The 66616-nt window shown below is 37.5% G+C and overlaps 4 protein-coding genes and 1 pseudogene across 6 annotated transcripts; 2 read left to right on the top strand and 3 right to left on the bottom strand.

Moving 5' to 3' along the window:
- Window positions 1–27777: 27777 nt before the first annotated feature.
- LOC145118578 (Dynein light chain type 1 family protein) lies at window positions 27778–29002 on the top strand. The gene is made up of 3 exons (XM_079054274.1): window positions 27778–28068; window positions 28213–28318; window positions 28764–29002. Exons 1-3 carry the CDS (start codon window positions 27880–27882, stop codon window positions 28844–28846), a joined length of 378 nt encoding a protein of 125 aa, XP_078910400.1. The 5' UTR covers window positions 27778–27879; the 3' UTR covers window positions 28847–29002.
- A 4713-nt stretch (window positions 29003–33715) lies between these two features.
- LOC145119072 (MATE efflux family protein) lies at window positions 33716–35733 on the bottom strand. Its single transcript, XM_079054719.1, has 2 exons — window positions 35445–35733; window positions 33716–35361 (listed from the first exon to the last, which is right to left on the bottom strand). The coding sequence occupies exons 1-2, from the start codon at window positions 35562–35564 to the stop codon at window positions 33952–33954; spliced, it is 1530 nt and encodes a 509-aa protein (XP_078910845.1). The 5' UTR covers window positions 35565–35733; the 3' UTR covers window positions 33716–33951.
- Window positions 35734–42042: 6309 nt separating this feature from the next.
- Window positions 42043–44411, top strand: LOC145119599 (subtilisin-like protease 4 pseudogene; annotated as a pseudogene).
- On the bottom strand, window positions 44072–52431 carry LOC145119598 (protein GAMETE EXPRESSED 2-like). Of its 3 annotated transcripts, XM_079055274.1 has the most exons (18): window positions 52239–52431; window positions 51370–51699; window positions 50946–51290; window positions 50186–50848; window positions 49889–50095; window positions 49740–49810; window positions 49497–49638; window positions 49066–49383; window positions 48862–48986; window positions 48511–48728; window positions 47947–48174; window positions 47625–47860; window positions 46639–46883; window positions 46101–46260; window positions 45323–45498; window positions 45179–45237; window positions 44953–45071; window positions 44072–44152 (listed from the first exon to the last, which is right to left on the bottom strand). In XM_079055274.1, exons 1-17 carry the CDS (start codon window positions 52315–52317, stop codon window positions 45002–45004), a joined length of 3672 nt encoding a protein of 1223 aa, XP_078911400.1. In that variant the 5' UTR covers window positions 52318–52431; the 3' UTR covers window positions 44072–44152; window positions 44953–45001. The 3 variants fall into 3 exon arrangements, with proteins under 3 accessions (XP_078911400.1, XP_078911399.1, XP_078911401.1); XM_079055273.1 differs by lacking the exon at window positions 44072–44152 and having other exon boundaries at window positions 44870–45071; XM_079055275.1 differs by lacking the exons at window positions 44072–44152; window positions 44953–45071; window positions 45179–45237; window positions 45323–45498 and having other exon boundaries at window positions 46202–46276.
- Window positions 52432–59420: 6989 nt separating this feature from the next.
- LOC145121265 (protein GAMETE EXPRESSED 2-like) lies at window positions 59421–66280 on the bottom strand. Its single transcript, XM_079057043.1, has 16 exons — window positions 65984–66280; window positions 65145–65474; window positions 64721–65065; window positions 63957–64622; window positions 63660–63866; window positions 63437–63580; window positions 63027–63344; window positions 62808–62932; window positions 62468–62685; window positions 61959–62186; window positions 61637–61872; window positions 61161–61405; window positions 60623–60782; window positions 60097–60245; window positions 59953–60011; window positions 59421–59845 (listed from the first exon to the last, which is right to left on the bottom strand). The coding sequence occupies exons 1-16, from the start codon at window positions 66060–66062 to the stop codon at window positions 59818–59820; spliced, it is 3537 nt and encodes a 1178-aa protein (XP_078913169.1). The 5' UTR covers window positions 66063–66280; the 3' UTR covers window positions 59421–59817.
- Window positions 66281–66616: the final 336 nt, after the last annotated feature.

Raw genomic sequence — 66616 nt, 5'->3', positions numbered from 1 at the left:
ACCGCTTCCTTGATTGGTGGAGGGTCATTAGCCGAACGGGTAGGATAGGGCAAACCTTTCCTCATTAAAAGTATAATGAATTTATAAAGCAACTAAATGTTTTTTTCAAAAATTCCCAATCTTAGTTACTATAGGCAAAAGCGAATTGATGCAATTCCATGAAATTACACTTTGCACCCTTGCTAAGACGTTAGTGGAGCGTGTGTGGCTAACCGACACACTAATTGGGCTCTAAGCAAAGGTTGCAAAGGGTAACTCAATGTTTGTCATAGTTCGATGGAGCGTGTGTGGTTAACCGACACGTCGAATAGGTGACTGTAACATTGGGGGCACCATGTATATTTGCATGGTTATTCACACCCGCTTTGTGATCCTCGGCATCCCAGTCACAAACTTGAGGGGCATATCGAGATTTAAACATGCCATTGAAAAGTTCAATGAATCTCAAAAGATCTAGGAGTTTTCAATACATTTAAAACTTAGCTTTAATTTTTTTTCATGGTGGAAAATTAGTGAATCGTCATTCACTTACCCTCAAATTATTTACTTGTTAGATTACGGCATCCCTCTTCTAATTTGTAAATAATGTTGTTGGATCCTAGCCCTAATTTCTCATTTGGGTGTTTAATTGGGGATTCATTTTCTAATCAAACCTTGTTCTTTTTCCTTTTCAGATGTCGAACGTCAACAACAACGCTTCTGGATCAACTTCCTCTAGCTCGTTCTCACTCACGAACTTGTGTGGGAGAGTGATATTTGACGGGTCCAATTTCAATGATTGGATCCGCAACATTCGAATGGTCACTCGTTACGAGGACAAAGAGTGTGTCCTCGATGAGAAGCTGAAGGAAATCAACATCAACACTGCCTTTGCTGAAGAGATCGCGGCCTTTGAGGCCCATGACCGTGATGCTACAAAAGTCCATTGCATCATGCTGGCGACTATGACTGCAGAACTCCAGAAGCCCTATGAGGACATGTATCCCTATGAGATGCATCAGGATCTGCTGGACCGATACCAACAGAGCGCTAGGCAAGAAAGGTACGAGATCATCACTTCGATGATCACTACCAAAATGGGTAATGGAGAGTCCCTTACTGCTCATCTGTAAAAGATGCAGAGATATGTCGATCGCCTGCTAAACCTAAATGTTAACTTATATGAAGAGCTGGCAATTGACATCTTCCTTCATTCCTTGCCTCCCTGCTACAGCCAGTTCTGCATGACCTACCACATGAACAAGGAGGAGGTCACATTGAGCAAGCTTCAAGGAATGTTGAGGACTGCTGAGAGCAACCTCAAAGATAAATCTGTTGCATCATCTCCAACTCCTACTGCTGCCCCAGTCTTGGCAATTGGGGAAGGGAAGGGTAAGAAGAGGAAGGCTCCCTCAAAGAGCCACCATAAGGGAAAGTCCCATGATGACACCTCTTCCAGTGGAACCAAAGTTGGTTATGCTAAACCCAACTCCAACCCCAAGGAGGCAGAGTGCCACCACTGGCACGAAATAGGGTATTGGAAACGAAGTTTCCCGAAATATCTGCAAGATATCAAGGATGGAAAGATCAATCCGTCCTACGCAGGTATTTAAACTATTAAATCTAATGATTCATCACATGCTATTTCTTGGGTTCTTGATACAGGATGTGGTTTTCACATTTGTTCTGATTTGCAGGGCCTAAGAAGAAATAGGGATGTGGAGCATGGGAAGATAAATTTGATCATGGGGAACAGAAGATCCTCGCCTGTCACCAAGATCGGAGTTTACTCTTTAATGCTCAGTAGTGGATTAGGATTAGATTTAAATAATTGTTGCTATTCGCTAGATATGGCAAGAAACATCATTTCATTTCATGGTTTGTATATACAAGGTTTTAGATATTCATTTGATAATGAAAAGGGTTCTATCAATGCTTATCTTAATGGTGTTTTCTATTTTGAAGCATTACCTTGTAATGGAATATATGAAACTGTGATGGTTGTAGACAATTTAGGAAATGATGTGTTGTGTATTGATTCTTCCAATGATTTGGATAAAGCATGCTTGTGGCATTGCCGTCTTGGACATGTCAACAAGAAACACATAGCCCAACTCCAAAAGCATGGAGTGTTGGAGTCATTTGACCTTAGGGACGATGACGTGTGCGAGTCTTGTTTACTTGGAAAGATGACCAAGTCACCCTTCACTGGCACTTGTGCAAGGGGTGAGGGTTTATTGGATCTCATACATACAGATGTATGTGGACCCTTTAGATCCACCACAAGGGATGCGAGCCGCTTCTATGTGACTTTCACCGATGATTATAGCAGATATGGGTATATCTACTTAATCAAGCACAAGTCAGAAACCTTTGAAAAGTTCAAAGAGTTTAAACAAGAAGTAGAGAATCAGTTGGGCAGGAAAATCAAGATGCTTCGATCCGATCGAGGTGGAGAGTACCTAAGTCTTGAATTCCACGACTACCTCAAGGAATGCGAAATCGTTTCGCAATTAACGCCACCTAGGACACCGCAGTTGAATGGTGTGGCTGAGAGGCGTAATCGAACCTTACTAGACATGGTTCGTTCCATGATGAGTCGTGCTTCGCTACCTATCTCATTCTGGGGGTATGCCTTAGAGACTGCCGCCCATATCCTTAACTTAGTCCCTACGAAGAAGGTTGCCAAAACACCTCACGAGATGTGGACAGGGAAAGCTCCCTCGTTGGCACACATCAAGGTTTGGGGTTGCGAGGCTTTCGTAAGACGAGAGACTCACGACAAGCTCAAACCTCATAGTGAGCGATGTATTTTCATAGGCTACCCGCAAAACTCCTTTGGATATCTCTTCTATAGACTGAGTGACAATGTTGTATTTGTTGCGAGGAGAGGGGTTTTCCAAGAGCGAGAACTCATAAGCCAAAGGGACAGTGGGAGGCAAATCGATCTTGAAGAGCTTCTAGAGTCGAGCGATGAAGGAACCTCTAACACTGGCGCTCAACCCGAGGAGGAAACTCCGGTTGAACCGATTGACGAGTCCTTACCTCTTAGACGTTCCGAAAGAGTTACTGTTCCACCCCAGTTTTATGGTTTCCATATCACTACTGAAGGGGATACGTTTATTAGTGATAGTACACTAGTGAATTTGGACGAACCTAACAGCTATAAGGAAGCCATGGCAGGCACGGAGTCTGTGAAATGGAAAGAGGCTATGGACATCGAGATTCAGTCCATGTATGACAACCAAGTTTGGAATTTGGTTGACAATGTGTCAGGTCGAAAGACGGTCGGGTGCAAATAGATCTTCAAGAAGAAGATTGACATGGATGGGAAGGTACACACCTATAAGGCGTGATTGGTTGCGAAGGGTTTCACTCAAACTCCCGGAGTTGACTATGATGAGACCTTCTCACCAGTTGCGAAGATAAAGTCTATCAGGGTGATGCTATCCATTGTTGCATTTCATGACTATGAAATATGGAAAATGGATGTCAAAACCGCTTTCCTTAATGGGATTTGGGCTGAGGATGTTTACATGAATTAACCAGAGTGTTTTGTCAATGCGAAGCATCCCAATAGAGTGTGTAATCTTGAGAAGTCTATTTATGGACTAAAACAAGCATCTCGCAGATGGAATCTTTGTTTCGATGAGAAAGTCAAAGAGTTTGCTTTTCTGCGAAGCGAGGATGAATCATGTGTATATGTCAAAGCCAGTGGGAGTATAGTACGCTTCCTCGTATTTTATGTCGATGACATACTACTCATAGGAAACAACATCCCAACCCTGAAGGAAGTTAAATCCTAGCTTGGGAAGTGCTTCGCTATGAAGGACCTCAGAGAGGCTGCATATATTTTGGGTATAAGGATAGTGAGAAACAGAAGTAAGAGACTAATAGGACTTAGTCAGAATACTTACTTGGACAAGGTACTAAAATGTTTTAGTATGGAGAATTCAAATAAGGGGGAGTTACCGATCCAAAGTAATTCCAAATTGAGTAAGACTCAAAGCCCGAGTACCGAAGTCGAGATAGCAGAAATGAGCCGAGTACCATACACTTCCGCAGTTGGCTCGATTATGTATGCTATGACTTGTACTCGCCCTGATGTAGCCTTCGCTTTGAGCATGGTCAGAAGATATCAAGGGAACCCTGGAAAAGCACATTGGACCGCAGTCAAGAATATTCTTAAGTACCTTCGGAGGACCAAGGAATGGTTTCTAGTCCTCGGTGGGAGTGATGACTTAAGGGTGCGAGGGTATAGTGACGCCAGTTTTCAAACCGACAGGGACAACTACCGTTCGCAGTCGGGCTAGGTCTTTACCTTGAATGGAGGATCTAACAACACTCTTATGCTATCTACCAACCTAGTGAATGTTGCGGCTACCCCCGCAGTCTTACAACACTCTAGCACTATCTGCCAACCTAGTGAATGCTATGGCTACCCCCGCAGTCTTACAACACTCTAGCACTATCTGCCAACCTAGTGAATGCTATGGCTACCCCCGCAGTCTTACAACACTCTAGCACTATCTGCCAACCTAGTGAATGCTATGGCTACCCCCACAGTCTTACAACACTTTCACTTACCATAGTTGCAGCCCAATGCCTTACCACTAATATATCAATTCGAACACTCCTAGAGTTAAGCATACACTCGACCAAACACCCAAGCTGACTCGAGCTATGCCCGGGACCCCTACCTGGTTCCCCGAAGCCTGCTATCAATCACCAAGAGAACCCGATCTCAATGTTGGTAAGCTTCATGTACTTCCAACTTACACAATCCTCAATCTTAACAGCGACTTGGGTCGCCTTCCTTTCCGAAGGGGATGCGAAACTCATCCAAGCTTCAAAACCGCTCCTGCTCCTGAACGATTCTCCCCCACTTGGATTTGACGAACTCTCTCTCATTCCATAATTCTGATGGATTCCCAAATCATCGAACCCTATATATCGTGAACTATCTATGTCATCCGCTTACCAAAACTAGCGTTTCCTTACTAGTCAATCTCGACGATTGCCCAACTCCTGGAATCCGGACAAATACTCTTAAGACCTTAACCAGTCTAATGATCCAAATCACCTCCCATGATACCATACCAATTCCTTGAGTTCTTATGATTGCGGATAAGAACCATAACCCTTTCCATGGACTGACAAACTTCTTCTCTAATTTCTATCCTCATGGAATCATTGAACTCTAACCGAATTTAGTCCAAGCGAAGATACGATTCCCCTTGACCCATCCAATGATCAAACAACTCACACAACTGATACCCCCATCTTCATGCTACCATTCCTTTCCTAGCAACGGTAGTGCCTAGAACTCCAAAGTTCTTCCATATGCAAATGTCGATCATACCCGAACAAATTATAGAACCACTGAACTCTAAATTTATTGGAGAACTATCCCACTAACTCCTGACCAAAGATCCTCCAAGCAATACTCCTGAACGGATCCTGACAAAGACCCGGAACGATAACGGTACACGTGGAACCCACTCCGCAAGATACATCTATCTGTAGGTTTATCAAAGGAGTTCTCGGCATGCAGAATGACATATAACAATCCTTGATAACCCAGACAATAGCAGAAAACCGACCCGAGATCTAACTTGTTCAAACTTAATCAAAATTCCAAAGTGATACAATTTTTCGATACCCATATTGAAGTGGCAGAAGATGAAATACCCGCGAACATCTGAAGGAATCATGACTACCTCCTCCTGAGTTACCTCGATCAACCTGAGGACATGGTGCGACACTCCCTTCCGATCCCAATGACAAAACTAACAGTAGGATCCTCCTTCCTGAAGGATTCTTGGGATCCACAAGCTTTGCGATCCAGATGATCCCCCAACTGCTCTTCTACAATCTTCGACCGAAACACCCCATGACAACTATCGGGAGCTGCAAAATCCCTTCCTTGGCTGAACGAAAGACCGCCGAGGTCCATTCCAAGACTCTGCGAGTAATCTCCGATGAGATGAACTCCCGCGATTGCGCATCGATTGGCCCGGGTCCTGCTCCTGAGCCAGAACTAGAATCTGAATCCCATTCCTGAGTGTTCAACACCATACCGCAATGACGTTCAAGGGATCCGAATATACCCAAGAATCCTCATTCCACAGGATTCCTAGATTCTCCAGGACTCTTCCCGATTCGAGTATGGATCTTGTGCTTTCAATAGTACGGGCCCAATACTACCTTCCACACCTATCTATACTTTCCTCAAGAATCATCCTGAATCCTCCAAGTCACCCTCTCAAACTGATACTCTAAATGCTCGCTAACAGCGCAACCCAATCCACTAAAGCATTTCCTAGGCTTTCCTAGGTTTCCGTCCTCACCCTGCCATCAGCTGCTGAAGAACTCCTCATAATGTCAGTTAGCTACTTCATGAATATAGTCACATGCAATAAAGCTCAAATAATCCTTCGAGTAAAAAGACTCATCCTTGCAACGGTTAGACTCAAAATAGAGTTGCGCAATAGGGTCAAATCCCTCGGTTTGTGTTTTGGAGTCAAAGGGTAAAATGGGAAAAGTGATGTTTCAGACTTTTTTTTTCATGAAATAAGGATTTTAGTTCATATGTTTTAAGTCAAAAGTAATTATATAGGATTGTGGGGCTCTTCAATACCTTTCTGTGCATATAAAGAATCCCGAAAACGGAGTTGAAACGAAGAAGTTATGACTGTTTGAAGTTGAAGTGGAAAATGGGGGCTTTTGATTACGCATGACGTAATTTAAAGTTACGCATGGTGTAATTTATGTTACACAAGGCTTAATCTGGGCAGATCAAAACCCTAAATCTTCGGTTTTGTGCCCTATTTAAGAGCTCTAACTTATGGGAAACCCTCTCATTACCAGCCTCCATCACCTAAGATCATTCCTTAAGAAACCATAGCCTCCTCTCACTTGTTTTTGAGCATTGGCATCATTTTTTAGATTATTTTCTCCATTGGAATGTTGAATCTTGAAGAGCAAGGTGGTGACAAAGTGTATAAAAGAAGATTTCAAGTATAGTGTGACAACCGTCACTTTCTGGTCAAGTCAAAGTCAAGAAAGTCAACAAGTCAATCTGGTCAACTCAACTAGTTCTAATATGTTAGGGATTACCTTATATTTACTAATGTGTAACTCTAAATTTTAATGCAAAGTTACACTTGAAAGTTTCAAATGTCCAAAATCTTAAACCCTAATCAGTTAGAGGGAAGTAACAACTCTATAAAACACTATTACGTACCCTTCGGGGGGCGTATAACACTCAAAATGGGTTGTAACTAAGCCTACGACCTTGGTTCTGCGAAGAAAAACATTAATAAAGGCCCCCGACAAAATCTCTCCCAAATCTCTCCAAGTATGTGAAATCTCTCCCAAATCTCTCTAATTATGAGAAATCTCTCCCAAATCTCTCTAAGTATGAGAAATCTCTCCAAGCATGTGAAATCTCTCCCAAATCTCTCTAAGTATGAGAAATCTCTCCCAAATCTCTCTAAGTATGAGAAATCTCTCCTAAATCTCTCTAAGTATGAGAAATCTCTCCCAAATCTCTCTAAGTATGAGAAATATCTCCCAAATCTCTCTAAGTATGAGAAATCTCTCCAAGTATGTGAAATCTCTCCCAAATCTCTCTAAGTATGAGAAATCTCTCCAAGCATGTGAAATCTCTCCCAAATCTCTCTAAGTATGAGAAATCTCTCCAAGCATGTGAAATCTCTCCAAATCTCTCTAAGTATGAGAAATCTCTCCCAAATCTCTCTAAGTATGAGAAATCTCTCCCAAATCTCTCTAAGTATGAGAAATCTCTCCAAGTATGTGAAATCTCTCCCAAATCTCTTTAAGTATGAGAAATCTCTCCAAACATGTGAAATCTCTCCCAAATCTCTCAAAGTATGAGAAATCTCTCCAAGTATGAGAAATCTCTCCCAAATCTCTCTATGTACCATCCTCAGTCGAAAACAGCCCAAAAGGACCCTCTTGGTCTGGAACCCTCTTGGTCCGGAACCCTCTTAGTCCGGAACCCTCTTGGTCCGGAACCCTCTTTGTAACACCCCAAATTTCAATTGTTCAATGAAGGGCCAAAAGTGTAAATTTAGGAAAGGGACTCGGCGAGTAGGTCCGCTTACTCGCCGAGTCGGAGCGGGATTCTATCGCGGTTTAAGTGGCCAACTCGCCGAGTCGGCGGCTTGGACTCGACGAGTTGGTGCTGAAGAGAGAAAACCCTAATCCCGGGGGTTGTGCCCTATATAAAGCACATTATAACCCACCCTCAGCCTCTTTGCTACCCTTTTGAGATCCAGAAACCCTAGAATCGAATGAGCTTCCATTAATAGAGAGAATAGAGCTTTGGAGGAGAAAATCTTGGAAAGGGGCTTGAAGATCAAGAGGTTTGCTGCTAAGGAGTGGTGTAGATCCGGGATCTACTTCAGTTGGAGCTTATATTGGAGGTAATAATCTGTTGCTTGGGCTCTTTTGCATCTAGATCTATTATCATTTGAGATTTGGGGCATTTTTGGTATGATTGAGAGCTATTTCGAGTTAGAGGCTTAGATATGAGGTTGCTACTTCAGATCTAGGCTTGTGATGGTCCAAAATGTCATAAAGCTTCTGTCTAAGAGTTGTTGGTAAAGCCCCTTTGTCATGAACCCTAGCCCTAGAGTGTTTTGGGCCTATATCTCCTTGGTTTCACGTAAAGTTTGCAACTTTATGTAAGGGTTAGAATGTAGAAGAGTGGATCTATGGATTGGAGCCCCTACATGGCTCGAAAAGCCTCTGTATGGATTGAGAACTGGAGAGACTCGACGAGTCACATGGGTGTACTCGACGAGTTGTATGAACATGTGCATGGACTCGGCGAGTTGAAGAACAACTAGGCGAGTCTGTTGAAGATTGCCTTGGACTCGGCGAGTCTGTTCTTGGACTCGGCGAGTCAGGTCGCAGAACCCCTAACCTCTTCTGGTTAAGATGCAGATCAGTGAGTCGATAGGTGACTCAGTGAGTTGGACAGATTGGGACTCGGAGATCGTTGGACTCGACGAGTCTTGGGGTGACTCGGCGAGTTGAGTCGTGTTCTAAGAAGTTTTCAGAGTATAAGGACTCGACGAGTCAACGGGTTGACTCGGCGAGTAGGGTCAGTCAGGAAGTTTGACTTTGGCCCGGACTTTGACTTTGACCTTCAAGGGTGTTATGGTAATTGGTTATTTATGTCAATGGTCCATTGATGGCAATAGGTGTTGGAGTTTGGAGCAGTGCTTCGGGTGTGTGCTTCCGTGGTTCGGTTCTTCATTTCAGGTGAGTTATCCTCACTGTACTCAAGGGTCTAAGGCACCAAGGCCGGCCCTTTGAATTGTTGTTTAGAGCTTGTTATGCTTATGTGATGATATCCTTGCTAGTATCCTGGTAGATAGGATAATGATATGATGTTATGCTCTGTTAGCTTAGTATCCTAGAGGAATGGATAATTAAGTGATGGCTAGTTCTGTTGGATCAGCGCCCTGGTAGTTGGGTAGTGGTTATTTATAGACCTGTAGTTGGTCTTGCCTTATGTACGCTGGTAGGAGGTTACCTGCGGGTTATGCATGTTGAGCAGTAGCAGAGGGTATTCCATCCCGGTAGGATGATAGGGCCCTAGTATGTTGGTTCTGTAGAGTGTTATGTGGTTGCCTGTTATGTGTGCATGTTGCTAGTGTAGGGGGCATTCCAACCCGATGGTTGTGGGCCAGGAGTATTCCATCCAGGTGGGATGATTGGACTCATAGTAGGTGGGCATTCCAACCCGATGGTTGAGGGGCCTAGGGTATTCCATCCTGAGGGATGATTGGACCCATAGTAATAGTTATTGTATGTATAGGAAGTGGGGCATTCCAACCCGATGGTTGTGGGCCAGGAGTATTCCATCCCGGTAGGATGATTGGACTCATAGTAGGTTGACATTCCAACCCGATGGTTGAGGGGCCTGGGGTATTCCATCCTGAGGGATGATTGGACCCATAGTAATAGTTATTGTATGTATAGGAAGTGAGGCATTCCAACCCGATGGTTGTGGGCCAGGAGTATTCCATCCCGGTAGGATGATTGGACTCATAGTAGGTTGGCATTCCAACCCGATGGTTGAGGGGCCTGGGGTATTCCATCTTGCGAGATGATTGGACCCATAGTAGTTATTGTTGTACGTATAGGTGTATGGGCATTCCAACCCGATGGTTGTGGGCCGAGAGTATTCCATCCCGGTAGGATGATTGGGATCGTAGTTTGTAGACATTCCAACCCGATGGTTGAGGGCCAGGGGTATTCCAACCGGAAGGTTGATTGGACCCATAATATGATGTTCTTTGCTGTATGCGTATGTTTATGTGTGTATGGGTGCTTTGGGGGAACTCACTAAGCTTTCGGGCTTACAGTTGTGGTTTATTGTTTCAGGTGCTTCAGGAGATCGTGGTAATGCGAAGGCGTGATCGTACCGCTCCTCATGTTTTATGATTTATGTGATATGGTTCTGGGGGATACTCTGATGTTTAAACTATTTTGAAAACAAGATGTATGAACTTAATGGTTTTTGAATGAAATAAATGTTTTAAATTGGTTGAAATTTTTGGTCGTTACAAGTTGGTATCAGAGCCTTGGTTTGAGTGAATTGGAGGAGCATTCGTGTGAATCCAGTCTCAAATCAAGGAGAGATTTTCAAAAATAGTTTTCAAATGGTTTTCAAAATAAGTAAGGGAGGACGCAGAGGGTACGATCAGCCGGAGCCAGTAAGTTACCCCAAAATACCATACAAGTTATTTGTTTATGTGATATGTTAGAACAAGTTATTTGTTTATGTGATATGTTAGAACATCATGCTAGTAATAGGCTAGTGATCTTTAGGAATTGCATGATAGAATTGCCTGATTTGTGATGCCTGCTAGCCTAGGGTTTTCTTGATATGAGATATTCGGTATTCCTCTAGGGGTGAGGATTGAGTGCTTGCTATGTATGTTTGTGCTTAGGGAATTGTGGTGATACTTGAGACAAATATGGGTAGGTGTGGAAGGTAGTATGGGCCCGTACTACTGAAAGCACAGGACCCATACGCGTGTCAAGGAAGTCACAACCCCTAGGTTGTTGGTCAGAGGTTAGTTCTCGGCGGTTATGCGAGGTATCTGAGGTTCTTATGGTTCGTTTCATTATGGCGGATGCGAGCCGTTTCGAGGCAGGATCCGGTTCGGGATCGGGATCAGGAGAGGGTGGTCAGGATGGACCAGCACCACCCGAAGTTGTCGGTCAGATGAGTGCGGATGAGTTGGATGTCAGGATTCGTGAGATCCTGCATGATGAGGTTGCTGCTATGTTCCGGGCTGAGTTGCCGGAACTATTTGGGTCGATCAAGACCGCCATGGTTGAGTATTTTGATGAGCGCTATGCAGCTCTTGCAGAGACAGCGGCTGCGACAGCCGCATCGGCTGTGGCAACGGCAGGGGGAGGAGCCAGTCGGGGCTTTCAGTATCGGGATTTCGACAATACGAAGCCCCCTACTTTCGATGGAGTTCAGGATCCGATCGTTGCTATGAGATGGTTGTCAGACGTGGAGGGTTGTTTCTTCACGTGTTCATGCCCTGCGGATCAGAGGGTGAGGTGTGCTCTGAACCTTTTGAGGCTCGGGGCGAAGGATTGGTGGAGGTTGACTACGTGATCTTATTCTGATGCGCAGCGGGCTGCGGTTTCGTGGGATCAGTTCAGGGAGATGTTCAGTACTCATTATGTTCCGCAGGTTGAGAGAGAAGAGGCAGGCCCCGGTGCAGTCGCAGCCTGCACCAAAACGGACGAGGGCCGCTGATTATAGGCAGGGAGGTCCGATAAGTCGCACTTGCGGGAAGTGCGGCAAGGTGCACGAGGGTAGTTGCTGTTCTTCTTCGGGGTGCCACAAGTGTGGCAAGGAGGGCCGCATAGCCAGAGATTGTAGGCAGTCGACTCCAGCTGTAGGAGTCCGACTTTGTTATCATTGTGATCAGGTGGGCCATAAGAAGGCCCAGTGCCCTCTGCTGGCTGCCAGGTCAGTGCAGGCCCCAGCGCCAGCCACTTTGAGACTTACTGGCGGAGGTCAGGGTCGAGCAGAGCCTCCGAAGGCTCCAGGGCGTGCTTATCAGCTTGTGACCGAGGAGATCAGGTCAGCGCCAGAGGTGTCAGCCGAGGATTAGTATCCGATGTGGAATTCGTGAGAAAGGAAGGTTATGGTTCGGGAATTCGGGAACTTTCATCAGGAACTTAGGTTCCTTGAAGTTCGGTGTATTAGTGGGGTTCGATTGAGCAGCGTGTTAGCTTCGCCGCCAGTGGATGGTGGTTAGTGCCCTAAGTGGGGGAGAATTGGAAATTCTCGGATGAGCTGCTGGTTGTAGAAGGTTGTCTGACGCGGTTTGAATGTCGGTTATTGGGATGGTGCGATGAGGCGGTTCAGTTATAGTAAGGGCTTTGCAAGTGTCGTGGATCTTTGAACCAGTAGTGAGAATGGTGTTATGAGATAGCAGCTAGTGGGCTTGTCCCCGGATGGTGGAGATGTCGAGGAAATGCGGCAGACTATGTATGGGTTGCTGGTTATGCGATCAGTCTCTGAGTATGTATGGATGTTATGAGATAGCGGTGAGCACCGCTAAGGGGTGATGTATAGCGAGGATCTGTCGCTGTGGCAATGTTGGATGATGCGTAGGCATGTTTTCAGTCTCCTTGGAAGAGGAGGGGGATAGTGGCTCCAGATTGGAGGTTTGGACAGAGGAAAGTGAGATAGCAGGTTAACAGACTCGGGAGCAGTCTGGACCGGTGATGAGGACCGTATAAGGATATTACAGTCGGAGGTCAAGGACCTAGAGATAGTGATAGGGAGGTATGAGTGGGTTACACTCAGTTGTGGCGAACCGAAAGGTTCGAGGGTGACGCAAGGACAAGGTCCTTGGTCCCGAGTATGGTTGTAGGTTTGAGTTATGTATGTGGAGGTATCCCAATCTGGGGTATTCCATCATGAGGATGACCGGACCCTATGATTGATTGGACCTGGTGTGTTTGGTATTCCAACCCGAGGGTTGATTGGGCCAAACATACATGAGGATGCGTGGGTATACCATCCTGGGGATGACTGGACCCGTTATAGGCGTGCTTGGTATTCCAGCCCGAGGCTGATTGGGCCAGGTACGAGTGGTTACGCGATATGGTTGGTTGATGGGTTATGGGAGCTGAAGGATGCAGTATCCTGTCAGCGCGTAAGGAATAGAACCAGAGAGTGGAACAGGATTCGTTCCAGGTTGCACGTTATCAAGGTTATCGCCAATTTTGGGTGAAGGAAGATGGATTAGTTTCTAAGCAGAGCTCAGTGGGTGTTTGTGGAATCTAGCGTTGCAGGGCGCGGAAGTGTGTCCCTGATATGAAGGGTTAGTATTATCGGGTGATTCGTGGTTAATTCGTGGTGCTATTGAGTTGAAAGGCCGATGATCGGCTTGGAGTAGTGGCAAGGATGCCACGTGAGAATACACCATTTTAAGAGAGATGCAGAAGTAGGGTTTGTAAGAGCATGAGTTGATTGAGAAGTCGGAGTCTGCAGTGCAAGGGGTTTGTTCTGAGGCGTATGCTGCAGTAGGCTTCGAGGACGAAGCCTAATTTAAGTGGGGGAGAGTTGTAACACCCCAAATTTCAATTGTTCAATGAAGGGCCAAAAGTGTAAATTTAGGAAAGGGACTCGACGAGTAGGTCCGCTTACTCGCCGAGTCGGAGCGGGATTCTACCGCGGTTTAAGTGGCCAACTCGCCGAGTCGGCGGCTTGGACTTGACGAGTTGGTGCTGAAGAGAGAAAACCCTAATCCCGGGGGTTGTGCCCTATATAAAGCACATTATAACCCACCCTCAGCCTCTTTGCTACCCTTTTGAGATCCAGAAACCCTAGAATCGAGTGAGCTTCCATTAATAGTGAGAATAGAACTTTGGAGGAGAAAATCTTGGAAAGGGGCTTGAAGATCAAGAGGTTTGCTGCTAAGGAGTGGTGTAGATCCGGGATCTACTTCAGTTGGAGCTTATATTGGAGGTAATAATCTGTTGCTTGGGCTCTTCTGCATCTAGATCTATTATCATTTGAGATTTGGGGCATTTTTGGTATGATTGAGAGCTATTTCGAGTTAGAGGCTTAGATATGAGGTTGCTACTTCAGATCTAGGCTTGTGATGGTCCAAAATGTCATAAAGCTTCTGTCTAAGAGTTGTTGGTAAAGCCCCTTTGTCATGAACCCTAGCCCTAGAGTGTTTTGGGCCTATATCTCCTTGGTTTCACGTAAAGTTTGCAACTTTATGTAAGGGTTAGAATGTAGAAGAGTGGATCTATAGATTGGAGCCCCTGCATGGCTCGAAAAGCCTCTGTATGGATTGAGAATTGGAGAGACTCGGCGAGTCACATGGGTGTACTCGACGAGTTGTATGAACATGTGCATGGACTCGGCGAGTTGAAGAACAACTCGACGAGTCTGTTGAAGATTGCCTTGGACTCGGCGAGTCTGTTCATGGACTCGGCGAGTCAGGTCGCAGAACCCCTAACCTCTTCTGGTTAAGATGCAGATCAGTGAGTCAAGGGGTGACTCAGTGAGTTGGACAGATTGGGACTCGAAGATCGTTGGACTCGACGAGTCTTGGGGTGACTCGGCGAGTTGAGTCGTGTTCTAAGAAGTTTTCAGAGTATAAGGACTCGACGAGTCAACGGGTTGACTCGGCGAGTAGGGTCAGTCAGGTAGTTTGACTTTGGCCTGGACTTTGACTTTGACCTTCAAGGGTGTTATGGTAATTGGTTATTTATGTTAATGGTCCATTGATGGCAATAGGTGTTGGAGTTTGGAGCAGTGCTTCGGGTGTGTGCTTCCGTGGTTCGGTTCTTCATTTCAGGTGAGTTATCCTCACTGTACTCAAGGGTCTAAGGCACCAAGGCCGGCCCTTTGAATTGTTGTTTAGAGCTTGTTATGCTTATGTGATGATATGCTTGCTAGTATCCTGGTAGATAGGATAATGATATGATGTTATGCTCTGTTAGCTTAGTATCCTAGAGGAATGGATAGTTAAGTGATGGCTAGTTCTGTTGGATCAGCGCCCTGGTAGTTGGGTAGTGGTTATTTATAGACCTGTAGTTGGTCTTGCCTTATGTACGCTGGTAGGAGGTTACCTGCGGGTTATGCATGTTGAGCAGTAGCAGAGGGTATTCCATCCCGGTAGGATGATAGGCCCCTAGTATGTTGGTTCTGTAGAGTGTTATGTGGTTGCCTGCTATGTGTGCATGTTGCTAGTGTAGGGGGCATTCCAACCCGATGGTTGTGGGCCAGGAGTATTCCATCCAGGTGGGATGATTGGACTCATAGTAGGTGGGCATTCCAACCCGATGGTTGAGGGGCCTGGGGTATTCCATCCTGAGGGATGATTGGACCCATAGTAATAGTTATTGTATGTATAGGAAGTGGGGCATTCCAACCCGATGGTTGTGGGCCAGGAGTATTCCATCCCGGTAGGATGATTGGACTCATAGTAGGTTGTCATTCCAACCCGATGGTTGAGGGGCCTGGGGTATTCCATCCTGAGGGATGATTGGACCCATAGTAATAGTTATTGTATGTATAGGAAGTGGGGCATTCCAACCCGATGGTTGTGGGCCAGGAGTATTCCATCCCGATAGGATGATTGGACTCATAGTAGGTTGGCATTCTAACCCGATGGTTGAGGGGCCTGGGGTATTCCATCTTGCGAGATGATTGGACCCATAGTAGTTATTGTTGTACGTATAGGTGTATGGGCATTCCAACCCGATGGTTGTGGGCCGAGAGTATTCCATCCCGGTAGGATGATTGGGCTCGTAGTATGTAGGCATTCCAACCCGATGGTTGAGGGCCAAGGGTATTCCAACCGGAAGGTTGATTGGACCCATAGTATGATGTTCTTTGCTGTATGCGTATGTTTATGTGTGTATGGGTGCTTTGGGGGAACTCACTAAGCTTTCGGGCTTACAGTTGTGGTTTATTGTTTCAGGTGCTTCAGGAGATCGTGGCAATGCGAAGGCGTGATCGTACCGCTCCTCATGTTTTATGATTTATGTGATATGGTTCTGGGGGATACTCTGATGTTTAAACTATTTTGAAAACAAGATGTATGAACTTAATGGTTTTTGAATGAAATAAATGTTTTAAATTGGTTGAAATTTTTGGTCGTTACACTCTTGGTCCGGAATCCTCTTAGTCCGGAACCCCTTGGTCCGGAACCCCCTTAATCCGGACTACTCTCCTGCTTCAGAACATCCTTCTGACTCCGGAACATGTGGGGCGGATCGGACCTCCAACTGAACCGAACACATTTCACTCCTGACCTTGGATCCGAGAAGGAAGCTTCGGACCTCGCCCAACACCTCCGGAATCCAATGTTCACCCGCTTCGGAACCTCGCAGCCTAAGCCTCACCTCCGGAAATTTGGCATTAGCTCCGGAATGCTTAAAGGAGCTCCGGAAATTCTGTGGTGACTCCGGATTTCACCCTTTCACTCCAGATTTTTACCAGTTTCGGACTTTTTAGTGTTTTTAAGTGATTTTTGCTCCGGAAATTTCCTCAGACTTTTATTTTTATAATTTTAAACACTCCAAACTTATATTTTTATATATAAGACCCTATATTATCATATTTTAAACCATATTTTGGGAAATGATCGTAAACCAATGATAATATCTATTGGGTGAGATATTGTGTTAGACTGTTGATTTCCCTTAGAGTGTGACACAAGCTATCCCCCATACCCACTTAGGACAACCCCCAGTCACTATTCACCCCTACCTAGTCAACTATTTGTCCTCTCACATCTCTCCTCCAGCTGGTAACTTGATCAAAAGTTGGAAACCCCCATCTCTCCTTCCACTTTACTCACACTCTCACCAAGAAACAAACACTTCTCTCTCATTTCCCTCTCTAAGAAGTCGAGACTCCAAGGCTACCTTTGAACTTCTCACCCTCATTCAGTAAGTATTCTCATCCTACATTGAACATTCTTTACTCCTTCACTCAACTTATGAATCTCTCGTAAGTAATGTCACCATAATTGTTCTTAGGTCTTCAACTCTCCAAGCTTCTATCAAGTGTTCTTGACTTAGAAACCCTTTCTCTTCAGCATACATCTAAGGAAATCACTCAAGGTGAGTTAATACCCCTACATTTTCATGTTTTCTTCAAGTTTTAGGGGCGGGGGGGGGGGGGGGGGAATACAAGTTAAAACATAATAATATAACTTAAACTCAAACCCCAGCTTTCACCAAGAAAGTTTAGTTCCATTTACGGACTGTTTTGAACATCTTAAACATTTTAGTTTTCAAAACTGTATTAGATGCAAATAGTTCAGGTTTATACCTTTAAAATGACTACTTGCACATATCCATACGATTTTTCTACGATTTATGGTGATTTTTACAAAACTGCCTAGCATTTCAGAAACGAATTCGGACCAGTCTGTGAATATGAACATTTTAACACAAGTTAAAGACTTCTAAAAATCATAATAAAAATTATGAATAAACTAGACACATTTTTTGAACTCTCAGAATTTACGGATTCAGTTTTCAACTTCGTATGATTTTTCTATGATTTTTATAAAACAGTGTAGAAAGGTCAAAAACTAGTTAACAGCTTACAACTTTCATAACACTTTGTAGTATGTTGAGCAGAGTGCATAACAATAAGTTCTAAATATTTGAATGTCTTTTCTTGATTAGAATATCATCATAAACCGAAATTTAGTCATTCATGATAAGGTTTCTTCATTCATTTCAAACACATATAATAAACTACAATAAGCATAGTTTATGGATTTTTACTAAATGAAAAAGGTTTTACTCTCAAAACAAATGAGTTTTTCATATACTACATGATAAACTATAATAGTAATAGTTTAAGGATTTCATATCACTAATTTATTCATAAAAGGTGATTTTACTTCCTCCACGGAAGAGGTTTTAATATCAAACTATGTGTAAACTACTTAACTTAAATTGTGAGGCAATTCTCTCCCCGTACGTTCGAGTGCGGGATTCCAATTCCTGTAAGTTATAACCAGAGTCTCTTGTAAGGAGAGCGTGATAATTGTGTATAGATTTATATTGGGATTGACACCCCACACCTCGCTGCTAGCTACAGCCGGACCGACAGGTCTGCGGGTGACAAGAGTCATAGGATCTTAACGTCTGAAAAACGTTATGCAGGTTAATTCTCGTCATAGTATGGTTATAGCGACTCACATAGGGAGTTAACAATCTTTCAAGTTTACAGGGAAAATTCTACTTTGAAAAAGGGGTTTTATCTATTTAAAACTACAAATACGTTATAAGTACAAAACACACACATATTCTCGGTCCTGGGATTTAGGACTACATGACTTTTATAAGGAAAATATTGGATTTTCTGGAATCATACTCTATCGCTTTTATAAGGAAAACGACTTTTTCCTCAAACAAAACTCTTATGAACTCACCAACTTAATTGTTGACACTCTTTCAAAACTACTTGTATTCTCAGGAAACCAGTGAAACAGGAAATCAACAACATCTTGAGGATGAGACGTTAAATCGTCAAACAGTTTATTTTGTCATCATAATGTAATTGATTTTGAAACATGTAAACTTATACTATGGTGTAACCTTTTCAATTATATTTATGATGGTTGTATTTACTTTGAGCACTATTATACTCGTTGTTGTGATACTATACATGAAGTCCTCCACCCCCGGACGTTTCCGCCATCCTTGGTTTGGGGGTGTGACATATAGATCCAACAATATTACATCATTTCTCTGGACCATTTATGAGGGGCTATTGTAGCAGCAGCGAGTGTGAGATTTGGTTATCTTCAGATTGAGGTGAATCTTCTCACTATACTGTAGAACACTAGGTGTCGTATGTGCTTGTTGTCTTTGTAACTATTTTTGTATGCCTGTATGATATATGTATGTGGGGTGAAATAGACCCGTTCAGTTGAAAAATACTGATTGTAGACCCCTTCGGTTAAAAAACACCGATTGAGTTGGAAGGGACTCAGGGGTGAAATAGACCCGTTCGGTTAAAAAATACCGATTGAGTCGGAAGAGACTCAGAGGTGAAATAGACCTGGGAGTGAAAAAGACTCGTTATAGCCTTGTGCTGATATGTATGTATGGTATGCGATATTTTGGGAAACTCACTAAGCTTTGTGCTTACGATTTATGTTTAAAATGTTTTCAGGTACTTCTGGTTCCAAAAAGGAAGGGTCTGACTTGATCGCACTGCAACCCTTGGAGATTTATTCTGCACTAAATGTTTTCGAATTACTCTGATGTTTTGAGAATATTTTTATTCTAATTGTCTTTGAGATAATGAGTGAATGGTTTTGACTTATTTAGAAATGAAAATTTTACTCGGTATTTTTGGGATGTTACAATGTTTTATGAAGCAATGAAATATTGTACCATACAAGTGTCAGAACAATAGAGAGAGGGAGAGAGAGAGAGAAAGAGAAAGAGAGAGAGAGAGAGAGAGAGAGAGAGAGAGAGAGAGAAAGAGGTTGTGGTGGTTTTGGTTCTCGTAGTGGAGGTTGCCACATTCATCACACCGGGTTGTGTGGTGTTTCCCCACCTCCTCGCAAATCCTCATCACTCCACCATATGGTGCGGTGTGGGTACTCTTAACACTGGTGGGTATTGTACCACAACCCGCCATATTTTTGGCCTACCACGTCAATGCCAGATTATTTTCCCTCGCCCTACAAAACTAATAGGAAATGGTACCACACCCACCACATTTTTGATTTTTTTTAATTAAATAAAATTTAATTATATAAAAAATAATAAAAGGAAACTACTTCATTAATTGAAAATATCCATTCTAAAAAACATAAATAAGAAAAAAAATAATCGAAAGATAATAAAATAGTATGTGATGCCTAATCATCGTTGCTCATAACATCATCATAATCCTCGCCCGAATCATCTACAAACATGTTTGATTCGTCATTTGTATCGTCGAATAAGTCATCCACAAAATCTTCAACAACGAGATTCACTTGAGCATTGTAAACATGTTCCACCAAATCAGCGCGAAGGTTGTGATGTCCAACTCGGTCATATACTTCCCCTCTGTTCGCCATGTACTCCGACGTACCAATACATACTCATTCGAATGTTGGTAAATTCTCATTTTCATTGTACCAACAAATTTCCTTTCCCTCATCTTCTATAATCATATTATGCAATATGATACATGCTTAGATCAAATTACTTATTCTTTTTCGCTCGAATGATCATGCCGATATTGAGAGTTTCTGCCAATGTCTCTTTAGAACACCAAAGGCTCGATTGGTATCCTTCCTAGCTGATTCTTAGAGTCGACTTAAACTTTATTCGCTTTTAATCGTATGGACATAAGAATGATTTCACAAATGTAGCTAACCGAGATATATCCCATCGGTAAGGTAATAGTCACACTTGTATGTTGTTCCATTTTCTTGAAACGACACATCATATGATTTCCCAAGGTAGACGTCGTTGAATATCGGCGATTGGTCTACAACATTGATGTTGTTGTTGGAACCCGTTGGACCAAAAAATGCATGCAATATCCAAAGATCATAGGACGCCATTGCTTATAAAATTATTGTTGGTTTATCTAATCACCTTGTATAAATTGACCGTGCCACACCTTATGACACATTGACAACCCTCAATCCATATGATCAGTACTACCAAACATTCCACGAAACCCATGCTTGTTTTCATGTGTTGTATACAATTGGTGGACGTCGTTTATTTTTGGCTTTCGTAAATATCGATCACGATATAGGATAATCATAGATTTAGCAAACTTGTATAAACATTTTGTGTCGTTCGCTCTGACATCCTCAAAGACTCATCCCATGAGTTAGATCCCATGTCGAATGCTAGTTGACGAGTTGCAGCTGTACATTTATGAATTGTAGAAAAATCTTTCTGACCTCTTGCATCAATCTTTTGTTGAAAATATGGAAATCGATTTTTCACATCTTCAGCAATGCGTAGAAATAATTCTTTCCTCGTCTGGAACCGGAGTCCGAATTTCCAAGTGTAGACTGCATCATCGCCAAAATAGTCATTCACAAGTTGATTGTGCATGACTTCATGATTTCTTCGTAACGGATGATTTCTAATTTTTCAACACGTACTTTCAGCTTTATTTTCTTGTAAATAAGCGAGCGTTGTTCGCATAACGTTCCCGGTAAATAAGAGAGCGTTGTTCGCATAACGTTCCCGATAAATAAACGAGCGTTGTTCGCATAATTTATGATCTTACGTTTTCTATTTTCTAAAAATTTCTAATATTAATGTCTATCATGTTAACTAGAAAGGTTACCCCCGCTACGCGGGGGCCAGAAGCTTTCAATGTTGTTTCCGAATTGATAAATATGACAGACATAGAAAGTGCAAGGATGAAAAGTCCGGGCTTTGCCCCGGACAAAAAATGTAAAAGTTTTGACTGCAAGGACCAGAAGTGTGAAAATGGCTAAAGAATTAAAGGGGTAGGAATTAACAACTTTTTAGAAAAGGGATCAAAGTTGTCAAACCGTTAAAATTTTGTGGCCAAACTTTAAATATTAATAGGTTCCAAAAAAGTGTAAAAATATTGATTGCAAGGACCAAAAGTGTCAAAATGGGTAAAGAATAATGAGCAAAGTTGCCAAAAAATATCCAAATTTAGTATTCCTAACTTCCAACAATAATACAAGGACCAATTCTGTCAAAAAAATGGGAAGTTGAATGGAACACAAACAAAATGACATGAATAAATTAATTAAAGAAGTACAGGGACCGGATATGTAAATCAAGAGACCAAACCTGGACAAAATTACTCAACTTTACTATTCCTTTCTTCCACAACTTTAATATATATATAATAATTATCATAATATATAGAAACACATAAAGTGATATACCTTCTTCCGAATAATCACCGTCATCTTATCAATCACTCACAAAACGTTTTTTGCGCAATTATACATTTTCAAATATCTGATAAGATTTACCAAGTCTATTTATGATATGATTTTGACTATATGATTAATTTGTTTATATCAAACATGTTATTATCATGTCTTTAATTTAAATCCTTTTTATAGTTCTATTATTTAAAAGCTAACGTTAATAAAAATCAAGACAAGCAAGTTGCTTATTTCATTAAGCGGGAAAAAAGATAAATGTGCAATAAAACATTAAAAATACAATATCAGAATATAAATAATTATAAAACAAGTATAGTAAAACATATATAGACCCCGGTAGAAAATTAAATCTACAATGTGATTTTGGCGATCAATAAAATTATATTATCTTGCAAATCGTTTTTGTAATTTTTGTTAGTTAATTCATGGATTCATAAAATGAATAATGTTTATTATACGGAGTGATATTTTATTATAAGTCCAAAGATCAGAGTACTGAATTATTAGATTGCAAAGTGTGTATAATTTTTTTTGCCGAACAAAAATACATCATAATTTATATTTTTGAGGATTGTATAATTTATATATTATATAATATGTTAAATCATTTGTTGTTGTACATTACAAACAATTATTAATTTGTTATGTATAAATTAGTTCAGATTAGATTTGGCCATAAAAAAAATTTAGAAAAGGATAGACAGGTAATAAAAGTAATAATAAAACAAGTCAAAAGTCAAAAGTTTTAACATGTATTTTGATAGTTATATATTTTTTTATGGCTTTTAAGTTTTAACATATCTTAGTTATTTGCAAAATTTAAAATGACAATCAAGTAAATGTTAGGGTGCAAATCCGGCCCAAACCATATTAATGGCTATTTATTTTAAGGCAAACCCATTAAAACCAATTATACAGCATAGACTATAGAGCCGTCATCTTTGCCACACAAATTATTATTGGCTTTTGTCTTTTGGAGTTTTGGTCAAGTTTGGCCGATTAGTTAATTTCATATATTTAAAATATTATTTTATAAATTATATGGTGATGCTTTAATCAAGAACTAAGAGGGTGAGCCCGTGGTGAACCACGGGTCACCCTTGTAACTGTTTTTGTACGTTTATTGAACCCGATGTTACTGAAATGTGTTTTATTTTATTTACAGATGAGAAAACGATGACAAAAAGAAGTCAAAACGGAAGCACAAATTGGTAGACGGAAAATTGACAAAAGGAATGTCAAAATGGTCAAAGGGACTGAAAGTGAGAAATGTTAAAACACGTGTGGCCAAATAAGATGAAAAAAAGGATAAAAAAAAGGCCAAAATGGTCAAAGGGAATTAAAGTGACAAATATTAAAAGATACGTGACCAATTTCTAATTACAACATGCCATGGATTAAAATTGTCAAACTATAGAAAATATTGTGGCAAAATCTTGAAACATAGAAAATAGTGGGACTTATTAAAATTGTCAAACTATAGAAAATATTGTGGCAAAATCTTGAAACATAGAAAATAGTGGGACTTAAAGTGACAAACATTAAAAGATATGGGCCAATCTATATTTACTACATGTCAGGGACTAAAACTGTCAAACTATATAAAGTATTGTGGCAAAATTTTAAAACATACAAAATATAGACTAAAATTATCAAACTATACAAAGTTATGCGGCAAATCTTGAAACATACAACATATGGGAGTAAATAGCACGAACAGTAAAAAAATGGTGAGTAATATGGAATAACCAAGAATTACATAAGAACTACATTGTTGGTGACTAATATGAAATAACCAAGAACTACAATGTTGCTAACCTCCATGTTAATTAATAGAGTATATTAATATTGTCTTAAATTAATTCTATAGTAATTTTGTTTACTTATAATTTTTTATCAAAATTTTAATTTTTGTTACTAACTTGTTTTAATCGTTTTTTTTTTTAGAAATTTGCAATATATATATATATATATATATATATATATATATATATATATATATATATATATATATATATATTCACATCTTTTTAAATATTAGTTTACAAAATAAGTTTTTTATTTTTTTTATGACCATTGAGGGCGTTGAGGGAGATGCAAAGTGGGCAGCTGTATAGGGCCTAATTTTTTTTAGGGCCAAATTTTTACTGTATTATATATAAATATTTATTTATTTAAAAATAAAAAACTTATAACAATGATAAATGATCATTTTTTCTGATTCGTCTAGGGCATTTGAAGATATTTAAATCTTCGGAACCGGACCTGTTTATGACTTTTTGCTCCAATTGTTTTCTACATCAATCATTTTATATGTGTCCATCACTTGCATTATACAAACCTGACTTTACGAACTCAACACACATCACATACAATCTCACAATAAGGTAATCACTTACATATTGGTAATGTTTTTGGTGATATATTTTATTACAATTTGAAGATGATACGTGTTTAGAATAGAAAAAGGAGCATAGTATTTGTGTGAATTGTGATATTTGGAAGTTGGCAAAAAAGTTGTGTAAAAACTACAAAGTTGCAGAAGGATGCCATAAGAAGGAAACAAAAATAAGTTTAGGTCAAAAAATGGTTGTGCCAACTACTAAAATCTAAAAACCTACGGTTCAACCATTTGGATAAAATGCAAACGTCCGAATATACAAAGGAGATGTTAGATTGCTAAAATTCCATAAAGCTATTTCATCAGGTTGTGTGTGTGTGTGTTTTTTTTTGAAAAAGTTGTAAAAAACTAGTTTTGTAGAAAAAAAACATGTAAAAACAAAATTGCAAAAATAATTTGGACAAATTTGTAAAAAATTTGAACGAATTTCAACAAATTTAGCTAAATTTGTATATAAAAAAACAAAATTAAGTAATCTATAAACCTGCAATAATAGGTAACAAGAAGTTAAGAATCAATTCAAAAAAACTTCCATAGTTGCAACCATTAAGTGTAGTAAAATGCGTATATGGTATTTTGGATACATTGCAAAAAGCTAGTCGATCGAATTTGGCTTTAAGCTTGGCCTTTTGGTTTAGTTTTTTTTTCTAGCCTATTGACACCTTATCTTGAGCAATAGACATTGATTACGGTCAACGAGTTGGTAAAAAAGGGTACGACACATAGGGACAGACGCAGAAATACATACTAGGTGTTGCCGATGTTGAAGTAAGTGTTGCTGGTGCATGAAAAATAGGTAAAAAATCGAAATTTTTTCCACTGCATACATGAAAGTAGGTGTTGCCGGTGCCACACCAGGACACCGAACAAAACTGCCACTGACGCCACACCCTCCGTAAAACATACACCAAACTCGCCCCTGACCTATTATGTACCCATATACATCCCTATTATGTACCCATATACATTAACATCAACGTTTATATGTCGAATCACTATCATGGTCATTCTCAATATTGTTATTTTTTTCCTTGAACAAGATGCCATCTTTTGTGTTGTGTGTAACATTCAGCATTATGTATAATGTTTAATTCTCATATAATTACTTGATCTTACAATGTGTGTAATAATCAATATCGACAAATATTAAAAATCAAAGATCAAACTTATAGATACTTGATAATGCAATGTGTTTCTTTAATGTTCCTTAAATCATGCCTTCGTATCTCTGCTTTAAAAGCCGAGCATTCGTAATCCTTTGTAACTTTGAAAACTAATAATATAACAGTATCCACAATATGAGATTGTTGAAAGCTTTTTCCACGGAAAAGGCTTCAAGATTTCAAAAACCTGCTGAGGGAGCTTTCTTAAAGCAAATTTTTTCATGAAGCTTGTTAGTTAACAAGCTCAAGGTTAGAGGTTTTTCATAAGCTAATATTATTTTATCCAATTCTTTTTTGTTACAAATGCTTATATGATTGATATTGTGACAACGGAAAAATATGAAAAACTTTTATACAGTAGGTGTTTGTAAACCTTTTGGATTTGTGATTTAACAATGTCGTGATGCCAAATTTTTTTTGTGAAAAAGTTATTATGTGGTGGATGATCTAGATAAATGTTCATGGAAAACTGATATATTTAAAATAATAAATCTTTATGAGTTTACCATTAAAAAAATACTATAAAATTCTAATTAAAATATTACTAATATGATAAATTGATTTAGAAGTTTATAAACATTTATATATAGGGGTGTTCATGACCGGATATCCGAAATTTCGGATAGTTGATTTTTGGTATCTGATTCCGTATCCGAAATTTCGGATACCAAAACGGATATCCGAAAATTTAAAATTTTGTTCAAATTTGAAAGTTATATGAAGTTTTTAAATTAGAAAGGCATATTAAGTAATATAAGTATTTAATTAAGGGTATTATGAATATGTTTTAGTTTACTAACATTCATATTATAAGACATATGTGATTAAAATAACAAGTAATGTATAAATTAAAATCAAAATTTTCAGATATCGGATATCCGAATTATCTGAAAAATCTAAAAAACGCTATCCAATTCCGATTCTGAAAAATCGGATATCCGATTTTTTGGATAATTCGGATTCGGGATTTCGGATCGGAATTTCGGATACGGATATTTTTGAACACCCATATATATATATATATATATATATATATATATATATATATATATATATATATATATATATATATATATATATATATATATATACTTTTTGCTTTTATTATATCTAAACATTTAAATGAAAATTTTATTATCAATATATAACTATAATAAAGAAATAAAGATAAAAGAACTTTTAGCACAACCATATTATATGTCATTTCTAAAAATTATATTTTTAGGTCGACTGACATAAATGACATATAATTAGTTTAGAAGTATATTAAAATCTTAAATTGCTTTTAAAAAAATTGCGAAAATAGTCCTTATGATTTGTCAAAAATTATTACTTTGGTTTAATTTTTTTTTATCTAACACTATCAGTCCAAAATGGAAATTTTATAGTGGTTTTGGTCTAATTTCTTTTGAAAATACATCAAATGACATATTTTCCCATTTTATTTTCTTTTCCTATTTTTTTATTAATTTTATTATTTTTTATTAAAAATTAAACATAAAACAAAAAAGAAAAATGTAACCCCACCCTTAATGACCCCATCCACAAACTAACACACACAAACATCATTTCTATCTCTTCATCCGTCGAAGATATCCACCATCGGTGTCAGATCTGCAAACTCTAACAAACGCTAGCTCATCAAAAAAGGAGAGAGACAAAGCCGACGTTGTAACCCATATCTGTAGCTCGTTTGGAGTCGCCATGTTTCTACCTCCTTTCCAAACTCGTTATGTTTGCAGAGATCCTTTTGTTTGTTGAACTCCATTGATGATGATGAGTTGGTGGGGTTGGAAGGGGTAGGGGGGGGGGGGGGGGGAGGTGACTGCTCCAAGAGGTTTGTAGATCTCTAATGGTGTTTGTAGATTGTCGCCGCTAAATCATTCTAAATTTCCGATGACTGGTTTGTCAACCGTCAGACAATGAAGATGACATAGATAAGGGAAGAAGGTATAATGTGTTAAAGATAATAGTTAAGTAGGTCTAGGTATGAGTAATTTTTTTTGTTCTTTTTTAATTAGAAAAATGTTAAACTAAATAAAAATGTAAAAAAAATATCAAGGACAAATCCACAATTTTAAATATTTTCAAAAATTTCTGGATCAAATTGCAAAAAAAATAAATTCTTTTTTATTAGAACAAAATATTTTGGGCAAAATAACAACTTTCACAAAACCTTTTTTGCATTTTTCTCAAAAAATAATAATAATAATAATAATAATAAAATAAATAAAGACGATGAATAAGCAAATCCCAAACACCTTAAGCAAAAATTATTTTGTGTAATCCGAACACCCAAACACCCCCACAAAAGAAAGTTCCAAACATCTATACTCGCTCTCACCCACTCACTAGCCAGAATTTTGCAGAGATGAGCGAAGAGGGGAAGAGATCTCCGGCCACTGGTACCTTTCCGGCTAAGCCGCCGTATACGGCGGAAGATCGGAAAACCCCCGCATCTTCGTTATCGACCTCTTCTTCCAGCAGCAGGAAAGTCGTCATCAAGAGTGCCGATATGAAGGAAGAAATGCAAAACGAAGCCGTGAATATCGCCATTTCCGTAAATTATCAGCCTTCCTCTTCTTTCAATTGACTGTATTTGTTCCGTGGCTTGAACGCCCGACTTCGCGATTCCTTTCTCTTTACTTCACTCTCTATGAAATTCTCTTTCATTATAACCGGAGTTTCGGTTACGCGTGTGCAGGCGTTTGAGAATTGCAGTGTGGAGAAGGATGTGGCAGAACAGATAAAGAAGGAGTTTGATAAGAATCATGGTCCTACTTGGCACTGTATCGTCGGCAAAAACTTCGGTAATTTCTTATTTTATTAGATTAACTCATCATTATATCGGATTTTGATTACCTATTAAGAACCTTCATATAGAAATTGCTTGCTTTTGATTTATTATGAATTGGATTGTCGTTAATCATCTGTGAACTTTGATCGTAGTAGAGTTTGATTTTGGATTTGATTTTGCATCTAAGATCTACTGATCTAGGTTTAAACCAGTGCCTTGCAAAGTTTCAATTTCAATGGACTGTAGTGGGGTAAAAACAGGAATGATGTATGTGATATATACCTGCAAACATTTGTTCAAGGAAAACATATACATATCAAAGTAAGAATGGGTTTTAGTAAGATTATTCTAGTGTTTATCAAGGCTTTCATAGCAAGCTCAATGTTAGTATCACGTTTGTATTGATATATGCATATGTAAACATCTGATAACATATAGTTTTGGTTTTGATTTTGTAGGTTCTTATGTGACTCATGAGACGAATCATTTTGTTTATTTCTATTTGGAATCGAAAGCAGTGTTGCTGTTCAAATCTGGTTAGCATGCTTTAATGGTGGTGGTGGTGACTGGTGGTGCTTCTTGGACATGTATGTACTCGAAAAACCAATAGAATTTGAATATGCTTGTGGTGTTTGTATATTAGTGTGGACTTATTGTTGTGTTTGAGTGCTTTTATAATACATTTGATTGTCTCCTATGTCTTCTGTTCTGGTGTTATTTTCTCTTACTTTTAAAAGCCCATCAATAGCATGTTTTGAATGACTAAGATAGCGATTGGTTGCCCACCATGAATTCTCCACTTTTACACTTTTTGTAGTTGGGCAATTATGTATTAAGACAACTTGTACTGTGTTTGGCATGTATTGGATTTGGACTGCGACCGATGTAATAGGGAAATTTGTACATGCCCTACTAAAAGTTTGTCTAGTCCAGTCTAATCCAGTCGGGTTGAGTCATGTCCAATCCAGTCGGGTTCCATGTAACATAAAGAACTTATAAGGCTTGAGGGAGTGGTGCATGGCATGCCATGACGCCACATCAACGTTTTGGTAGCTACGTCACCGCCACATCACTTTTGCCATAAGACATGAATGACATGTCATTTTTAGGTGGTAAATTTTGCTATAAGACATAAGACATCAACGTTTTGGTAAATTTTGAACAAAAATTTGAAAAAAAAAAGAAATAGCCTAACCTTCACACACGCTCTCTCCTGGTCACTAAAATGCGATTTGATGTTATGTAACTCGGCATGCCACCGTTAGGGGACGGACGGTGTATGACACCCATGCCATGCAAATGTCGACTCCACTCCATTGAGTCTAAGAATTCAAATTCAAGAAAGACTTGTGAATCTTATTAACACTTGTTAAAGCTATAAAGTGAGTTAAATATAACATTTGTTATTTTCATGACAGAATATATAGTAATATGTATTTTCTTCATCATAAAATAGTCTAACCCTCACACATTCTCTCCTCGTCACTAAAATACCATTTGATGTTATGTAACTCGGCATGCCATCGTCATGTGATGGTGTATGCCACCTAGGCCTGCAAATGCCGACTCCACTCCCTTGAGTCTAAGAATTCAAATTCAAGAGAGAATTGTGAATCTAATCAACACTTGTTAAAGCTATCAAAGTGTTAATTAAAAATAACATTTATTATTTTCATGCCAGAATATATAGGAACATGTTATATAGGAAAATGTTTAGACAAATAATTAAAAATAACAAATGTTTTATTTAACATTTGTTATCTTCATCATAAAATAGTTTAGACAAATAGTTAAATAAAACATTTGTTATTTTCATAAGAAAGAATATATAGTAACGGGTATTTTCTTCATAAAATAGTTTAGACAAATGTTATACATTTGCACAATTATTTTTCTTTCCATATTGTTAGAAATTAGGGGTTGTAACAAGGCATACAAGTTGCTATAATTCATTTGACAAGTATAATTCATGTTAACCAAAATGACCGGTGACATCAAAATCATCAACACATATAACCTATTTTTCTATCTTTATATGACTGACGAAATCACAAAGTATTTATTTACACTATGTCATCAATGGATCGACATATAAAGCATGGGAAACATCAACATTTTTTATAAGGTATAACTAGTTATGGTAAGAATTTAATCCTTCAATCACAATGAATATTCATAACCCTAGTCATTCTCTTTAAACATTTAAACATAGGAGAGAGACCTTTTATTGGAAAACCTTTCTTTTAAACCTTAATTTCGTACATAAAGTGTTTCGAGTTATTGTATAAGCTCTACTTGTAAACACATAATCTTGCAAATGGTGGTGGATTAACCCACCATTTGCAAGATTATGCATTTCCAATATCTTGTATTTATACCACTTGTTGGACAATGGTGGATAAATGCAAAGAAAAAACTTAGGCCGGAGGGAGTGGCTCGCTAGCCTCGTCTCCACCATTCCCATTGAAGTCGCTAGGTCACTCGCCAAAGAGACCTCGCTAGCCAGGCAGCGAGAAGAAAGAGAAAGAGCAAGAGGAAAGAAAGGGAAATCATTGGCTGCTGGCTTTATTTTTTATTTTTTTTCAATGGTTTGATTGTTCAATTTTTGCTTTTGCTGCGCTTCGTTTAGAGAATTGGGGAAAGAGAATTGGGGAAGAAGATGCGTTCGAATTATTGAGGAAGAAATAAAAAAGTTACACATTTGGTCCCCAAAGTTTCAACCACTTAGTATTTTTTGTCCAAAAATAGAAACCTTTTTATTTAATGTTAAATTTTTATGTTTTATAAAAATATAATTTATTTAATATTAAATGTTTGTGTATTAAAAAATATAATTTATTTAATTTTGGTAAAAAAATTATAAAAAAAATCAAGGAATGCTAGGGGTGCTACCACTCCCTATAAAATGTTAAGAAAAAGATGTTAGCAATGTGGCATGCCAAAAAATGACATGGCAGCAAAAAAATGATGTGGCAGGGTGTTAGGAGTGCCACCACTCCCTTTAGCCTTATAGTCTCTCTTTTCATCTTACATTATAGAAATTTACAATATTTATGAAGATTTCTTACTTTTATAACCTAAACATAAGTTAGTAATAGGAAATAGGAATTTTAAGTAACTCTACTTATGAAATGAGGACAACTTATGAATCTGTATCGGTTCTTTGGAGTCCAAGAAGTCCAAATACCACTGTGATCTCTAGAATTGCACCTAAAACTAACACCTTGCAAAGCTAAGGTGGTTGAAGAAGACGAAACTATTGATTTCAAAAGAATTTTTTTTTTTGGGGGGGGGGGGGGGGGGTTAAAGCTGCTAGTCTTCGGTCGGTCTCGGAACAGTCCAGTCTTTTTTCGGACCGGTCCCGTTCGGTCTTTTTCCGATCTTGTCTTTTTTCGGACCGGTCTTTCTCGGTCCGGTATTTTTTTGGACCGGTCTTTTTCAGTCTCGTCTCTCAGTCTTTTCGTGCGCCTTTTTCGGTTTGATTTACGGGTTTTTTTTTGTTCGGTTTCGGTATTTTTCGATTCTTTTGTTTTGGTTTCGAGTTTTTTCCATTATCAAATATGAGATTATCACCAAAATGATAAATTAAGATTTATTAAAAATGATAATTTTAATTTAACAAAAGAAAAAAAATGAAATAAATTAAATAGTTTGTGATTAAAAATTGTATAATTAACACAAAAGTTAAATATTTATAAAGTTTGGTTACCGATCTTTTTTTCCAGACCGGTCTCGTTCGGTCTCGGATCGGTCCAGTCTTTTTCAGACTGGTTCGGGGATGGTCTCGGGACGGTTTTTTTAGGACCGGTCTTTTTTCGGTCCGGTCTCGTTTTAGACTGGTTTGGTTTCAACATTTTTTTGGGTCTGAGACAATCTTTTTGTGCTGGTCTATATTTAAGTCCAAAAATGCCAACTAAGCATGTAACATATCCACACAAACTCCACGTCAGCAATGTCACTAGAAAGAGATGGTTATCAGGTAATTCCTAAAATTGAATACAATTGCAATTCTTTTGAGTTTTATTGTTAAAAAAACCTTGACCTTCATCGTAAATAAGGTCAAACTATAGAGACTTTATTAAAGATTTCATTTGCCACATGAGTAATTAACCAAATTCGAATACAACTGAAGTCTTTTAGGCTTTTTTTTCTAAAAAAATAAGACTTACTCGTAAAAAGGTTAGACTGTACCGACTTTAATGAAAATGACCAATAAATTTATTTAATTTTATGTATAAAACATGTCAACATTCTGAAAGTTGTAAGACATATCACGTCTAAAAAGAACTTAACGAGGCATCAGGCAGGTGCTATGTAACTTTCTATATCTTCTTTCATCATTTTCAATTGTTTTCCATTATGATTTAAAATTTAAATGCATTATATCATAAATCACAAAACTTTTTGTGATATGTATGGAATAATATCATGTAATGAATAACAAATCAATGTTTTCTCAAAACCCACATTTCAGTATGATTTTATTGGGCCTGAAGCCCAAACTGTTAATACTTAAATAGGTAATTTTGTAGACCGGTTCAGACCGGTTCATATGTGCATGTGGTCATGATGTGGAATTGTGGGCACAGGTAACCCGTATTGCCCTCCACCTATCTCTTTCTCGATCTCTCTCGTACACACAGAAAATCATGATTTACATGTTGATCACCATTTCATTGACATGTAGTGAGTTTTGACTTTTGACTTTTGATTAGTTGGTAAGTTGGTCAGTTGTGATAAAGTTCTACAAAAGGGGTGGAATTATGTATAATTTAACCTACTGATGGTTTTAGGATACGTTTCTCTCTTCAATTTTCTCTCTAGGGTTCCATTTTTGTCGATCGAGGGACGGAAATTTGATGATCTCATTGAGGAGAAGTTGAAAGTGTGCAATGTTTGAAGGTCATTAATCTCATTCAAATTCATTGTAGCAGAGATGATTTTGCAAATTCAGCAAGGTACAAGTTGTTCATTACGATATCTTGCTGCTTCGTTTTAATTCTAGGAACAATTCTTCACATGTGGGGAAACCTCATGCATTTGATCTATACATCTTTTTACAAGAAGAAAAGGTGAGTCAGGAGCCCTTCATTCTTTTTCATTTGACCTCCAAGTTTTAACAATCTATAAACGTACACTAATCTGATAATCAAAAAGCTCCAAGACTTTTTTATTACAGCTGACTCCATTTCCACTCATCTGATAATCAAAAAGCTCCAAGACTTTTTTTCTAAAACATATTTGTGAAAAAATTGAATACTTGTAAAATTCAAACACTTGATTTTGCTAAAAAGAATTCATATTTTTATTTAACGATATGCCATATATATACTATGTAGTATATAGACATTAAATTGAACTTTATTTTCCTAAAGAATTTAAATCTTTTTTCATGGTTCTTCAACAGACCTTTCGAATAGATAGAAAACAATTTCTTCCCTTTTCTGTAACAACATCAAGATACATATTTTCCCCTTTGTCTATATACATGTAGTTAAAGACAGAAAGAAGAGATATGCTCAGAAAATGTTGATACATATTTAATGAGAGCACATACCATATATTGTATGACAGTTTATTTTCATGGTTATCCAATACCATAATCTTTAAACATAAACGTGTATTCCCTTCTCAATATCTGTCACTTTATATAAACCCAATTCCTTGCTCACATTCCATAATTTGACCTTCATATATGCATTCACTTCTTCCTCCCACCAACTTTCTTGCATTCTTTGACTCTTCTTCCCAATCTGTCCTGTACACCACAGTCAAAATTGACACCAAACATGCCACCTGTGCTGCTAAAAGCCCATAACAAAGCCCCAAAAACTCAAATTTCCACACAAAAGCTAAAATAATGGCTACTGGTGTCCCCACCAAATAAAAAGAACAAAGATTAATCCTTGCACCATTTGAAGGCCTTGCACTTCCACGAAGAACACCAGAACATGTTGTTTGTGGGCAGTTAGCTAACTCACATACTCCAATTATGGGCAAAACAGTCATTGTGAGCTTTAAAACTTCATTATCCTTTGTGAAAACTTTCCCCCATGCTTCTCTTCCTAAAGTACTCCCCAACAACCCAAAAACTGAAGTCAAAACTGCCAATCCTATCGCGACAAGTGTCGCCAAATGGGCCTTACCCGGTTGACCCGCTCCAAGTTCATTCCCTACTCTTGTTGATATCGACATGCTAAGTGCTGAAGGCAATGTGTACATAAGAGAAGTTGTCTGAATCACTATAGCAGATGTAGCAAGTGTAACATGTGGTTTATGAAGATAACCAGCTAAAATAGTCATAAACTCATACCACCACCACTCCAAACAAACCGCTAAACAACTTGAAATAGCAAGCTTAAATAGCACACCCCACCCCTCCCCAGACTCTTTTACATTTGGTTCACATAAAGTCTCCTTAGGGGTATTATGGGTAAAAGACATGTAGCCTAGAATGAGAACCGATGTACTTAAGTTTGTGAGAAAGGTGGAAATCGCAACCCCTTGAACCCCTAAGTGAAGGGTGAATGCCAAAGTGTTGGTGATAGGAAAATGTACAAGTGTTGAAATTAAAGTACACCACATTAATGACCATGTTGCCCCTTTACTTCTTAAAAAGATCCGTAAAGGGTATAAAAAGCTATTAACAATAAGATCAGGGGCAGCATATCGACAGTATAAACTAGCAACACGTGTGATTTCAGGGTCTTGATGAAGCTTAAGCATGATTGGCTCAAGGTTAAGCCATAGGAACCCAATTGGTAAAGATGCAAAGAGTAACATTAGGATTGTTCTTTGTAGGGTTAGGTTAACCATGGTTAGGTTTCTTGAACCAAAAGCTTGACTACAAAGGGGTTCCATACCCATGGCTAGCCCTGAAAGGACCGAGTAACCGGTTATGTTTGTGAACCCGATTGCTAATGCTCCACCTGCTAACTCAAGTCTTCCCATTTTGCCCATGCATGCAACTGCAATCATGTTTTTAAGGTAACCCACTAAGCCCATGGTGAAAAGAGGGAAGCTTAAGGTTGTCATCATCTTCATTTCCTCCATTACCTATAACAATTCATAACATAAAAAGCGTAAGATTCTTTATACTTTATACATTTATATTTAAAAGTTAAAACTTAAAACAATACCATGGGAACTATGAGATTGATCTGAGTGTGGTATGGCATTGATTGCTTGTATATGAAGAAAATGCAAGATTTGATGCAAGACATGGATGTTTTCATGCATGTATAGATACACATGTACATATAAAAAGTGAAGGGGAGAGAGATAGAGGAATGAAGCAGAGTTGTCAGTGTTGAAAAAGAATATGAGATGTTTTTATAGTGGTGAAAGGTGGTGGGGTTGCTTTTGATGTCAAGAAAACAAGGGACAGCTACTTTTAGAAGCTGAGAATGAGATTTATATCAAAATAATGCAAGATATAATGTTTTTTATTTAAGCTTCCTTACATGGGTTAAATGCAAGAAATAACAATGTACTTCCTATTATAATTGGGTAGTTATTTAAAAACTGAAAGTACAATGCTATGATTTAGTGGATTCTTCAAAGTACAATGCTTTAACTTTAATAAAAAAAAATATAGAAAGTATAATGCTGTATAAGAAAGAAACAGAAGTAGGGATGCTGTAGTAAGCAAATAAATGGAAGTACATAGCTATCTTAATCATCACATGGTAGCAAGCTTTTAATGATTCCATATTCTTTTAACACGCATTTAGGGAATCTAGAGGCTTCTACTTTAGATAATCTAAGATTAGGACATCATCTTTCATTAACATGTTATGTTGCTGTCTTACCAAATGCAACATGTGACACACTTCAATTTCAGAGCATGAAGAATGTGAACCTTAAGGATTATATTTCACAAAATAAGGATTTGTTTATGTTTAGTCTTTTTCAAGAACCACTTCTAAACTTACATAATGATAACATATCACATCTTCTTGTTGTTAAGTAGCATAAATGGCTCAAAGTGATGAAATGGTGAGTTGGGTTCAAGTCCATTTCACTCATTGACACTTTCAAGATCGATGGTTACAAATGAAATTTGATTTTTAGAAAGTTGACACATGAAAACATGCATAAACACTTTATTGATGTTATTTCAACAGTCTATTTATCACACTTGGAATAAAAAACCTTGCATGTGGATTTGGTTACAACTTATGAAAAACAGCTGTTAAATCAATTGTCAATGTCATCAATGAAAACCATGTAGAAAAAACGATTTCTACTTATTTAATTCATCTAAAGATCATGAATGAGATATCTAACCATCCAATTACATCCCGTCTTAACAAATCTAATCATATATAGTTTGTTAGAAACAAATTTAATGCTTTTTGGTCTCAAAGATTTCAGGCAATTTGAGAATTTGCGATAAGGGATATTAAGTCTTTTTTTAATAATCATTCTTCAGACTTATAAATTGGAAAGTTGAAAAGCTTAATGTCTACAAAGAGAAATGATATCATCCACCAACCACTAATTAAAATTTAGAAATCTTTTACTCACTTGTGATCACTGCCCTACATCACTTCTTGTTGTCATCCTTCTTCTCTCACATTATTTTAAAAAAATGATATAACTTATAATTATTCGTGTTCCCAAGGTTATTTTAGACATTTTACAGATGAACAACAATTCGATGAATAGTACGAGTATGTGCATATATTAGTTGTATTTAATTATTTATTGACCATGTATATATGATGGCTAACTAAACTATTTTTGTGGTTAATATTACATAAATTAACATACATAAATATCATATAGTGAGTTTAAGGATGACATGGTCCCATAATCCAGAATCTGGAGTGGCAACCTGTCAGTGTCTTCACATGTAAGGTCATCATCCTATATATATATATATATATATATATATATATATATATATATATATATATATATATATATATATATATATATATATATATATATATATATATTAAAAAAACTATAAAAAGTTATAGTTAGGTATGTGGATAGATTGACATTGTTACACATGCATATAGGGACCATAATGAGACATTTGATAGGGTGTGGGGGAGAGAGAAAAACGAGACATAAAATTCCACTTATACCCACCCCAACCTCCTTATGTTGTGTGTTGTACAATGATATGTTCAATGGTTTAAGAGAAATTTTAAAAATATGTGGTATGTTTTAGTAGCAGTGAAATCTAAAATTGGTTATGTAAATGCATGAATCTTGTTACATTATTGATAATTTGAAACATATGAGTATATGAAATCCAAAGTAGGTTGCTATGAATGACTGAGGTAACAGTGTAAAATGTGGTCCAATATTCCTTTTCTTACATAATTGGCAATTGGATTTTCACTACTATGAATGATGACATGTAACGTGTAAAATGTACCTTTGAGGATATATGTATGTGCTTTATGCACACACAATTGTACTTGCTCACATTCATGGCATCAACATTTTCATATCCATGCATATGAAGGTGACCCGATATTCTTTTCTTGGGGAAAAGACTTGACCCAAGGAGGCAAAGGTACACATACAAATGGTACTCTATGTAGGCTTTTAATTGGAAAAAAGATTATTAAAATCCACGTTTGCAAAAATTTAATAAAAAAGTCGTAAATGGTAATGTCATGTCAGAGTTTTGTAAACTGTTTACTCAGTTAAAATTGATCACAATGGTGTATTTGAAAATGCATTAGATGTTTGATGGAAAAATATTAGGGACTTAAAAAAACAAAATGAAAATAGTTCATGGTTGAATAATGACATTAATCGATTTAGAAGGTGGTATGGATAAAATGAAACATATACGTGATGGAACACATGTTTGGTTCGTAGATTATGATGGGAATTGGAATGTGAGATTCCATTCCATTCCATTCCCTAGTATGTTTGGTTGCCAAATTGTCCGTAAGATTCTACCAACCGTATCCGTGATAGATTACAAATCCTCCATTTTAATTCTTTTGACAAATTTTATTCAAACATTATGTGAACCAAAAGCCACCTAATTTTTGGAAGATATGTAACATCCATGGTTTAAAAAAAGGAAAATGACTTGTTTGAGATTTGGTCCCACTAAAATACGTCATGTTTAGATGTTTGCTTATTCTTATATATGACAGGTAAATTGATTCCAGAAAAGATGTTTAAATGGTAGCATCATGGCATGTGATATTGAAAAGATGGACATGTCGATTCATAGATTACTATACTTAGTGAAACCTAGAGGGGAACCATGTGGGTGATAGAGAATATGAGACTTCAATGTCCTTTTCACCTTTTTAGGCCATGTGGCTTAATACACTCACTACACACTCCTATATTCAATTCTTCCTCCATACTACTTGGAACTCCATGGATCATACTTACAACATGGGATATTGATTCTTGGTGTTTAAAAAATTGTAATGCTTTATTTTAGTCTGGTCTTTAAGTATATTTATTGCAAGTAAGAAAATAAAGGAGAAGATGAATGTTGGCATAAGCTTCTTAATTTACTCACCACCTAACCCCAGTCAACTAATTCAACTAGAGTTAAGTTAAACAAGTAACTTAACGGTATCATCCAACATGCTCCCTCAAGATCTTTGTTCGTGGTAGTGGTTTGGTGAAAAACCAGCCAGTTGAAATCGACGTATGATGGGCAGAATATTGATAGTTGGATCAACTATTTTATCATGAATGAAGTGACAATCTAACTTAATATGCTTGGTTCCTTTGTGAAATATGAGATATGTAGCAAGTTGAATTGCTTATTCATTGTCACATAAGATCACATTTGGGTTATCATTCTTAATTCCAAAATCTTGCATCAAATGACATAGCCATATGACTTCGCATGTAACAACTGCAATGGCTAGATATTCAACCTCGGTAGGTAGATGATCAAGATACAATGGTTTGTTTCTTAGATTTTGAATTAATAAGAGTCTCCAAGGAATACACAAAACCAAGTCACAAATCTTCGGGTGTCTTGACAACCTGCCTAATCCAAATCACTAAAAGCTTTAAGTTGAATAGATGATTTTGCAGAGAGAAAAACACCTTGACCGGGACATGATTTCTAATAACCTAACAAATGAATAATAGCTTGCATATGACTGAACTAAAAAAATGATGCATTGCATAAGTGGTATCTGGTCACATAATGGTAAGGTAAATCAATCTTCCAATTAAGCATCAAAGTTGTGATCGATCATCTAAAATGTCACCTTTAAAGTTTGACGACTTGTATTTGGGATCTATATGAAATTGAGCTGGTTTAGCAGCAAGTAAATCCATGTCTTCTAACAACCACAATGCAAATTGTACCTGGTCTTCTACTTGCTTGAAGTGTAGAAGCAAATGCTAAGCATCCAAATGTTCGGAATGTTGATTAATGTAGAATAATCAGGCCTTTTATTGAAGAGTTTTTGATGATGAGAAATATTACCAAGGATTTTTGAAGGAAGATGATTGATCAATAATATAACTATGTGAATACAATACAATCAAATCAGTATTCAATGGGAACATGAGATTGAAAGTATAAGGCTTGAGCAACATTCAAGATATGCTGATCTTTTTTTTTTTTTCAACTATAGAATTCTGTTTATGGCGTTCAACATATGCAAGTTGATGCGTTAATACCCATGTTCTCGTAAGAAATAAGTAAATAAGAGTTCTTTTGTGTTGTCAGATTGAATTTGTCTTGTATGAATTTATTTGTTCGTATGTACTCTTCAGTGTGTATTTTGTTGCTAATTTCATATGAAAATACCAAATGGAAAATTAATTACTAGATATAAACAGAAAATACCAATGGATGAAGTTTCACATTGTTAAATTAATGTAGGAATTTCCATCCTAAATTGGTCAAAGTTTGTCATATATTGAGACAATTTATACCTTGTTTGGGGAAAAAAACTTATAAGCTAGGTTATTGTAATTTACTTTTGATAAAACCACAAACATAACTTGTTTTATCTTATGAACTACCTTGAGATAACTTTTGATAAACTTATGCAGTTTTTTCAAAAATATTGAAAATATGCCCTTAATTGTTAATTGTATATAATATTAGTTTTTAGTTTTATATCTAAACGTCCATTTATGTTATTTTATTTTTGCAATTTAGCTTATAAGCTATTTTTTTTACCAATCATTATTAATTTATAAGTTAACTTATCAGCTTGTTTGGCTTGCCTTATAAATGTTATTTAGTATTTTAGCCGTTAGCTTAGAGAAAAGTCACCGAAGATGCATTTTTTTTTTTTTTTTGTGAGCTAACATTAATAAACTTCACTAAAGACTTATAGATGGACTTTTTGTCACAAATTTATATAGAATAGTCGCAAATACAATTAACTCTTTAGGACATTGGCTTATCATCATTTTTTTTGTGGGACATGTTGAGATTCAGCTGGTTAGGGCTTTTGATCATAAATTACCATTTGTGAGTTTGAATCTCAGCCTTAAATATTGCAGATTCAGTTATGTATAAATGATAGGCAAAATTCGATTTCTCGTTTAGTTCCGGTCTTTATGAAAGAAGTATTGAATTTGTTACACTGTTGCATTAAGGAAGGAAGAAAGGATCAACCAATCATTGAAACATGATAAACACAAGAATCCAATTATATAAACAAATTAATAAATCATATTATAAACAAAATCATAATGATATATAATATGTTGAATTGTTCCAAGATTCTTGTAGTATAAGGTTAAACAAGCCTTGGCATGCCAATATGCCATACGGTTATGCTCTTTTTGCCGCTTATTTATCTGTCTTAAACAAAACACTTATGTTTAAAACTAGATTCAATACCGTTCAATAAATTTATAAGAAGTTTGAAAGTTTTATAATAAGTTTTTTTCGGTAAGTACAGATTAGAAAGGGCATCATTAGCGGAAACATAATGGATAAAACATATCATCCTATGAAAAGTAAATATTAAGACTTTGATAGACATAGAAAACACAATCAATCGAGCTACGTCCACAAACAAACTAGAGAGATTTCATAAATAATAGTTGTCACGCACGATTTCTGTTTAGGGTTATATTCATATTAATTATTTATAGAGACAAGTTGACCTAAAAAACTGATTGTAAACTGGGTTTAAAAGTCATCACGGACTCAGACCCAATGATCGAGCACCACATAGTCTGTCATTGAGCACTTTAATTGCGGTATGTCGTACACCACAACGCCTTGTAGGCTACCTTGCAGCCACACTCCACAACCACCCTACAACCACTCCGTAATTGCCGCCCTACTCTGTAGCTTTGGGCTTTGACCATTGCTTAGTCTCTGTAGCGACAATGAGGTCAAAGGGGAGATCATGCTCCACAAATCAACAGTGCAACATCGGCTTAAATCTACAGTTCTAGAAAAAATTGTCTATTTTTTAAGCGTCTAATATAGTTTTCAATAGTTACAAGATATGGGAAATATTGTCTTGACCAAAAAAATACTATGATTTTTTGTAATGAAATATTGAAATGATAACGACCAGATGGAAAATGTTGTAGAGAAAGTTTTTCAAACAAATTAAGACCATAATATGTTCTGCCGTTCAAGATTCTTGCAGTATTAGGTTATTCATGTCTTAACATGTGGCAATACCATATACTCTTTTAGGCACTTAATACACATGGCTCAAACTCTTTTTGAATCTATATATATCTAAACCAAGTTCTGCCAAAACCATAGCAAAGTCTAAACCTCCTTTTGACTTCTCCATGATCTGTAAACACCTGTTAGAAATGACGATCAACCCACTCCTAATTTTGATCCTACTGTTTACATTATCTCTTGTGATTGCTCAAGGCATCGACTCTGAAAAGACAAGTGTCAGTGTCTTAAAAACTTACATTATCCATGTAAAGAAACCCGATGTTTCTCTATCCACGCTGAGTCATGAAGATCACAAAGCATATCATCGATCATTTCTTCCCTTTCGTCTTGCATCCACAGAGAAAGAGGAACCATTACTTTACTCATACCAAAATGTTGTCAGTGGTTTTGCAGCAAGACTCACTGATGCAGATATTGAAGCCATGAGAAAGAAAGATGGGTTTGTATCAGCTTATCAAGAAAGAACTTTAAAGCTTCAGACGACTCATACACCAACATTCTTGGGGTTGCATCAGGAGTCTGGTTTTTGGAAGGATTCAAACTTTGGGAAAGGTAGTATCATTGGCGTATTAGATGGTGGAATTCTACCAGGTCATGCTTCATTTAGTGAGTATGGAATGCCACCTCCGCCTTCTAAATGGAAAGGAAGGTGTGAGTTCAATGCCTCAACATGCAACAACAAACTCATAGGTGCAAGATCTTTTAACATCGCTTCCATGGCCTCAAACACAAGCAAGAAAGTCGAGACACCAATAGATGAAGATGGACATGGGACACATACTGCAAGCACAGCTGCTGGTGGTTTTGTGAAGAATGCAGAAGCACTTGGTGGTGCTGCAGGGACAGCTGTCGGGGTGGCACCCTATGCTCATCTAGCGGTTTATAAAGTATGTTTCGGTCCAGATTGCCCAGAGAGTGACATATTAGCCGGGCTTGATGCTGCAGTAGCTGATGGAGTTGATGTGATATCAATTTCACTTGGAGAAGAGGAAAACGTGCCTTTTTTTCAAGACAACATTGCAATAGCTTCATTTGCAGCTATCCAAAAAGGAATCTTTGTGAGCTGTGCAACAGGGAACTCAGGTCCATTCAATGGCACTGCAACAAATGTAGCTCCATGGGTTCTAACAGTTGGTGCTAGCACAACTGACAGAAAAATCAAAGCCATAGCAAAACTAGGAAACAATAAAGAATTTGATGGTGAATCTTTATTTCAACCAAAAGGCTCCCCTTCTTCTACACTTTCACCACTCGTGTACGCTGGTGCTAATGAAAAACAAGATTCAAAGTTATGTGTCAACGGATCACTTGAAGGTATGGATGTGAAGGGAAAAGTGGTGTTGTGTGAGAGAGGTGTGACATCAAGAATAGAGAAAGGACAAGTGGTGAAGGATGCAGGTGGTGGAGCTATGATATTGATGAACCAAGAGCCACAGGGATTCAGCCTAGATGCAGATGCACATGTCCTCCCTGCAACACAGGTGAGTTACACAGCTGGACTGGAGATTAAAGCTTACATCAACTCAACACTTACACCAATGGCAGCTATATTGTTCAAAGGAACAATAATTGGAGACCCTTTAGCTCCTTCTGTGGCTTCATTCTCTTCTAGAGGTCCGAATACAGTGAGCCCAGGAATTCTGAAACCAGACATTATTGGACCAGGTGTCAGCATTCTAGCAGCATGGACAACCCCACTTCCAGGAAGCACCAACACAAAATCTCCATTTAACATGATGTCTGGAACATCAATGTCATGCCCACATCTCAGCGGTGTTGCAGCACTGCTGAAAGCTACTCATCCTTATTGGACACCAGCAGCTATAAAGTCAGCTATAATGACTTCTGCAGATCTTGTTAATCTCAAAGGTACACCAATAGTAGATGAAACACTCCAACCAGCTGATCTATTTGCTACGGGTGCGGGACATGTTAACCCATCAAAGGCAAATAATCCTGGATTGATCTATGATATCCAGCCTGATGATTACATACCCTACTTGTGTGGGCTTGGGTATAGTGATGAAGAAGTTGGGATCATTGCACATCGGCCGATTAAATGTTCAATGAAATCTAGCATACCAGAAGCCCAGTTGAATTATCCTTCATTTTCTGTTAAACTTGGATCATCTCAAACGTTTACAAGGACAGTGACAAATGTTGGAGAAGCTTATACATCATATGTTGCTAAAGTTGTTGCACCAAAAGGAGTATCTGTTAGTGTTAATCCCAGCAAGATTAGTTTCAGGGAGATGAATGAGAAGGCAACATACTCGGTGATTTTCAGACGTACAAATGAGGAAGCAGGTGAATATTCTCAAGGTTATATAGCATGGGTCTCTACTAAGTACATGGTTCAAAGTGTAATCTCTGTGAACTTCGTTTAAAACCAGCCATGTACTACTTATGATGAATGTGAGACTGAATACTTAATTGTTCTTGGATCTTGTTGGGGAATATTTATAATTATACATTGTGGGTCTGGAAATCGTTTAACTCCATAACTTTACTATGTTTATCACCACATATGTGTTGGAAAATGCATTTTAATTATAAAATCAAAGAGTTTGAGTTTCTGAGAATGAAGATCAACCATGTGATCACAAGGTCAGTTAGAGCACAATAATCTAATAGATCTTGTATGTGGATGTGGATGACATAATACTGATAGAAAACATCTTGGCCTTGCATAATGACAATTCTTGGGTCTTATATATATCTTAGGAGTCATGATATATAGATTTAGATTTTAGATACAGACGACTAATAGGACTTGGTCAAAGTATTTACAAAGACAAAGTTTTGAAAGGGTTCAAAATAGAAAACTACAAGCATGGAATAATTCCTATGTGTAAGATGTTACACACACATATATATATATATATATATATATATATATATATATATATATATGCTTCCAAAACAAGGATCTGAAATCAATATCTCCACAGTTTACTGATTTAAAGACTATATACATACATACAAAAAGAACTTGGAAAAATACAGTTACTGACCTAGTGAATGATTTTAACCAATGAGGGGGGATTTACAGATAGAGTTCCATTAATTTGCTCCAGATGGGCTTGATGTGTGAGAATCAACACTTAGCCCAATTTTTGATTCTTCATGCAACCTGTTATGTCAACATCAACAATAAAATATTTATTAAATAATGTTTGTCATTTCTTAACAAATAAATAAGGCCCACAACATGAACACATTTAAGAAATATATACTTACGGATTAGATAAGCCGGAAGGCTGTCCAGTTATATTCTCAGATGAATCTTTTGTACTTGACTGCACATGAGTTTGGAAGTGATTATAAATTATTTAAAATAATAAATAAGATGATAACAAAAATATTTGATGTTATAAAATTTACCATGTCTTCATGGGAGCTTTGCAGCTTATGAAGCTGAAAATTTTGAGATTGAGGTTGAGGTTGATCTTTGAACTTTTTGTGTAGGAGGGCAAATACACATTTATATGTGAAAAATATTAGTATCGCGACCAATGATGAGAGTATAGTGGATTCGATCACAATCGCTGATATAAGAGCTGTACATCATGTAATGTAATAATTATCAGTTAAATAACTATCTAAGGAAGCATAAGAGAATGGAATCAACAACATAATGAAATGGGTCATTATATTCCTTTACCATGTTTGGTTAGCTTCAGGAAATGGAATTAATGTCATCAAATACAAAAAATGTTAAATAAACTTTCATCCAATGAGATATACCGCTAAATAAATTGCCTATATACATTGTTCACGGTGTTTGAATTTTGAAATGTATACTATATCTATTTCAAATATTTTTAAAAAAAAAAAAAAAGTTCATTTATCACTTGATTTTTTCCACAAAAATAAGCTATATAATAAAACTACTATCAGAAAAACAGTTTTACTTACTTTTAGAAAATAACAAAAAATAATTTAATTGAAGTTTTGAAACTTTTTAATATATTATTGTCATTGAAGATTATATTGACGAAAGTAACTTATAATTATAATATATCATTCCATTTCATCAAAGAGTGAACAAAAAAAACACCCCTCCCCATTGGACGAAGGAATCGGAATGCTCAATTCCATTCCCTCTTGGATTAGTAGCAAAAAGTAGTAGCATAAATATGATTACATAGATGTAACTTACAGTGAGCTACCACCGGATCCACAGGCATCTTTCTTATCAAGTTGATGGTGGCCTCAGAAATAAGAGGCGCTGACATCATCTGTTGACAATCTTCTGGATAACATCCATACCACCCCATATCATTCACACTCACTGTAAGCACCCCACCATCCTCATCACCCTGTATTTTATTTGTACTTACAGACATTCAGTCAGTCAAGGGTTTAGGACATTGTATGTTTAAATTCTAACCTATTATGACATTGTACTTTCAACTTTTTTTTATAGATAGGACATTATACTTTGAAAAATCTACCTAATTATAGCAAAGTCATATCAAACCCAAAAAGATTCTTCACTGCTATGATTAGGTAGATTTTTAAAAGAACACTGTCCTAATTAGAACAAAAAATGAAAGTACAATAAATAAATAAGTTTTTTATTTTATTTTGAAGTAGGGTGTTGTGATATAAAGTAATGAAAGTAAGATGGTGTAGTAAACAAGTAAATGAAAGTATGTTGCAATTTCTTAAAAAAAATATATATATATAAAACTCACATGATAAAGGATTTGTTGGAGGAGAGTGTTGCAATCTTCAATTGTTCCCCTGAATCTAATGGCTTTTGCTTTGAGGGAAAAACGTCTTGAGATTTCAATAAATGTAAGAAGGGGTTGCCACTGATTGCTGTTGCTATTCTTTAACTTTAATTCAGTTGTGCTTGTAAGCTCAGCTGGAAGGTTTGCTGAGAAATATCCAGAACTAACTTCCACAGAAAACATCACACGAAAGTGACTTTTATTTCCTGCATTTTCAACAAATAGCAATATACTTTCAGTGTTTTTTTGTTAATTGTATATTTCTTCCAGTTACAGCATTGTACTTTCAAAAACTAACCCAACTATATCCATGTCATCAAAGAACAAGCCAATTTTTACTGCTATAATTCAGTATATTTTTCAAGGGTTAATATCATAAAAGACCCTATATTTTTCGGATTAAACCTCAACTTTAATTTTTTCGTAAAACAAGACCTTGCATTTTTTCATTTTTTTCGATTTGGCCCTTTTAGCAGGTTTACCGGTAATTTTCCGGAAAAAAAAAGCTCAACTTTTTTTCCCGGAAAACCCTCAGAAATTTTCAGTTTTCTGAAAAAACCCTCACATTTGACAATGTGTTTTTGAAAAAAAAAAGTAAAAATCTACGGGATTTTTTGGGAAAGAAAAGTTGAGGGTTTTTCCGGAAAAAATTGTCTAAAACTGGAAAACCTGCCTAAAGGGCAAAATTGGAATAATTGAAAAAATGCAAGTTCTTTTTAGGAAAAAAATAAAGTTGAGGTTTAATCTGGAAAAAAAACCCAAAATATCTGGTAGATTTTTTAAAGTACAATGTCTTAATAAGAAAATAGATGAAAAGTGCAGTGTTGTAAACTGTAATAGAAAGAAATGAAAGCCCTTTGCAGATTTTAGGTTCATTAAAACCAAATGTTTGCAATTTTTTTTTTCAATTTTACCTCTGGTTCATTAAACTGTAAACTGTAATATACCTGTAAAGTGAACATGATCCGGATCCCCAATAGAAAAGTTAAAATTGTCTCGTTGTCTATCAAAGATCAAGAAACCTTCATCTTCTGTCACATTCTCCATCATGATGAACTCAGGGACATTAATAAATGGAGGATCATTTCTTGGGTTGACAATGACTGGAATATCCAAATCATACTTTCCATGCTTGTTCATGGTGGTAACCCTAAGAGTATCTTCACCACTAAAGTTCCCCTCCCTGATTTATAAATATCATATAATATTAAGAGGTTAAAACTCAAAAGTAAAGGGATAGTAGTGAAAAATTGGTTGAATTTTGAGTACCCGATGTATTTGAGTGATTTAATGGCAAAATTGATAACTTCCAAGCGACCACTTATAATCAATTCTTTAGATCTTCCTTCCCTTTTGGTGACTGAAATCTCCTTCCACATGGGATCCCAAAGTTGCATCAGTAGAGGAGAGAGAAAGAATGATCCGTGTTGTGCAGTGAACATAATAGAGATGTTCTCTGTTGAATCTGAATATGTGATCTCAAAGCCTGAATAACCACTGCGAAAAGAAACAACCATATAATATAAGAATTTACCAAATAATGTTAACCAACATTTAGAGGTTGTTTCTTTTTGACTAAATGGGTTTAATGGGTTAAGAACATAATCTGGAAAGAATGACTAAAACAGTCTGGCTTAATACCTATTTTCTCCTTTCTTCTTTTTTCCTCCTAACTCCTCTCACATTCAAATTAATGAATATTTTGAATTTGTTTTTCAGATTGTAAGGGTAGAATGGTCTCTCATTTTTCTAGAAAGACTTCATATATACAACACTTCATCCAGACATACAACACTATCTTATTAGTAAGTTGTAATACGTTTAACACCTTACCCAAATTTAGGACTGAGGGTATCTTCATCTGCCTGCAATTGAGGTGGAAAAGAAACAAACTGTGGGGGAATACAGTCGACAAATATGTTTACATGAGAAGAAGCAATGTTGCCATTTGCATCTGACATTGAGTATGGAAATGAATCATTTCCATAAAATCTCTTAAATGGAGTGTATATAAACAGATCTCCATACTGCAAAAGTGAACCATGACCTGGCTGCCAATACAAAATATATTTCATTCAGAAATAATATTGCAGCTGAATACTAGTAGTATTTTGAACTTTTCAAACATTAAAAACAATTATGATGATCGATGTTTAATTAAAAACTAAATAGTAAATATCATACCCTTTCATATTCAACGACTTTTGCCTTTCCACCAACAAAGTAATCATTTACTAGAGCATTAAAAACTATGGATTCGTCCTCCCAAACAGAGACATCAAGACCATAAGCTATAGGAAAGTCCTCCCCTGAAGAACAAAAAAAATATACATCATATGGACACATATTCTATTTCTATTTAAATATTCAACTCCTAATTAAACTTACTGTTGTAAGTAGTCACCTCAAAGGGACTTGGGGAGATACTCATTCCATCAAATGAAGCACATATCTTGTAAGTTCCAAGATTCATCGGCATGTAGAAGCCAGTGTATGTCCCATCCCTGTTGTCTACAAACAATACAACCATGAAAAATGGTTTGTTGATTGAATCAGGCTCCAGTGTTAATTTGGATAATTCTGATTCTTGTAACAAGACTGGATTAGAAAAAGAATCCATCAGTTGCAGATCTACACTATGTAAAACCGCTTTTGAGACTCTTGTTTTATATTTTACAACTCTTGATACGGATGCATTGACCTTGCCTGCATCAAATTAAGGAACATAGTATATTATGTTATCATAATCCAAATATAACTAAACCCTTCACCTAATCCTAATTAAACAAATGTTGCAATTAATAGTTTTTCAGCAATACCTGCACTTACAAACTTTGTGAATGGCTTTTCTTCATTCAGTGGAATGTTGCCACAATATATATGAATCTCATATACCCCACTCTTTTCAGGTATATAAACAACCTCAAAGTTACTATTCCACGTTTTCCAATCCTCATCAGACTATAATATAAGAAACAGAAACCATCATTATCATTATTATTATGATGTTATTAATATGTAGAATGTAAAATGCATTGAGAGCAATATAAACAAGTACTTACTTTGTTGTTATGCAAGTAAATAGATGGAACTTCCAATGCACCAAAGTTGAACATTCCAGTTGACTGAGTACCTGTTACATCTTTGAATGTTTTCGTTAATGTATATATAAAAATATAAATTTTGAAAGAGATAAAAAAAATACTTATACCATTGTCAGGATTCATTGGATATATTTGTGGATCCACATGAAGTGAGAGTGAAGGCAATGTGATTTCTACTCGAAGTCTATGTACCTCAATTGGTGATGGATACTGATAAGCATCTCTTAACACGATAGAAAATTTTGAAACTTCTCCAGCAACAGAGTTATGTAAACCAGATCCATTAACAATACTCTTCATTCCATCACAATACCCTATTCAAGATTCTCCTACCATATACAAACCATCACCATTTTAACAAAATAGAGTAAAACAACAAAAAATAAAAGAAAAACAAAACTCACCAATGTAGATGCTAAATTCGTATGGCATATTCAAGATCTGTTTCTTCTTATCCTTATCTGTAATGATGAGTGAAAACTCCCCATGTTGAAGTAATTTGAAAGATAGTGATTGAACACCTGGAACTACTTCCTGATATTTCAAATCACCAATAGGCAAAGACAAATATCTCCCCTTCTCAATAACATCAAAATCAAATGGATAAAACCCTGGAATAAGGTTCCCATATTTATCTCGTTGAGTTATAAATGTTTCCATTATGGAAAAGATCTGAAAAGATTTTGATTCAATGCCCCAATGTGGCACACAGTTACCAACATCAAGTGCTCCAGGGTCAACCGTGAAAGTCAACGGGGAACCAATCAAGTGTTGGTTTTTATCTTTTACGTGAAGTAAGAGATTTCCTGATGTGGCTGCAATAAAGTTAGTGGATAAACCACCAAATCTATTCCATCCATTTTGACTCACATCCAACACCTTTGCATCCTCACCTTTTTCAGTTGTAGCATATATGTCAAAAATGACATTACTTCCTTCACTTTTACGTGTAGCATTGTTCCCAAATGCATCTTTAGGAAGTACCATGATTTTAGCTGTTGTCCCAGCTACAAAATGATTGCATTCACCTCTCCATGACACAGTCCCAGCAGGTTTATAAATGAAAGCTTTAGTTTTAAAAAGAAAAAACGATTGTATCATTATCAATAACAACAAAGGATAAGAAAATTGAGCAAAAACCATAACTTTTTTCGAAACAAAAACCTGGTGTAACACTGAAAGACATAGAGGCGTCAAACACATTGAGATTTTCTTGAGTGATAAGCACGTGGAACGTCCCAACCATAATTGGCATAAAATGTAACTCCCATTTGTTCGTATCAGGGCCCAAAGTGTAAGAAACCCCTGTAATGTAACTACTATTTCCCATCTTCTCATTCTTTCCACTGTAGTCACTCAATGTGATGTTGGGATTAAAAGGGTATTTGTATGTCTTAGTGTTGAAATTCTCAAATACTATAACCTGAATAGTTGCAATTTCACCTGCCCTAAACTCACTCTTATAATTCAGCCAACGAAAAATAAAATGAGGAGGTATATTCGACTCAGCTGCAACAAAATGTACAACAAATAAGCGGATGTATGAACATACAAGTATAAAAACCAGAAGTGTATTTAAAACAAAAACCTGGTGAAACATGGAAATGCAAAGAGTTGTCATGCACTCTGAAATGTTCCTCATCGATAACCACGTAGAATAATCCAACCATGATTGGCTTAAAAAGAATCCGCCAATTGTTCGTGTCATTGCCAAAATCCGAATGCACATCAGTAACATAACTACTGTTCCCCATTGTGCCATTCACTGTGATGTTCGGATTAAAAGGGTATCTGTATTCTTCACTCTGGTAATTCCCCAATATTTTAACCTTAATTGTCGCAATATCACCTGGGTAAAATTCATCATCATCATCCATCCAACTATAAGCAAAACCTGGTGACGGTGTTGACCTATCATCTGCAACACAATGTACAGCAAATAAGACAATGTAGAACAGATATGATCCATTCTTAGACTTGTGTTAGTGTTAGCTTGTTCTAAGTAGTTTAGTTTCTTAGTTAACTAAGAGTTGTGGGGTAAACTTCCAAGTTCCAATATTGTTAGTAGCATACTCCTATATAAAAGAGGTAGCTCTCCCTGTTATGTTTTGTGTTGTAGAGTTTGAATAGATCCACTATTTCCATTGTATGAGAACGATAATCACATGTTGTTGTTTCACTTCTTTGAATTAGCTTTTGATTAATTAGTGTTTCATTTTGTTCCAGAGTGTGCTTTCATTCCATGAACAATGTAACTGCATTAGAAGATCCAAACCTAGTTCCTAATTCGAATTTCACATACATTTTTCGAATTCTATGCCTAGAAAATTTGTTGTGTTCAATTTGTTTTTTCCCTATCACCGTATTGAAATCAAATATAAACGGATTACGCTATTTTATATGCAATGAGGAGGACATAGATATATTCGTGAGTGAGTGCGTATGACATAGATTAACCTGATTTTGATAGATGAGGAGCAATGAAGAGGATGAGGAGGGCAATGAGAGCGTTGCAGAAGAGCCACTGAGCAGCCATGGTCGAGGATGTTTTCCGCAGAATTGAGGGATTTTGAGTAGAAGAAGAAGAAGTTGCATAGTGAAATGGCGGTTTGAACTTGTAATTGTATTCAGAGGGAGGGAAATCGGTTGTGGCCGCATCTATCGGAAGATAAGGAAAAGAAGAGGAGGTTTCCGGCGTATCACCAGAAAGCAGACCGTTATTTGGACGAAAGGCGTCTCCAAAGGGTAAATTACAAGTTCGGTCCCTGAAGTATACTTAAAATAACAGATTTATTCCAAGCTATACATTCTGAATTTTGGACGCGGGTTTAATGAACTACGCATGGCGTAATTTATGGTACGCAGGGCGTAACCGCAACAGATCAAAACCCTAATTCTTCGGTTTTGAGCCCTATTTAAGGGTTCTAACTTATGGGAAACCCTCTCATAACCAGCCTCCATCACTTAAGATCATTCCTAAGAAACCCTAGCATCATCTTACTTGTTTTTGAACCTTGACATCATTTATGAGCTTACTTCTCCATTGAAAGGTTGGATATTGAAGAGCAAAGTGGTGGAAAAGTGTATAGAAGAAGGGTTCAATTATAGATCCAGTAAGGTTATTTCATTCCTAGACCATTGTGAGTAAAAAGCTTCTAACTTGCTCATAGATCTAGTTATTTCAAACATAAGTGTTTATTTGATTGTTTGTTGAACCAACATCCAGGAACTGTCACCTTATGTTTATTTGGTGTAATCCCCTATACTTATTTAATGTTTGTTTGGTTGGTGCCATCTCTTAGACTTATTTGATTTGAATTATGTATCATCATATCATGTTTACTTAGGAAAATCAAAATAATAATTTTTTACGTGAAAATATAACTGAGACATGTGAGACATGTGATCTGTTATGTCTAATATATATTGATGTATTTGCAAGTAGGATATGTTAATTGTCATATTTAATAACAATTTGAGTGTATATATATATATATATATATATATATATATATATATATATATATATATATATATATATATATATATATATTGTAACATCCCGACTCCCAGGTATCATAATTAATTAAGTTATACTCATTTTGCCAGGGCGACTCGACGAGTTGGAGGCCCCAACTCGCCGAGTAGAGATGGAGATAACCGCAGGATTTTTAGAGTCTACTCGACGAGTTGGAGGACCCCAACTCGACGAGTAGGTGTTGAGTGTGAAAACCCTAATTTTCAGGGTTTGTACCCTATTTAAAGGACCTTAAGCCTTCATTTCCGCCTCCCTTATCATTTTGACACACTGAGAGAAACCCTAATCGAGTTGTATTCATCTGTGAGAGAGAGAAAGGCTAATATTGTATGCTCTAGTGCATTTTTGGAAGGAGATTGAAGAGCAAAAGGTGTGGAACGAGAAGAAGACCTTGGATCCGGTGTTCTCTTAGTGCTAGCTGCTATTTGGAGGTAAAAAGCTATCACCTTGATCATCGGTTGGTTAGATCCCTTCACTAGGGAGTTTATGGCCATTTCCATCCTTTCTTTGGGTCCTTAAGTCGTTTGAGCTTGCCATGGAGTTGAGACTTCAGATCTGGACAGTATGAGGTCCCTTGGGCCTAAAGATTCAAGCTTTATCAAGATATTGGCCAGCTTTCATGCATTAAACCCTCTATAGAGCTTGTTTTGGCATTTTGAGCCCTAGATGCCATGCATGGACGTAAAGCTTGCAGCTTTACGTGATACTGCAGCCTTGGAAGGCTAGATCTAGAGTATGGGGCTTTAGTTCTGCTTAAAAACGTCTGAATGAGAAAATAGACTAAATTGACTCGACGAGTGCATGAGTCAACTCGACGAGTCGGTTAGGGTTTTCCCCAATATTCTGGATGTATGTAAACTCGACGAGTTGATGAGACAACTCGGCGAGGTGAGTTGGAGTTTTCCCGATTTTCTAAGAACAGGAGGAACTCGACGAGTCGCATAGATGCACTCGACGAGTTGGGTCAACAGGGACTGTTGACTCGAGTGTTGACTTCCGTTGACTTTTAGGGTTTGGTCAAGTTATGGATATGGAGGCCATGGAGGGGTAAAATGGTCTTTTCACCCTTTCCAAGAGTTAGTGAAGGGGTTAGCTTAACATCTTTAGAGTTGTTGTTATAAGTGTTAGTTAGAGATGATTATGACATATGTAGGCGGAGTCGAGACCGATCGTTGAGTACGAGACAAACTTGATTTGCTTACGAGATGAGTCTTCCCACTATACTTACCTGAGTGGTAATATTGTGTGACCGGAGGGTCTTATGTGAGTTATTGACCGGAGGGTCTTATTTGAGTTATTGACCGGAGGGTCTTATGTGCTTATGCCGAGTTGTGATATCATGCATTTTTTCTTTGTGATTTATAATGTATATTATTTCTGTGCTTTATTGAGTTAGGACCGGTGGGTCCAAACCGAGTTGTGAGACCGGAAGGTCTTCACTGAGATACCGGACTGGAGGGTCCGACCCGAGCTGTGAGACCAGAGGGTCCTCACTGAGACACATGACAGGAGGGTCCTTATTGAGATTTAGCCATGAGAGGCTAATTATTTGTACATGGTATTTTGGGGAACTCGTTAAGCTTTGTGCTTACAATGTTGTGTGATATGTGTTTCAGGTACCTCTTAGGATCACGGGAAGGCACCGGTTTGATTGTACACACCAGCTTGAGATTATGTTTTGATGATTCTGGGATATTATCAAACATTTTGTGGTCTTGTGTTTTGAATAATTTATACATTTGGGTTTTTGAGAAATGTGATATTGGGTTTTATGCGATTTTAAAAATGAAAATTTTGTTTGAAAATTTAGAGTGTTACAAGTTGGTATCAGAGCCTTGGTTTGAGGGATTCAGATGTACTCTCAGGTATGTCTGGACTCAAACTGATGAATTGAGAAAAATTTCTAAAAAGAAATGATTTTTTTCTAAGAACGAGTAAGAGTTTTTAAGAGAAAACGAAATGAAGCAGTGTGTACAATCAGCCAGAGACCGAACGGTGATTTCCCAAAATACCATTACTTGATTATATTATGAGATACTTATGAGATATTAGAGTTGCATGCTAGAGGATAGGATAGGTATTTTAGGGGTTTAGAGCTAGAGTTGCCTGATTCATGATGTCTTAGCCTAGGAAATGCTATTGATTGATCTTATCTGCTATTTGCTCTGTGTGTGTGTTGAGTAGGGATACTTAGCAGGAATTTTCTTTAGAGAGAGTTTGGAGTAATCTAGGAGAGATACCTAGATGAGCATTGAGGAATCTACTGAGGGAGTAGTTTGATATTCGTGAGGGATAGAGTACTTGTGAATTAGGATCCTAGGAGGAGGACTTGGGACGACTACAGGTTGGTGTGGAAGGTAGTATTGGGCCCGTACTACTGAAAGCACCGGATTTGTATGCGACCTAAGTAAGAACCTTAGGATACTAAGGAGCATGTAGGGATGGGTAATGGCGTGAGTGCTTGAACTAGTCTCTGATAATTTTCATGTTTGTGTTTCAGAGGCACTATGGTGATTACCCGCAACAACCCCGGGAGCAGTGGTACCAGTGACGAGGAGATCCGCATGATCATTCATGAGGAGGTGGCCGCAGCTATCAGAGAGGCCATACCAGAGATGTTCGGGTCTATTAAGACCACGCTGATTGAGACATTTGATGAGCGATATGCTGCTGTCACAGAGGCTGCTGCTGCTGCAGCCACCGCAGTCGTAGCTGCTGCGAGGCCACGATGGGGTGACTCATTATTGTTTCGGGAGTTCAGCAACACGAAGCCACCAGAGTTTGGCGGGACCCAGGACTCGATTGTTGCCATGAGAAGGATCTCCGGCATTGAGGGGTGTTTCTATATGTGTTCGTGTCCGAAGCACTTAAGAGTTCGGTTTGCAATGAACCAGCTTCGCTTGGGAGCGAAGGACTGGTGGAAGTTCGTGACGACTGATTTTACTCCTACAGATCATGCTGCAGTTACTTGGGAGAGGTTTACCAAAGTTGTTCAGAGATGAACATGTTCCCCAGGCGGATAAGGAACATTTGACACATGAGTTTCTGTCTCTCAAGTAGAAGACATAATCAGTGACATAGATTACGAGGATGTTCCATGAGCGGGCGTTGTTCTGCCCTGAGCACGTGTCTACTGAGCAGGCACGTGTGAGCCGGTATTTAAGCATCTTGAGGAGAGATATACAGGAGTTCGTGGAGAACTCATCATATCGGTCATTGGCTGATTTGTAGACCAATTCCAAGAGGAGAGATATTGAGCTGGAGATTCAGACCAGAGAAGAGGGAGAGCAGCAGGGGAGAGACAGGAGACCAGTGCAGTCGCAACTGGCGACAAAGCGGGCTAAGTCTGCTGATTCGAGAGCAGGAGGCCAGAAGGGTCGCACTTGTGGCAAGTGCGGCAAGAGCCATGAGGGATCTTGCCGAGCAGGGATTTGCTACAAATGTGGCAAGGAGGGGCACATGGCGAGGGACTACCCCAAGGGATTTTCGGTTTGCTTTCATTGCAACCAGACTGGCCACCGGAAGGTCGAGTGTCCTCAGCTCACTCAGGGATCAGCCCAGGCTTCTGCTCCTGCAACCTTACGTGTTACTGATGGTCGGCCGGGGAAGGTCGATGCTCCAAGGGCTCGTGGGAGAGCATTCCAGCTGACTGCGGAGGAGGTCCGTGCAACGCCTGATGTTGTTGTTGGTACGTATCTCCTTATTTATGTTATTTTGAGATTTGTTATGCTTATACTGTGTTGCATATATGTACTTTTCTTGTGAGTTATGTGCCTGCCTTGGTGTTATTTGACTCGGGTGCGAGTCAATCTTCCATGTCTTTATCCTTTAGTCGTCACATTAGTGCTAGACGCGAGGCGTTGAGTCGACCACTGAGGGTTTCTATAGCCGACGAGCATGTAATTTTTTCCACTGATATATTCCGGGGATGTGTTTTAGAGATCTTCGGTGTTGAGTTCCCGATAGATCTGGTGCCGATAGCGATGGGGGATGTCTGTGTCATAGTGGGCATAGATTGGTTGAGCCGGTTTGGAGCCGTGATTGACTGTGAGCATCAGATGGTGACCATACGAGACCCTGGTGGGGGAGTACTTACTGTGTATGGCGAGGGAACCAGATCAGAATCAGCTTTCTGCTCTGCCGCCAGGGCAAGGCAGAGTTTACAGCAAGGATGCATGGGGTTTTTAGCGTACGTGATGGATACGCGAGTTGCCACTGAGAGGCCGAGTTCTATTTCCGATGTTCTGGTAGTGTGTGAGTTCCCGGATGTTTTCCCCGAGGAATTTCCGGGTGTGCCTCCCGAGAGGCAGGTGGAGTTTCGGGTCGATCTGATTCCGGGTGCGGCGCCTATTGCTAAGGCACCTTATCGCTGTGTGCCGCCTGAGATGCAGGAGTTGTCCTCGCAGCTCCAGGAGCTGCTGGGGAAGGGTTTTATTAGACCGAGTAAGTCACCATGGGGAGCGCCGATCCTTTTTGTCAAGAAAAAGGATGGTTCACACCAGATGTGCATCGATTACCGGGAGCTGAACAAGCTGACGGTCAAGAACCATTATCCACTACCGAGGATCGACGAAGTGTTGGATCAGTTGCAGGGGGCGTCTTGGTTTTCCAAGATTGATTTGAGATTCGGCTATCATCAGATGAGAGTCTGTGAGGAGGACATTCAGAAGACAACTTTCCGAACTCGTTATGGGCCCTACGAGTTTGTGGTGATGCCTTTCGGGCTCACCAATGCACCGACAACGTTCATGGACCTCATGAACCAGGTGTGCAGGCCCATGTTGGATCGATCGGTGATCGTATTCATCGACGACATTTTGGTACACTCGAGGTCTAGGGTGTTAACCAGGTGTGCATGAGGAGCACCTGCGGGAGATTCTTGGAGTATTGAGGATGGAGAGGCTTTATGCCAAATTCTCCAAGTGTGATTTCTGGTTACGAGAGGTCCAGCTCTTGGGACACCTCGTTAATCAGAATGAGATTTTGGTCGACTCGGCCAAGATTGAGGAAGTTATGCATTGGGAGGTGCCGAGATCCCCATCCGAGATCAGGAGTTTTCTGGGTTTGGCAGGTTACTATCGAAGGTTTATCAGAGATTTCTCCAAGATTGTCGTTCCTCTCACCAGGTTGACCAGGAAGGGTGTTACTTTTGTCTGGGGGCCCGAGCAGCAGGCCTCATTTGAGACTCTTCGCCAGAGATTGTGCGAAGCTCCAATGTTAACCCTTCCGGAGGGAGTAGAGGACTTCGTAGTCTACTGTGATGCATCCATTTCCGGGTTGGATGCCGTGTTGATGCAGAGGGGGCACGTGATAGCATATGCATCGAGGCAACTGAAGCCTCACGAGACGAGATATCCCACCCATGATTTGGAGCTGGGGGCGGTGGTATTCGCCCTTAAGATTTGGCGCCACTATCTCTATGGTGTCTGATGTACCATATACACGGACCATAAGAGCCTGAAGTACCTTATGGATCAGCCCAACCTGAATATGAGACAGAGGAGGTGGTTGGATGTAGTGAAAGACTATGACTGTGAGATTTTGTATCATCCTGGCAAAGCTAATGTGGTAGCCGATGCCTAATGTTAGGCAAAAATGACAAGCTAGGCGTACAATCCGAAAAATGTATATTTTTAGATATCCTAATTCCTAAAGAAAACAAACCATAGTACTGATAGAATCCGTCTTAAACAAAGTGTTTCTAGCTTGATCCGAAACTTTTTTTTTTTTTTTTTGGAAAAATAGGTTATCGCCATTACGGATAGTTGTAGACTTTAAGAAATGAGAGCTATGGATTTCTTGTTAGGAATGATGAAGGAATAGCAATTATTCAAGATGAGTCTGCTAACTACCAACAAGCCAATCAGAGTTAGATTCTAAAAAATAGATCGACACAATATATTCCAAGATGCAATCCATGTGCAATAATAAAGTTTAGGACTTAGTTAATATGTCAAAATATATGACTATTGAGTGAAAATGGATCTATAAAGCATGTCTTGTAGCAAAAGGATTCAAAGAAACCCATGATGATGATGAAACCTTTTCGTCTATATCTTAGGATTCAAGACATAAATTTATATTGAGAAAACTAATAGGACTTAGTGAAAGTACTTACATAAACAAAGTTTAATGGGTTCAGAATAGAGAATTACAAGCATGGAATAATTCCTATGTCATAAGGGATGTCATTACACACATGAACCTCATCGATCTTATATAGAAGTAATTACATAAAAAAATAAACACGTTTTAATATACGGAAGTGTTAACAAGGAGCTATGTGTAAGATGTTACACATATGTTTCCAAACCAAGGATTTGAAATCAATATCTCCACAATTAACTGATTTAAAGACTATATACATACATACATACCAAAAGAAGTTGGAAAAATACGGTTATTGACCTAGTGAAGGATTTTAACTAATGAAGAGGCATTTACAGATAGAGTTCCATTAATTTGCTCCAGATGGGCTTGATGTGTGAGAATCAACACTTAGCCCAATTTTGATTCCTCATGCAGCCTGTTATGTCAACATCAACAATAAAATATTTATTAAATAATGTTTGTCATTTCTTAACAAATAAATAAAGCCCACACCATGAACACATTTAAGAAATATATACTTACCGTTTAGATAAGCCAGAAGGCTGTCCAGTTATATTCTCAGATGAGTCTTTTGTACTTGACTGCACATGAGTTTGGAAGTGATTATAAATTATTTAAAATAATAAATAGGACGATAACAAAAATATATAATGTTATAAAATTTACCATGTGGTGTAAATTTTGAGATTGAGGTTGAGGTTGATTTTTGATCTTTTTGTGTAGGAGGACAAATACACATTTACATGTGAAAAATATTAGTAACGCAACCAATAATGTGAGTATAATGGCTTCGATCACAATCGCTGACATAAGAGCTGTACATTATGTAATGAAATAATTAACAGTTATCTATGGAATCACAAGAGAATGGAATCAACATAATGGAATAGATCATTACATTCCATTATCATGTTTGGTTGGCTTGAGGAAATGGAATGAAGTTCATCACTTATAAAAAAGTGTTTACAGAAATAACTCAATAAGATACATAACACCCCTCCCCATTGGACAAGAGAATGGAATCAACATAATGTAACTTATAATTATAATATATCATTCCATTTCATCAAAGAGTGAACAAAAAAAACACCCCTCCCCATTGGACGAAGGAATCGGAATGCTCAATTCCATTCCCTCTTGGATTAGTAGCAAAAAGTAGTAGCATAAATATGATTACATAGATGTAACTTACAGTGAGCTACCACCGGATCCACAGGCATCTTTCTTATCAAGTTGATGGTGGCCTCAGAAATAAGAGGCGCTGACATCATCTGTTGACAATCTTCTGGATAACATCCATACCACCCCATATCATTCACACTCACTGTAAGCACCCCACCATCCTCATCACCCTGTATTTTATTTGTACTTACAGACATTCAGTCAGTCAAGGGTTTAGGACATTGTATGTTTAAATTCTAACCTATTATGACATTGTACTTTCAACTTTTTTTTATAGATAGGACATTATACTTTGAAAAATCTACCTAATTATAGCAAAGTCATATCAAACCCAAAAAGATTCTTCACTGCTATGATTAGGTAGATTTTTAAAAGAACACTGTCCTAATTAGAACAAAAAATGAAAGTACAATAAATAAATAAGTTTTTTATTTTATTTTGAAGTAGGGTGTTGTGATATAAAGTAATGAAAGTAAGATGGTGTAGTAAACAAGTAAATGAAAGTATGTTGCAATTTCTTAAAAAAAATATATATATATAAAACTCACATGATAAAGGATTTGTTGGAGGAGAGTGTTGCAATCTTCAATTGTTCCCCTGAATCTAATGGCTTTTGCTTTGAGGGAAAAACGTCTTGAGATTTCAATAAATGTAAGAAGGGGTTGCCACTGATTGCTGTTGCTATTCTTTAACTTTAATTCAGTTGTGCTTGTAAGCTCAGCTGGAAGGTTTGCTGAGAAATATCCAGAACTAACTTCCACAGAAAACATCACGCGGAAGTGACTCTTATTTCCTGCATTTTCAACAAATAGCAATATACTTTCAGGTTTTTTTGTTAATTGTATATTTCTTCCAATTCAATAGATTTTTCAAACTATAGTCTCCTAATAAGAAAAAAGTGGACATAAAGTGCTATAACCTCATAGATTTTTCAAAGTACAATGTCTTAATAAGAAAATATATGAAAAGTGCAGTGTTGTAAACTGTAATACAGAGAAATGAAAGTAAACTGTTTTTACAATACCTGTAAAGTGAAGATGATCTGGATCCCCAATAGAGAAGCTAACATTGTCTCGTTGTCTATCAAAGATCAAGAAACCTTCATCTTCTGTCACATTCTCCAACATGATGAACTCAGGGACATTAATAAACGGAGGATCATTTCTTGGGTTGACAATTATTGGAATATCCCAATCATGCTTCCCATGCTTATTCATGGTGGTAACCTTAAGAGTATCTTTACCACTGAAGTTCCCCTCCCTGATTTATAAATATCATATAATATTAAGAGGTTAAAACTCAAAAGTAAAGGGATAGTAGTGAAAAATTGGTTGAATTTTGAGTACCCGATGTATTTGAGTGATTTGATGGCAAAATTAATAACTTCCAAACGACCTCTTATAATCAATTCTTTAGACCTTCCTTCCATTTTAGTGACTGAAATCTCATTCCACATGGGATCCCAAAGTTGCATAAGTAGAGGAGAGAGAAAGAATGATCCATGTTGTGCAGTGAACATAATAGAGATGTTCTCTGTTGAATCTGAATATGTGATCTCAAAGCCTGAATAACCACTGTGAAAAGAAACAACCATATAATATAAGAATTTACCAAATAATGAGAGGTTGTTTCTTTTTGACTAAATGGGCTTAATGGGCTAAGAACATAATCTGGAAAGAATGACTAAAAAGGTCTGGCTTAATGTATCAAGACACAAGCCTTTTACCCATTTACTCCTTTTTTTTTCCTCCCAACTCATCTCATGTTACAATTGATGAATATTGTGAATTTGTTTTTCAGAATGCAAGGGTAAAATGGTATTTTAGTAAGTTGTAATACACGTCTAACACCTTACCCAAATTTAGGACTGAAGGTATCTTCATCTGCCTGCAATTGAGGTGGAAAAGAAACAAACTGTGGGGGAATACAGATGACAAATATGTTTACATGAGAAGAAGCAATGTTGCCATTTGCATCTGACATTGAGTATGGAAATGAATCATTTCCATAAAATCTCTTAAATGGAGTGTATATAAACAGATCTCCATCCTGCAAAAGTGAACCATGACCTGGCTGCCAACACAAAATATAATAAATTCAATAATAATATTTTGTTTTTTTCCTTTCAAACAGTAAAAACAATTATGATGATGGATGTTTAATCAAAAACTACATAGTATAACAATAAATCATACCTGTTGATATTCAAGAACTTTTGCCTTTCCACCAACAAAGTAATCGTTTACTAGAACATTAAAAACTATGGATTCATCCTCCCAAACAGAGACATCAAGACCATAAGCGATAGGAAAGTCCTCCCCTGAAGAACAAAAAAGTTATAGGTCATATGGACACAAAAGGACGCACATTCAAAATTTGTATTTAAATTTTCAAAATTCCTAATTTAAACTTACTGTTGTAAGTAGTCACCTCAAAGGGACATGGGGGGATACTCTTTCCTTCAAATGAAGCACATATCTTGTATGTTCCAAGAATCATTGGCATGTAGAAGCCAGTGTATGTCCCATCCCTGTTGTCTACAAACATTACAACCATGAAAAATGATCTGTTGATTGAATCAGGATCCAGTGTCAATTTGGACAATTCTGATGCTTTTAACAAGACTGGATTAGAAAAAGAATCCATCAGTTGCACATCTACACTATGTAAAACCGTTTTTGATACTCTTGCTTCATATTTTACAACTCTTGATACAGATGCATTGACCTTGCCTGCATCAAATTAAGGAACATAGTATATTATGTTATCATAATCCAAACACCTAATCAAACAAATGTTGCAATTGATAGGTTTTCAGTAATACCTGCACTTACAAACTTTGTGAATGGATTTCCTCCATTCAATGGAATGTTGCCACAATATACATGAATCTCATACATCCCACTCTTTTCAGGTATATAAACAACCTCAAAGTCACTATTCCATGTTTGCCATTCCTCATTCTCACCTGTTACATCTCTGAATGTTTTCGTTAATCTATATATAAAAATATAAATTTTGAAAGAGAGAAAAAAAAAAACCTATACCATTGTGAGGATCCACTGGATTTATGTGTGGATCCACATCAAGCGAGAGTGAAGGCAATGTGATTTCTACTCGAATTTTAAGCAAGTCAAATGGTGAAGGATAGTCATAAATATCCCTTAAGAAGATAGAAAATTTTGAAACTTCTCCAGCAACAGAGTTTTGTAAACCAGATCCATTAACAATACTCTTCATTCCATCACAATACCCTATTCAAGAGTCTCCTACCATATTCAAACCATCACCATTTTAACAAAATACAGTAAAATGACAAAAAATAAAAGAAAAACAAAACTCACCAACATAGACCCTATATTCGTGTGGCATGTTCTTGATCTGTTGCTTCTTATCCTTATCTGTAATGATGAGTGTAAACTCCCCATCTATAAGTAATTTGAAAGATAACGATTGAACACCTGGAGCTACTTCCTGATATTGCACATCACCAATTGGCAAAGACAAATTTTCCTTCATACCAATAACATCAAAATCAAATGGATAAAATTCTGGAATAAGGTTCCCAAATTTATCTCGTTGAGTTATAAATGTTTCCATAGTGGAAAAGATCTGAAAAGATTTTGATTCAGTGCTCCAATGTGGCAAACAGTTACCAACATCAAGTGGTCCATGGTCAACCGTGAAAGTCAATGGGGATCCAATCAAGTGTTGGTTTTTATCTTTTACGTGAAGTAAGAGATTTCCTGATGTGGCTGCAATAAACCAAACCTCAAAACCACCAAATCTACTCCATCCGCTCTGCTGCAAATTCCGAAAATATGCATCCTCACCTTTTGCATTTGTAACAGATAAATCAAAAAAGTAAATTTTAAAATTTTCACTTATATATGTAAGATTGTTCCCAAATGCATCTTTAGGAAATATCAAGAGTTCAGCTTTTGCCTCAAATGCAAAATGATTGACTCCACCCATCCATGACACAATCCCACCAGGTTTATAAATTTTACCTTTAGTTAAAAAAAAAAAAAAAACATTGTATCATTATCAATAACAACATAGGATAAGGAAATTGAGCAAAAACCATAACTTTATTCGAAACAAAAACCTGGTGTAACATTGAAAGACATAGAGGTGTCAAACACATTGAGATTTTCTTGAGTGATAAGCACGTGGAACGTCCCAACCATAATTGGTATAAAATGTAACTCCCATTTGTTCATATCAGGGCCCAAATTGGAAAAAAGCCCAGTAATGTAACTACAATTTCCCATCTTCTCATTCTTTCCATTGTAGTCACTCACTATGATGTTGGGTTTAAAAGGGTATTTGTATGTCTTAGTGTTGAAATTCTCAGATACTATAACCTGAATAGTTGCAGTATCACCTGCCTGAAACTCACTCTTAGAATTCAGCCAACGAAACATAAAATGAGGAGGTATATACGACTCAGCTGCAACAAAATGTACACCAAATAAGCGGATGTATTAACATACAAGTATAAAAACCAGAAGTGTATTTAAAACAAAAACCTGGTGAAACGTGGAAATGCAAAGAGTTGTCATGCACTCTGAAATGTTCATCATCAATAACCACGTAGAAAAATCCAACCATGATTGGCTTAAAAAGAATCCACCAATTGTTCGTGTCATTGCCAAAATCGGAATGCACATCGGTAACATAACTACTGTTCCCCATTGAGCCATTCACTGTGATGTTCGGATTAAAAGGGTATTTGTATTCCTCACTGTTGTAATTCCCCAATATTTTAACCTTAATCGTTGCAATATCACCTGGGTAAAATTCATCATCATCATCCATCCAACTATAAGCAAAACCTGGTGACGGTGTTGACCTATCATCTGCAACACAATGTACAGCAAATTAGACAATGTAGAACAGATATGATCCATTCTTAGACTTGTGTTAGTAGTAGCCTGTTCTAAATAGTTTAGTTGCTTAGTTAGTTAAGAGTTGTGGGGTATACTTCCAATACTGTTAGTAGCATACTCGTCTATAAAGGAGGTGCTCTCCCTGTAATAGATCCATTATTTCCATTGTATGAGAACGATAATCGCATGTTGTTGCTTCACTTCTCTGAATTAGCTTTTGATTAGTTAGTGTTTCATCTGGTTCCAGAGTGTGCTTTCATTCCATGAACAATGTAACTGCATTAGAAGATCCAAACCTAGTTCCTAATTCGAATTTCACATAGATCTTTTGAATTCTATGCCTAGAAAATTTTGTTGTGTTCAATTTGTTTTTCCCCTATCACCGTATTGAAATTGAATATAAACGGATTACGCTATTTTATATGCAATGAGGAGGCCATAGATATATTCATGAGTGAGTGCGTATGACATAGATCAACCTGATTTTGATACAGGAGGAGCAATGAAGAGGACGAGGAGGGCAATGAGAGCGTTGCAGAAGAGCCACTGAGCAGCCATGGTCGAGGATGTTTTCCGAAGAATTGAAGGATATTGAGTAGAAGAAGAAGTTGCATAGTGAAATGGCGGTTTGAACTTGTAATTGTATTCAGAGGGAGGGAAATCGGTTGTGGCCGCATCTATCGGAAGATAAGGAAAAGACGAGGAGGTTTCCGGTGCATCTCCTGAAAGTAGACCGTTATTTGGACGAAAGGCGTCTCCTAAGGGTAAATTACAAGTTCGGTCCCTGAAGTATACTTAAAATAACAGATTTATTCCAAGCTTCGGTTTGTTAAATTCTTAAGGGTTTCAATCAAGGGTTGGCAGGAAGGGTGATGATGTGTCGCTTGCATATTTCCCGATATCAGGTACTTCTATTATTTCTTGTAATTTTTATAAAAGTGACTCATTTGGTCCCTTGGAGAAAAAAGGCTTGCGATTTTGGTCGTACGCAGGGTGTATGTAAGAGTACGCGCAGCGTATTCATGCAACTTAGGAACGCGGATGATCAGCTAGTACATTGGGCGTACGTGTGGTACGTCGGGTGTACTAGTCCAGTCTTCAAACCCTAATTT

This window comes from Lactuca virosa, chromosome 6 (assembly GCF_052849685.1).
Source record: "Lactuca virosa cultivar CGN04683 chromosome 6, Lactuca_virosa_CGN04683_v6, whole genome shotgun sequence".
Lineage (NCBI taxonomy): Eukaryota > Viridiplantae > Streptophyta > Magnoliopsida > Asterales > Asteraceae > Lactuca > Lactuca virosa.
Note: the sequence above shows the minus strand (reverse complement) of the source record. Positions and strands in the feature narration are given on the sequence as shown.

Coding starts and splice junctions, on each gene's coding strand:
- LOC145121265 (XM_079057043.1), bottom strand. CDS start 66,062: ATGGCTGCTCAGTGGCTCTTCTGCAACGCTCTCATTGCCCTCCTCGTC. Junction 65,475..65,983: donor TCCTCCTGTATCAAAATCAG/GTTGATCTATGT, acceptor ATTGTGTTGCAG/ATGATAGGTCAACACCGTCA. Junction 63,581..63,659: donor TCCAGTGGATCCTCACAATG/GTATAGGTTTTT, acceptor GAGATGTAACAG/GTGAGAATGAGGAATGGCAA.
- LOC145119598 (XM_079055274.1), bottom strand. CDS start 52,317: ATGGCTGCTCAGTGGCTCTTCTGCAACGCTCTCATTGCCCTCCTCATC. Junction 49,384..49,496: donor CACAAAGTTTGTAAGTGCAG/GTATTGCTGAAA, acceptor AATTTGATGCAG/GCAAGGTCAATGCATCCGTA. Junction 46,884..47,624: donor GGATCATGTTCACTTTACAG/GTATATTACAGT, acceptor TTGAAAATGCAG/GAAATAAAAGTCACTTTCGT.
- LOC145118578 (XM_079054274.1), top strand. CDS start 27,880: ATGAGCGAAGAGGGGAAGAGATCTCCGGCCACTGGTACCTTTCCGGCT. Junction 28,069..28,212: donor CCGTGAATATCGCCATTTCC/GTAAATTATCAG, acceptor ACGCGTGTGCAG/GCGTTTGAGAATTGCAGTGT. Junction 28,319..28,763: donor TATCGTCGGCAAAAACTTCG/GTAATTTCTTAT, acceptor TTGATTTTGTAG/GTTCTTATGTGACTCATGAG.
- LOC145119072 (XM_079054719.1), bottom strand. CDS start 35,564: ATGTACATGTGTATCTATACATGCATGAAAACATCCATGTCTTGCATC. Junction 35,362..35,444: donor TCAATCTCATAGTTCCCATG/GTATTGTTTTAA, acceptor GAATTGTTATAG/GTAATGGAGGAAATGAAGAT.